A 72,089-nucleotide genomic window follows, 5' to 3' on the forward strand; every position below is an offset into this window, starting at 1 on the left:
AATACATGGTCTCTTAAGATGTGTTGTCTTCTTGTAATTGTGTAACCAGTTTCATAGTATTAGCTGCCTTAGGATTTTGGTATATGGAAGAAGTACGCCCGCTTGAAACATTCTTGCCTACTGAGAATGTTCCTACTGTATCAACACCTTTTGTTCACCTGCACACTCTATCTCCTAGGGACTCTCAACATAGACAGAGTTATCATAATAATACATTGCTGCTAATAATGAATGCAACTCATGCCTTTTTGAACAGAACAAACTGCTGGATTTGCTCTCATTTACCGCAACATGGGGAAAAAGGGTTGGGCTGGTATATTCATCCTTTGCATTTAACTACTGCATGTTATGCTTCTCTACAGGCACTATTCTTTGGCCGATGGAATGATCGCATCTCAGGGAATTTTAATGAATTTGGAAGGCGAGTTCTAACGCCTCTGGGATGCTCACTCTTTGCAAATAGGAGCAAGCTTAATATCATTTCTATTAGGCCTTCTGATAGACTGTCCCGACCTTTTCAATCTCTGATTTCTTTTAAGATGGCTCCTATAGGTAATACTGATGCCACGCCACCTTCTCACACCATTAACCATAGCCCCAACTCTGTTTCCTTCTGCATACAAATGAATGGTACTCAGTCAATGGCTGATTTCAAGGGTTGCACTAGTGTTGCAGACTTGACCAGTGAGGACAGACTTTTGTATGTAGGCAAACCTGTCTATTTCATTTGCGGTAATGAAGCTTATCCAGGGCTACCTAGGGATTGGCAGGGAACTTGCTATTTGGGAATTATAATACCAGGGGTATGTGTAGCGAGTACCACTGAAATCTCTAGGGCTCGTCCTAGGTGGGACGAGAATGGCGATACTCTGTCACAAGTTCTGGGCGACGTACCAAATCCTTTGCATCTTTTTGGGGGCAGATCCTGAATTCCGAGGATATCAGGAGACTAGCAAGAGTACTGGAGAAAACCATCACCTGGACCACTGACGTACTCTATAACATGACTCTAGAGCAAAAGGCAATCAGATTAGCGGCGCTACAAAACCGGATGGTATTCGATGTCATCTTGGCTGAGCGTGGTGGAGTATGCAAATTAGTGGGGTCCACTTGCTGTGTTTTAGTACCAGATTCCTCCCCAACGATCTTTAAGGCAATACAAGATCTACACGCCCTGAGTATAGAAGTACATGTTCCCGAGGGAAATTGGGATCTTAGTACTTGGTTCTGGGACTTCTTACGATCTTGGGGATGGAAGCTTCTCTCGGTCTTATTGATAATTCTGGGTATTCTGTTGTTCTGCTGTTGTTATATGCAATGTCTTCCTGCCATATGTTCAATGTTAGGGGGATGTTCTGCACAGACTATGGGAACGATAGGACCAAAGGTACACGCACCGGGAAGAATGACCAACGAATTTGTGATGAAGGAAATTTCCGCTGGAGATCTTATGGCGATTGATATATCTAATGAATGTGATTCAGGATGTATGGACATTGAAACATTGAGTTATTTGTGAAGCGACTAATATTTAGTTTAGCATTTGGCTTAGGCCAAAAGGAGGGTTTGTTAAACGGAAATCATATAGTGCCTCCTTTTGATTTATATTGGCCTATGCCTAGTCGGTCTAGGGGGAAAACCGCGTTGCAAAGTTCTGATTTTGGATCGACTTTGCCTCCATTTTAGAATCATCCGTCATTTTGATTTCTGTTCGCATATTCTCTGTTCTAAAATGGTGGACTGTGTTTTCAGCTTGCAACCAAGCCTCCTGACCTTTGAGTTGTGTTAATGTTTAGGCTGTCCAAGAGCCGACTGTTTAGACTGGGTAAAGAGACCTTGCGCTCCATATGAACTGTCATCTAAGTATTGTCTGCGCATAATCCTTGTATAAACATTGGGACAATGTAAAGCAAACCTTGAGCGTGGAAACAGGCCGAATGCAATTGTGAGGAGACAACAAACAATGCTTGCTGCAGGATTTGAGATCATACATCGTCATTGTGTCTTCATGGAAATGCAAACCTATGTAATCCTTTGCATATTATTGTATAAGCTGTATGTGAACTAGGCACGAACTCTAGACCGCAGATTATTAACGCAAAGAGGGGCTGGACAATATTACTAAAAACTGTATAAAAGCACGAATGTTTAGATGTCCAGCACTCTCTCTCCTCTCTCTGATGGGCTGGTACTCATTGCGGGCTGTTGAGAGCCAGATAACTATCTGTGTTTCGTTGTAACTGTGCAGAATAAAAGATCTGTGGATCTTTTCAGCCCGTGATTGGTGTATTTCCTTTTATGGTACTCAGCCTCGATATTTTCTCATTCTTACAAGGTAGGTTGGTGGATATGCGTGTGCGGGATGGGGATATTGGTGAGTATAGGTGTCGGGGATGAGTGAGGTGGGTGGGTATGGTTGTTCAGGATTGGGATGTTGATGGGTATGGGTATTGGGGATGGGGAGGTGGGTGGGTGTGGGTGTTGGTTATGTATGTTTTTGTCAATTTACTAATAAATACTAGTTCACTTGAAGCAATGCTAGAACAATCCTTTTTGTGTGAATGTGATGTATTCAAAACGAGACTATATACAAAGGTAAGCAACAGGTGATTATCAATGTGTTCAGAAATCATTGTCAATTAGTTCTTGCTGCACCAGTCAACCATCCCTTCCCTCCTCTCACTCACTGTGCGGCAGAACTGCACCTGTACGTAGTGAGTATTTGTCTTCCTTGAGAGGCATGTACTCATCAGGGAGCAGGGGGACATTTCTCCAGAGACATATGCTCTGCAGCATGCCACAGGCAAGAAATATTTGGCCAACCTTCTCTGGTTGTATATCAAGGCTCCTCTGGTCCTGTGTAGGCACTGAAAACAGTCCAAAGGTCCGCTCTCTGCAAAACCTGGTCCTGACGTGTGCCTCATTGTAGGCCACCTCCTGTGGCATACATGGATTGCGCACAGGTGCCATTAGCCATGATAGCTGGGGGTATCCAGAGTAACCTGCAAGGGCAAAGGTCATGGGTGTCAATCACAGTGCATTGTAGATGTGTTGCCTTTTCTAAAGGCATGTTGATGGACACTCTGTGCATGCATTTTTCCTAAATTGTTATATAATATGTATTCCCATCCCAGTGATTGAACGTAGAGTCATTTACTATAGAGGAACACATGCATTGTCGTATTGCACCATGCACACAGCTCACAACCAGCAGTTATCACATTCATGGTCTGTGATTGGCAATCCACCACTGCATGTTGCCTGTGTTGAGCATGTGTGTTGCTATCAGGCATGTGCTATGATGGGTTATTAGTTGCTCTTGTGCATGTTTGCAGTGTCTTCATTCCTTCCATTATGGCTTCACATACATGATTACCAGATTGCACAGCATTACTTTCTGCCAGTGTTGCATTGTCTCTGTGCAGTGTTGAACTGTGGCATTAGATGTGTAGGTATGTGTTACCTTGCACTGTGGTTCCAACAGTCCTCTGTGTGTGAATTGTTTACTTGTGACCATATGCATCACTAACATACCACTGCATTGTACTGCATGGCCTAGTCCTGTGGGTTGGTGGGTGTCATGTGCAGGTTGAGAGTGCAGGTCCCGCAGGTATAGGGCCTTGAGAGGGCACGCATTGATCAGTTGTGGTAATGTTTCCCCTTGCACATAGCATTTCACAAGTGCTGCGAGATTAGTTTGTGTCATGGCACTTGTGCTCACCCAGTATCCATGTCCATTGGCATCTATGGCTCTCCATGCATGCAGGCAGTGTGCTGTTCTGCAGGCCCATAGCATCGTGTGTGGAAAAAGAGAAGCAGGCACAGCAGTGTGTGATCCCTAGGTCAGCATCACAGGTACCCTGGACATTCATGGAGTGATACTGCTTCCTTCTGCGGTATGCCTCTTTGGATCCCTGGGGGGCGATCAATGCCACATGGGTGCAGTCCCCAGTGGCTATTACTTTGGGAAGGTGGGCTGCTGTGTAGAAGTGTACCTTTGTGGCATTCATCTGTGCCCGGGTGGTGAGCAACGAGATGCAGCAGGAGGCATGGCGCAGGAGTGCTTCCAGCACCTGCCCAAGCACAAATGAAAATGTGGGATGAGACATGCCATGCAGCATGCCCACAGTGTGCTGGTAGGTGCCAGATGCAAGGAAATGAAGGACTGATACAAGATTCATCCGCGGGGGAAGGCAGTTGTATTTTAATCCTGCTCTGTATATCATCATGGATCAGGCAGAGTATCTCTACAATGGTCTCCCAGTTCAGCAAGTACAAGGCAATCAGCTGGATATCACTTAATGTCAAGGGTGAGGGACCACCCGTGGAATGTGCACTTGTCGTGCATGGCATCTCCTCTCGTCCACCCTGTGGCCTGTGCTGATGTTCCTGCCTTTGCAGCTTAATATGGAGCAGGAGGAGCTGCATGACCCTGTTAGCGAAAGCTAGTGGCATCATTTGATATGTATACTTATAACGCTTATATCCCAAGAGAACTAGGGAAACCAGCAGAAACTGCATCCGGGTGCGAATGAAAGAAGTAGATCACTCTCCGCATAGAGTTCAAGTCTATGCAATAGTGATAAAAAAGATTTACGTGAAGAGGTACGTTTTTTATTGTTTCCGGAAGATTTCCAGTGAGTAAATTTCTCGCATTTTCAGTGGGATGGCATTCCAAGCAAGGTGGCCTGCAATGGCAAAACGTCTGTCCCCCAATTGGAAGTTCTGTAGAAGGGAATGTTTAAAAGACCTTGGCCAGTAGAGCGCAAGGTACGGTTTGAATGATTGACAGTGATCTTGGAGGATAAATAACCCAGAGTCAAATCATGAACACATTTAAAGATCATGCACAAGGTCTTAAACAGTATCCTCTTCCTTTCCGGAAGCCAGTGAAGGCTTCTCCGAAAGGGAGAAATAGGTGTTTTGCTGGTTAAGCCAAAAATCATTTGTACTGCCTTTTTCTAGGCAACCTATAATCTTTGAAGCTGATACTTCGGATTGCCCATCAACAGGGCATTGCAGTAATCCAGCTTGGGCATTAATTAAGGTTCCCACTGCCATAGGTCGACCTTTTTCAGTCAGTAGAGGTAGTAGGGGTTTTAAAAGTTTAAGCTGAAAGTAGACTGATTTGCCCGTATGATTTAGGTATAGATTACAGCTCAAAAACAAAGAGGTGATGGCTGGAAGGTTTAGAATTAATCTTAACCACTGGCAATGCTCTGGGCAACCCTCCAGACCACCGTTCTTCACCTGCCAAGCCATTACAGAAGGGAAAGACCATATGCAAATCAGGCTTGGCCCCACCCCAAATGGGGCAGTCCAGCCCGAACTGCTAGGCCACATCCCTTCTGCACGAGACCACAAGCATCCCCAAACATGTTTCACCCTTGTTGGGGCTCATCAGTGAGGAGTAGCTTGGGTCTCTAGGCCCAGCAGGCACGGGACCCACGTCTGGGCATACCCGCCCCACTCGGGGTGACATAGCAAAAACAAAGAGGTGATGGCTGGAAGGTTTAGAATTAATCTTTACCACTGGCAATGCTCTGGGCAACCCTCCAGACCACCGTTCTTCGCCTGCCAAGCCATTACAGAAGGGAAAGACCATATGCAAATCAGGCTTGGCCCCACCCCAAATGGGGCAGTCCAGCCCGAACTGCTAGGCCACATCCCTTCTGCACGAGACCACAAGCATCCCCAAACATGTTTCACCCTTGTTGGGGCTCATCAGTGAGGAGTAGCTTGGGTCTCTAGGCCCAGCAGGCACGGGACCCACGTCTGGGCATACCCGCCCCACTCGGGGTGACATAGCAAAAACAAAGAGGTGATGGCTGGAAGGTTTAGAATTAATCTTTACCACTAGCAATGCTCTGGGCAACCCTCCAGACCACCGTTTCTCGCCTGCCAAGCCATTACAGAAGGGAAAGACCATATGCAAATCAGGCTTGGCCCCAACCCAAATGGGGCAGTCCAGCCCGAACTGCTAGGCCACATCCCTTCTGCACGAGACCACAAGCATCCCCAAACATGTTTCACCCTTGTTGGGGCTCATCAGTGAGGAGTAGCTTAGGTCTCTAGGCCCAGCAGGCACGGGACCCACGTCTGGGCATACCCGTCCCACTCGGGGTGACATAGCAAAAACAAAGAGGTGATGGCTGGAAGGTTTAGAATTAATCTTAACCACTGGCAATGCTCTGGGCAACCCTCCAGACCACCTTTCTTCGCCTGCCAAGCCATTACAGAAGGGAAAGACCATATGCAAATCAGGCTTGGCCCCACCCCAAATGGGACAGTCCAGCCCGAACTGCTAGGCCACAAATCTTCTGCACGAGACCACAAGCATCCCCAAACATGTTTCACCCTTGTTGGGGCTCATCAGTGATGAGTAGCTTGGGTCTCTAGGCCCAGCAGGCACGGGACCCATGTCTGGGCATACCCGTCCCACTCGGGGTGACATAGCAAAAACAAAGAAGTGATGGCTGGAAGGTTTAGAATTAATCTTAACCACTGGCAATGCTCTGGGCAACCCTCCAGACCACCGTTCTTCACCTGCCATGCCAGAAGGGAAAGACCATATGCAAATCAGGCTTGGCCCCACCCCAAATGGGGCAGTCCAGCCCGAACTGCTAGGCCACATACATTCTGCACGAGACCACAAGCATCCCCAAACATGTTTCACCCTTGTTGGGGCTCATCAGTGAGGAGTAGCTTGGGTCTCTAGGCCCAGCAGGCACGGGACCCACGTCTGGGCATACCCGTCCCACTCGGGGTGACATAGCAAAAACAAAGAGGTGATGGCTGGAAGGTTTAGAATTAATCTTAACCACTGGCAATGCTCTGGGCAACCCTCCAGAACACCGTTCTTCGCCTGCCAAGCCATTACAGAAGGGAAAGACCATATGCAAATCAGGCTTGCAGTGGTTAAGATTCAGTCTAAACCTTCCAGCCATCACCTCTTTGTTTTTGCTTTGTCACCCCGAGTGGGACGGGTATGCCCAGACGTGGGTCCCGTGCCTGCTGGGCCTAGAAACCTAAGCTACTCCTCACTGATGAGCCCCAACAAGGGTGAAACATGTTTGGGGATGCTTGTGGTCTCGTGCAGAAGGGATGTGACCTAGCAGTTCGGGCTGGACTGCCCCTTTTGGGGTGGGGCCAAGCCTGATTTGCATAAGGTCTTTCCCCTTCTGTAATGGCTTGGCAGGCGAAGAACGATGGTCTGGAGGGTTGCCCCGAGCAATGCCAGTGGTTAAGATTAAGTCTAAACCTTCCAGCCATCACCTCTTTGTTTTTGCTTTGTCACCCCGAGTGGGACGGGTATGCCCAGACGTGGGTCCCGTGCCTGCTGGGCCTAGAGACCCAAGCTACTCCTCACTGATGAGCCCCAACAAGGGTGAAACATGTTTGGGGATGCTTGTGGTCTCGTGCAGAAGGGATGAGACCTAGCAGTTCGGGCTGGACTGCCCCTTTAGGGGTGGGGCCAAGCCTGATTTGCATAAGGTCTTTCCCCTTCTGTAATGGCTTGGCAGGCGAAGAACGATGGTCTGGAGGGTTGCCCTGACCAATGCCAGTGGTTAAGATTCAGTCTAAACCTTCCAGCCATCACCTCTTTGTTTTTGCTTTGTCACCCCGAGTGGGACGGGTATGCCCAGACGTGGGTCCCGTGCCTGCTGGGCCTAGAGACCCAAGCTACTCCTCACTGATGAGCCCCAACAAGGGTGAAAAATGTTTGGGGATGCTTGTGGTCTCGTGCAGAAGGGATGAGACCTAGCAGTTCGGGCTGGACTGCCCCTTTAGGGGTGGGGCCAAGCCTGATTTGCATAAGGTCTTTCCCCTTCTGTAATGGCTTGGCAGGCGAAGAACGATGGTCTGGAGGGTTGCCCTGAGCAATGCCAGTGGTTAAGGTTCAGTCTAAACCTTCCAGCCATCACCTCTTTGTTTTTGCTTTGTCACCCCGAGAGGGACGGGTATGCCCAGACGTGGGTCCCGTGCCTGCTGGGCCTAGAGACCCAAGCTACTCCTCACTGATGAGCCCCAACAAGGGTGAAACATGTTTGGGGATGCTTGTGGTCTCGTGCAGAAGGGATGAGACCTAGCAGTTCGGGCTGGACTGCCCCTTTAGGTGTGGGGCCAAGCCTGATTTGCACAAGGTCTTTCCCCTTCTGTAATGGCTTGGCAGGCGAAGAACGATGGTCTGGAGGGTTGCCCTGAGCAATGCCAGTGGTTAAGATTCAGTCTAAACCTTCCAGCCATCACCTCTTTGTTTTTGCTAGATTACAGCTCAGACTGGACTGCCAAATACAGACTAGATTTTTTATCTTCTCTGTACATTTTGTTGAGGCCCCAAACAGGGTGGGGCAGTGAACTGAGTTAAGTACCTTGACAACTTTGTCAGGATAAGCTGGAGCTTGTTTTCCCTCGTCCAGTTTTGGGTTTCTTCGGCACAATTTAGGACTTGTTGTAATGCCTGCACTGGTTGCTTTAACCTCACATAAATCTGGGTGTCATCCACATAGGAATCATAGCACAAGCCTAAATAGATGAAAACATTTAACAGTTGGTGGATGTATACATTAAACAAAAGTGGTGAGAGTGACGAGCCCTGGGTCACTTCACATGTGACAGGTAAGGAGTCAGATAGATAGGGACATGCCTTGATTGGTTGTACACGATCTGCCAAAAATGATGTTAACCATTTTAGTGCGATGTCAGACAGCTGTGTTACTGATAACGTATGTTTGGGTCAGGTGCAGACATGTAGTCTTTCTAAATAGATTGGATGCACCTGTGACTTGATTTCCATCACCTGTATACATTTACCTCCACCTTTAAGGTGGAGGTAACTGCACTATGCTTTCGGCGGAATTTCTCACCTAGCACTACTCCCACTGTATTGTACCTCTATTTTGAAAATCGAATTTAGGTGTGTGCCTTACATCTGTGCACCTTTATGCTCTGCATTGTACCTCTATTTTGAAAATCGAAAATCGAATTTAGGTGTATGCGTGCCTTACATCTGTGCACCTGTTTTGCTCTGCATTGTACCTCTATTTTGAAAATCGAATTGAGGTGTGTGTGCCTTAAATCTGTGCACCTTTTGCTCTGCATTGTACCTCTATTTTGAAAATTTAATTTAGATGTGCATGTGCCTTACATCTGTGTGCCCTTTCTGCTCTGTATTGTACCTCTATTTTGAAAATTGAATATCAAATGTAGGTGTGTGCGTGCCTTACATCTGTGCACCTTTCTGCTCTGCATTGTAGATCTATTTTGAAAATCGAATTGAGGTGTGTGTGTGTGTCTTACACCTGTGCACCTTTTCTTGCTTGTACAATTGTGCCCTTTGTTTTCAAAAAATTAACTTTATCTTTTGGATTTGTTGTGCCTTTGCGACTACTTGACCACCTAGTGAGGTAGCTCGAACTGTGCTCTGCAGCCACTCCTCTTTCATTCCTCTACTATCCTCTGCCACCCCTATGGCTCTCACCCTCTCTCCCATCTTCTATAACTGCTCCACTATCTCCTATCCCCCCTCTCTCACAAAGTCCAGGAGAAAAAGACACAAGAAAGACATCCTTAGTGCAAACCCTGGCCTTCCCATCGCAGACACCTATGTCAGCGCTTCTTCCAAAGATGTCTTCACTGATATTGTCTTCTCTGCCCCCTCTCCAGATCTATGGACCCCCCATCTCATCTCTACTCTCTCTCCTTCCATATTTTCTCTCATTGACAGTGGAACCAAGTGGGAAGTCCTCTTGCCCGGCTTCTCATCTTCACACTGTTTCGTTAATATCTACTACTCAGGCACCAACCTGGTCCAGGGTCCTCAGTCTAACCTCCTTCTCTTTGACCGGATCCTGCCATCTGTCATTAACTTCCTTCCGTCTCCTGCATCTCCTCCTACTAATCTCTCTCTCCCTCCTCTGACTGGTGACCACGCCCCTGTACCCCACCTCAGAAAACCTTCAAAGGCAGAGATCTTCTCCATCTGGTGACTCTTAACACCCGCTCAGCCAACAAACACTCTGTTGGCATCTCCTTCCATCTTGAAGACATTGACCTTGACATTCTCACTCTCACCAAGACATGGTTCAATGCCAGCTCAGTCACTGCTTTTGATTCCCTCCTCCCTGAAGGCTTCAAGATCATTTCCAAGCCCCAACCCCACTGTACTGGCGGTGTGGTTGCCTTTATCTTCACTGAGTGGGTTCCTTCATCCATCTTACCCACCCAGCCTGACTCTTCGTTTGAGAGCCTGGTGTGCAAGTTGATCATCTCTCCTTCCTCCACCCTGACCATTTCCACCATTTACCGGCCTCCAGGCTCTACCATCCTGCTCCTCTCTGAATGGGCTGATTTCTGTTCTTCCTTACTTTCATCCACCTCCAATCTCTTGGGTGACTTCAACATCCAATTGGACTCCCCTGTCACTGCTTCCACTCTCTTCTTTGACTTCTGCACCGCTCTATCACTCTCCATTCGCCCTTGCGGTCCAACCCCCTTTGGCTGGTCACACTCTGGACACCCTCATCCACTCTGACCTCTCTCTTCCCCACGTGTCACCCCTCTATCCTGGTCAGACCATTTTCTCCTTTCCTCCCACTTAGGATCCTGGGGCCCACGTACCGCACCTCCTAAAGGCCTGCCAACCTCGTTCATCAACATCTACCCAGTGAAACGAGTGTCAGCTGCTGCCTTTGCCCCCACTTTCATTCCCCCTTATCCCCTACATCTGACTCTACCATTGATTCTGCTCTCAGCAACCTCCACCTTGCCGTCACCAATACTCTCAATACCCTTTCCCAGTCATGAGAATACACCTGAAACCTGCCTCTAAACGTAACAGCTGGTATGACTTTGATCTTGCAGCCCTGAAATGAAAGTGCATAGAGTCAGAACTGAAGTGGCAAGCCTCAGTCTCATCCTCTGACAAAATGGCCTGTCATCTGCTACAAATACAATACAGCCTCTCCATCCGTGCCAAGAAAAGAGCCCACACACAGGCACGGGTCTCTGGTGCATCCAACAACACGGCTGAACTAGCCAACCCTTTTGCAGTCTCCTCCTCCCCGAATCCCTCCCAGACCCTTTGCAACTCACTGGCCACTCACGTTGCCACAAAAACTCAGGGCATCCTGAACTCCCTTGCCACTCTCCCCCCCAACCCTTCCCACACCACCTTGACTCCCTTGGTCCCTCTCCCTCCGCCTTCCACCCTCTCCTTCTTCTCACCCATCACACCTGACGACGTTACCAGATTTGTCCCTTCCATGAAGGTCTCTTCCAAACAGATTTCCCCTTGCTCATACAGAACCATCAAGGACAACATTGTCTTTCTTGCCCCCTCACTTGCTGATTTCTGCAATCACTCCTTTGCCACTGGATCGTTCCCCTCTCCTCTCAAGCACTCCCTTGTGTGCCACTTCCTGAAAAAACCTTCAGCAGATCCCACCGATCCTCCCAACTACTGCTCTATCTCCATCACCCACTTCCTCTGTAAACTGCTGGAGAAGCTGGCTTTGCCCCAACTCAACTCACACACCAAACTTGGTGGTCTCCATCTGGATTCCGAGCATCCAGAGGCACGGAAACTGCTCTTCTGAACAGACATGAAGAATTGCTCACATCTCTTGACTCCAACTCCCCAGCTGCCCTCATCCTACTTGATCACTCCTTTGCATTTCACACAGTCAACCATTTTCATCCTCATACAAAGAATCCACGATACCCTGGGTATCTCAGATCGGGCTTTGGACTGACTGACATCCTTCCTAACTGACCGCTCTTCCCAAGTCACCCTGGGCTCTTTTTCATCTCCTACTTCCTTCACCATGTGTGGTGTCCCCCAAGGTTCTATCCTCTCCCCTTGGCTCTTTAAACTCTACCTTGCTCTGTTGGCATGCCTCATCTCTTCCTTTTCCCCCCAACTTCCAGTGTTATGCAGACGACACACACTCTTTCTCAAAATTCCTTCTGACAACCTTGCACATTCCATCATCCCTGACTGCCTATCTGCCATCCAGTCCTAGTGCACCTCCAACGATCTCTGCCTCAACGCCTGTAAAACTGAGATCCTTCCCATCAGGACCCCTGCACCCACTTTCTTCCCTTCACTCTGGCCTTCTTCCATGAGCTCTCCCCCTGCTCCTTCTTCTGAAGCCAGAAACCTTGGAGTCATCTTCGACTCCTCTCTCTCCTTCCTCCCTCACACTCAGGACATTGCCAAGAAGTCTTACTTTCAGCTATTCCTTCTCAAAGGAATTCTCAATGTTCTCACTTTTCCCCAGAGGCTCAATATTACCCGAGCCCTGGTTCTCTCTAGGCTTGAATATTGCAATACCCTCCTCCTGAATCTACCTTGTTCCACTCTGCGACCTCTCCAGCTAATCCAGAATAGGGCAGCAAGACGTATCCTTGGCCTTAAGCCCAGGGACCGCATCTCTCCTGCCCTAAAAAGTCTTCATTGGGTCCCGGTTGCTGCACGGATTAAATTAAAATCCCTCAGCATCATCCACAAGTCTGTCTGAGCACGTGGGTCCTTACTATCTTCAACTTTATCTCATGAAATACTCCCCCTCCAGACCTCTACATTCCTCTGGATTTGCTAAACAGAGGGCAGGAGGTTGATCACTTTACTCAGCTGGCTCACTACTATGGAACAGCCTCCCCCTCCCTCTACGCCTTGAGCAGGACTTCCTTACATTTTGGAAGCTCCTCAAGACCTTCCTCTTTGCCTCCTCCTTCCCATCTCCTCTCCTCCGATAATCTCACAGTTGCTGTGATTGGTATCCTGGGCCCTTCTGCATTCTCGGGCCGCAGACCTCCCACACCCAATCACTCCAGCTTCTGTTTTCTCTCAGCACTTGCCCTGGCACTCCCTCCATCTGGAGGCTCGCACTTACACCCAACACGGCTCCGGCTGTGTAGCACGTACCTCTCCATGCACTTCATCTGTTGCTCACTGACGAGCACGGACACTCCAGCACCTTTCCCTTCTGCCCTTTCCTTGCTGCACTTGCACGTTCTGAATTACTCACAAGGCATAATAGGTGTGTCCTCTGTCTTTCCCCTCTCCTGTTGTGTATTCAATATGTGACGCCCCTTTGCTCCTGCCCTTGGCCTGTGGGCGCTTTGAAACTGTCTGTACTTGCTGTATAAGCGCCTAACAAGCAAACAATAAATTAAAATAAAAAATATTTCATCAGTATTTCAACTTGTGATACACCTGAAATACTGTTTTGCATCTTGGTGACAATTACACTGGTGGAATTACTGCTGATGCTAATTCCACCTGATGGTGGCAGTACTACTGCTGGGCTAATTCCACCAGCGGAATTAGTACCATCCTTTAATACGGTGGTGTGGTAAAAGTGGCGGTTACCACCACTTTTAGCGCATACTGCATACTTACTGTAACCGTATTCTTAGGTTATAAGCGCCTAGATACCACTGGGTTTTGTGCGCTATATAAATGTCAAAATAAATAAATACTACTTGCAGTGGGCCCCTATGCCCCTTTTGTGAAAGACAAAATGAGTGATTAGTTGCCATCCCAATCTAATGTACCCTGGTCTGTAGTTTGGACCTATAACATGGGGCGTTTTCAAATATTTTAGCTTTATATACTGCCTTAGTGGTCCTCATCACACAAAATTGCCCTCATCCAAGTTATGGCCAAGATGAATCCAAGGCCATAATTTGATGAAGGACGATTATCACAGGCACTAATAACTGCTCAGACACTCTTAAAAAGCTATTATCACCTTTTTATTGTCTCACACGTTGAAGGTGCTAATGTGCAGAGAGTTAGTCTGCCTCCCGTTCCATGCAGCCATCATCGAAGGGAAGCCAGTGCGGGTAGGAAAGCAATGTTTAAGGACACTGCAGTCTCTGCAAAAGGGAAAAAGTGTCGGGGGACCGCTGGCACACGTTCGTGCGATAACACACATACCCATCATTGTGCGTGCTTTCCCCATGGCAGATTCATACTATTTTCCTCTTGTGCTTGTTACCCCCCACCCCCAAAACAGGCCAGGACACGTAATTCGGACGCCACAAAGTATACATGTTAATAACACCTTTATTGCGTGCATCTACCACCTTTCCCCCCTTAAGCCATACTGGCACTCTTCCTGTCCCCTCCCTCTTTCCCCAAGCGTCCCAGCCACGTGGTCCAAGCAGGAGTGGAACCGCAGTCCCATTATAGGGCTGCCCTGACAACAGTGCTCTGGTCCTCTGGTGGTGCTGCTCTGCTCAGACACACAACCCCTCACAGATATTGCTCCCCTTTGGGGCTGATATACGCCATTGCTGGAGAGGAGATGGATGTTGTGTGCGCGAGGAGGACGGGCTTACAGTCACCTGCATGGGAGAAAGAGCACAGGGGTCAGACAGCAATAAACACAGAACACACATCACTGGGCTTCTTAGCGCTGTCCTATTTGCACTTATGTTGATGGATGGCCCTGTATTGTTACCGTTCGGTCAGCTCTCTCCATAGTTTTTTTTTGTTTTTTGAAAATGTTATTTTAGTTTAAAATATATACAAAATACTACACAATAAACAAACAGGTAATAGATACATCCAATATTGTATTGCAATAATACCATAAAACAGATATATTTCTTCTTAACCTCCTCCAAAGGCCAAAGTTCACATTTGCAATCAGTTATTTAGTATAATGTAAGGAATGTACCCCAAATCTTTTCAAACAATGCCATTTTCCTTTCTCTACGGTAAAGAACTCTTTCCATCTCTGCCAGATCATGCATTTCTTTAAGCCATTCTGCAATGTCCACAGAATCCGGCATCTTCCATCCTCTCAGAATTGTCTTTTTACCCACCATAGCGCTCCTGAAAATCCATTTTTTCTGACTAGTAGTCAGATCTTCCAACATCAAATCACTACCCAATATCAGAGTCTTGAAATCATATTGTAATCTTTCACCTATAACCTTCCCACAGATATTATGAAACTCCAACCAAAATCCTCTCACTCGTGTGCAATCTCATAACATATGTTTTAGTGTTCCGGATTCCTGTATATAAGCCCAGCAATCTGAGTTGTCAGTCATGCCTCTCCTTTGCAATATCTCTGGTGTCCAAAACACCCGGTTTTAGATCTTGATTTGTCTTGATCTCTCTGTTAACCCCAAGGACCACAGTTTGACATTTTCACACATACAAGACCATTCAAACTCATCAATCTCGCTTCCAATTCTCCTGCTCCATTCCCCTCTCAGTAAATCATTTCCTATGTATGTGGCTACAACCATTCCATACACACGGCTAGCTAATCCACCCTCTCCTGGTTTTGGAGTTCGTCTGAGCACTTCCAAATTCAATCCATCTTTAACTTCAACCTCCCCAATAGCTTTCTTAATTTTCCGATAGTCCGATCCACTAAAATTTGAAATATTAAAGGTAGATTGAATCTCATTCCCTGTCATCCAACGGCCATGCTTGTACAGTTCTCCAATCCATTGCACACTGCAGAGGAACCACTCATGCCAGAAAATTACCTTTCCCTCTATTTTTATTTTCGGATTCATCCAGATTGAGGCCCCTGGTTCTCTTAAAGCCTCAATACCAAGGTAACTATTCAGTTTTTCCCATGTGTTCCTTATAATTCTCGTTATAGGATCTTTTAGGCCACCTATTCTAGATACTGTCATCAGCATTGCTCTTGGAGTGAGTGGCCCATGGAAACTGGTTTCAGCAAGTACCCATTCATCTGGCACAGGTTCCAAAAAGTTGGCCAGGTATTGCGAAGAAAAAGCCAATTGCTATGCTCTAAAGTTTGGTACACCTAAACCCCCTTTTGACAATGGCAATTGTAATTTACATAGCTCCAAACGGGGTGGCTTTTGGTCCCACAGGAAGCTTTGAATTATCCTATCTAGTTCCAACCAGTATTTTTTCTCGATATCAAGAGGTATCATGCCTAAGACATAGTTTATCCTTGGGGCCGAAACCATTTTCAATGCATTCACCTTACCCCAAAGAGACAGGTGTAGTTGCCTCTACCTTTCAACGTCTAATGTAAATGTTGAACAAACCATATTCATATTCTCCTTAATAAAATCCTTAATCCCTGGCATTATCCATACTCCCAAATATAAGAGCTTACTAGCACACCAGTTAAATCCCAACTGTGTACCTAGACTTTTGTTGCAAATGTGTGTTAGGGGTAGGACCTCTGATTTTGCCCAGTTTATTTTGTACCCCGAACACCGGTTGAATTCCGACAAGACATTCATCAATTTTGGTAGAGATTGTTTAAAGTTACTCAGCACTAGGAACAGATCGTCGGCATATAGCCAAACTTTTTGCTGTAGACCCCAGCATCTTAGACCCTGTATTTCTGCATCTGACTGCAGAGCTATGGCCAAAGGCTCAATCACAATGACAAATAGTAACGGCAAAAGTGGTCACCCCTGTCTTGTGCCCCTCTCTAAATTGAAAGGTTCTGATCTCTGCCCATTCGTATTGACATCCGCAGTCGGGCAGGTGTAAAGCAATTTCACCCAGGACCTAAACTGGATGCCAAAACCCATTTTTTATAGGATCTTAAATAGAAATTCCCAATTGACCCGATCAAAAGCTTTTTCAACATCCAATGATAGGACCGCTGAATCTTCCTGACAATCTGTTGCTTTTGATATAGTGTGTAATAACTTCCTGATATTACTTGAAGTTTTCCTTTCCCTCACAAACCCTGATTGGTCCTGTTGTATCAGCTTTGGTAGCAATGATTCCAATCTCATTGCCAACATTTTGGCCAGAATTTTATTATCCACGTTGATTAAACTTATTGGCCTATAGCTTGATGCCAGATTTTCTCCTTGCCCTTTTTTAGCAGAACTGAAATCATAGCATGACTCGTGGTACTTGGCTCATAGCATGACTCGTGGTACTTGGCAACAAGCCTTTTGATAGAGAAGTGGTAAACATGCTCAACAGGCAGAACTTTGTAAAATTCCACCGGCAAACCATCGGGGCCAGGGGACTTACCGGTATTCAATCTAGCAATTGCTGTCCTGACCCCATCCAGTGTAATGTCTCTTTCAAGAAGTTTTGCATTAACCTCACAGACCTTTGTGATCTCCAAATTATTATAAAATCCACATCAGAACCATTAACATTTGCCTAATTTTTATAAAAATCTGCATAGAACGACTGAAAGACCTCATTTATTTCTTTTGGTTTAAAAGTGATCTTCCCATCATTACCTCTGACTGAAGTGATTGCAGGCTTGGATTCTCTTTTCCTTAATCTGAAGGCTAACCACCTATCACATTTCTCCCCTTCCTCAAAATAAGTACATTTTTGATTGAAATATCTCTTTTCCATACGTACCGTCAATAGAGTTTTTAATTCCTTTTTTAACCTCAATAGTTCTGGGATCATACCATTATATGCCTGGCCGACATCAACTTCTGAGAAATATCCTTAATTTTTTATTCTAGATCATGTTGTTTCCGTTCAAATATCTTTCTCTGCCCACTTGCCATGCCAATCAGAATACCTCTCATTGTACACTTAAATGCCTCCCACACCACATCCGCCACAACTTTCCCATTGCAATTTTCTTTCACAAAAAATTCCGATTCAGCCAAAGGTTTATCCATTATTTCCTTATTGTCCAACAATGTGGTGCTTAACCGCCAAGTAAACTGCTTTTTCAAAGCTGAGTCCCTCTTCAAGCGCATTATTACATACGCATGGTCTGTCAGCAGAATATTTCCAATTTCCCTCTTGTCACATAACTTTCACACATTTTCCCACTCGTGAACAGCATATCTAACCTAGAATGGACTGCATCCGCCCCAGAGTAAAAACTGTATTCCCTGCTCAATGGGTTCTCTGACCTCCAAACATCATTCAAGTTATGTTCTTCTAGTAAGTCCCTCAGAGATATTGATTGTGCATCTAACTTTTTGCTTTGCCTCAAAATGCTTCTGTCTAAACCTTGATCCAAAACTGTGTTAAAATCTCCACCTAATATAATATATCTACAACTCAGATTCTGTATAGATTGAGCGACCTTTCTAAAATATTTTCCATTATAAAACTGACGGAGCATAGACATTGCAAAGGATCACCTCCCTACCCTGAATATTAACCAGTAATGCAGTCATTCTTTCATCAATATCATTCACTTCTTTCAAGACATTCATTGGAGCATTCTTCCTAATCAATATCGCTACCCCTCGCAATCTCGTGTTGAATGACGAACCATACACCTTGCCAATCCAGCCTTTTTTCAAATTTTCTAATTCCCCATGTACAAGGTGCATCTCCTGAATGAAACAAACATCACTTTTTAAATCATTTAAATATGCATTATGTTCTTTCATTTGTGAATGTTGTTCAATCCATTTACATTCTACGTGACCACACATAGTTCTCCATTCATTTTTAATCCCTTATCCGACCCGTAGCTGTCAACAGACTCTATTCTGTAATAGTGATATTCAAATGTGAACTCCAACCCACAAGTTCTGAAATAGATGCAAAACACAAAAGCAACGTAAAAAAGAAACGAATGTAATACATTTTAAAACTGTCCAGCCCTGTACACCTCTCCCTAACTTTTAACCCCCATCCTAATCCAATAAATTACATTATATATTTAATCATTGGTGTTACTAAAAATAAAGATAATAGCCTCCTTAGCCCCAAGCAACCTTATGTATTTCACCTAACTTTATCTAGTAAATTAGCTATCATTCATCTAACCTCCATATATGCAACATTTAGTCTACCAGATCTCACCATTACATCACCAGCACTGCATCCAAATGCCATCTATAAGTCCCTTTAACTTAAAAGTATACTAACAGTACGATTCCTAAAACTTTACCTGAGAATAAGTCAAATGAAACACCCATATCCTAACCACCCTTTCCCGTCAACCTCTCGTTCAGCTGTTCTTTCTTGACATATATTGTGTGCTATAAACATTAATATTAATCATTCATGCAATAATAACATCTCCAGCTTCTCATATAGAACTACAGAAAGTGTTGACAAATGGTAATGTCCCTATGTACTACTAAACCTCTTTATGTGGTCATAATAAATTCTTATATTATCTATATTCAGCATCGGTAAATCAGGTTATATATATTGATTAATATCATATCATTTTCTCACTCAAATATCCTAAGTAACCTGGTAATTGTCCTGACAGCAAATTCCATATGAAAGCACATTGAGACTATCCATACCCCAATACTGATCCCCAAATACCCAATTTTCCTAATATCCTTTTCGTTAATTCTTAAAGTTGGCAGACAAATATAAATCAACAGTTATGTTCCAACCTGAAGGCACCCATTATCCAATTTGTACTTCAATTTAAAATATGCCATTATACAGAAACCAAAATCACCCGGTATATTCTAATACTCTATTTTGATACAATTATAAAGGAAACCGTGCAGGTGTATCAAACCTTGAATCAATCATTCCAGGATGATCTCACATAAGGGCTTTACACCAAAATAAATTCCAGCCAATATCATCATTTGTGACATTTAGAAAATGATAAAGCTGTGGACTCCTTTAATTGTCATTATTGTCATGTTTCAGTTTAGCTCAACCATGTCTCGTCGGGGTAGATGGAAAAGAACACTCAGTTCTCCCTTTTATGATGCAGCATCGTTGTGTCAAAGCAAGGGCGTTGCAGAGTTAACTTCCACTGGTTGGGTACATTTGCCAAATTTAAGACGGTAGATGAGCAGCAAAATATGGAAGTCACAAATACAAAAGCCCATGACATATGGTCTCTGCTCTGGCAGGTAGTATAATGAAGGTCATTGCAAATTTCATAGTAATCAATATACTAATTCCTGCTATGCTGAATCACTTACTATCATGAAGTTGGCCATAACGGTGTATTCTGAAGCGCTAAGCACTTTGCCCTCCAGCCGCCTGCACACAGTGTTGCCCAGTCCAAGATCAGGTACAATGGCTGTCCCACCAGTGACTGTCCTACCTTCTTATGCTGACCTTGGTACATCTGCCAAAGATATTATTATCAAAGGTTATAGCTTTGGGCTGGTGAACAGTTTGGAGACTAAATGCAAGTGGGCAGAGTATAGCCTGACCTTCACAGAGAAATGAAACACAGACAACACATTGGGCACTGAAATTACTATTGAGGACCAAGAGTGCCAAGGTGAAGACTGCCTACAAGCGAGAGCTTATGAACCTTGGCTGTAATGTGGATTTTGATTTTGCTGGTCCTGCAATCCATGGCTCTGCAGTTTTTGGCTATGAGGCTGGCTGTCTGGCTACCAAATGACCTTTGACTGTGCCAAATCCAAGCTCACCAAGAATAACCTTTCTGTTGGATATAAAACTGGTGACTTCTATCTGCACACCACTGTAAATGATGGGTCTGAGTTTGGGGGTTCTATTTACCAGAAAGTGATTGAACAGCTGGACACCACTGTGAACCTCGCATGGACGGCGGAAAACAACACCACTCGCTTTAGCATTGCAGTCAAGTACTAGCTGGACCCTTCAGTTTAGTTTAGTTTAGTTTATTATTTATATAGAGTGTCGCTTGGCCCTGGGGCATCCAGGTGCTTCAGCTTCCGTCTCTGCAAAAGTAAATAATTCCAGTCTGGTCTGAGTGGGCTACACCCAGTCCCTGAGGCCAGGTGTGAAGCTGACTCTCTCTGCACTTATAGATGGGAAAAAAACTACAATGCTGGCGGTCATAGGTGGGCCTGGGGCTTGACTTAGAGGCTTGAGTACACCTCTCCTGCACCACATGCTGGAAATTGAAATTGGCCTCAACGGTGCATTCTGAAGCGTTGACGCAGCATTTTCCACCCCCTTCTCCTGTGGATGGCTTCAGAACAAGCTGAACAATCAGTATTATATATATATATATAAACCCAAAGAGACCCCAAGACACAGACGCATCTGTCCACCACAGAACAACACCAACACCCCACCAAGGCCACGCACAAACCCCAGAACGCACGCAGACATCCAATGCCTACACGCATCCCGGAGCCCCCACACAGCCCCACCAAAGCATCAATGCCACTTGAAGTGGGAAAATGGGAGAATCCCTTCCCCCATTCTCATCCAAACCATGGCCTAGGACGTCATGGCCCAAGCACCCCCCACAAAAGGAATTCAACCCGCTCACTTCCACACCAGACGTCAAGATCCACTGTGGCCACGGCCCACACAGCCAGGGAGCCTGCCCATTAATGAAACCACGTGCGGAAACCTCAGGTGGAACTGACATCGACCTTATGGACCAACACGATTAGACAGTAACCACAAAACGCCATCATCATTAGAGATGCCATGACGACATAGCCAACAGAAAAGAACACATGTGCCAACATGCACATCGGTCACCCAAACACCAACTTACACGAAGGACATACTCAGTGCTATGACACAGAGGTCCGTATATACCCACGGACATGCATTGTTGTTATTTTCCACATAGGCCACCTACAGCACCGCAGAAACGCAAGATGCCTGAAGAGCTCATGTATATGCTTGCAGACGCTTTCTCGCCACTTAACACCATGAAGACGCCACCCTATATATCTACCAATGCGTATGACACTCTGTCGCCCCTAGCGACCCCCATATTATGGATTATTTACCGCCACCCAGAAACTAGGCCAAGGTAGGCCGCAAAGCAAGAGTCCCCAGGCAGAAGCCTCTCAGACAAAACTGCAAAGCGCTGATCACGCAGAACAAACCCCAATGAGAGCCCACAGCCAAGGCCGCGATGTTGCAATCTACATGCCGCGCTCCCTGCGCCAAGGTTACACTTGCCACTGCTAAATGCTCCTCAGAGCCGAAATCAAATGCTCATAATTCTGCTCCAGCCACGGTCTCACTACACGTGACCAAGCCGACCCGATACGATGCCAAGCCCATGGGACAGAAAAGCGCTGGGGTCTAAAGTCTGGGACACAGTCTGCAACAATAAAGTGACAAATTGGACACCTACAGCGATGGGAAAGACATGCACACTAGCTACTAGTCAGACCTGTCCATTGTCCGTCACTGACACATAGTCGCACATTGTTGCCAGCACCAGGTACACCGCGAGCTGGGAACAACGATGGTCCCAGGCTTGGGAGCTCGCGGATGAACCAATCAGAGTAAGAGGGGATCATCATGACGCCACTAAAGTCTAGCCAATAACCAAGTGTCCCCTTGTAACAAATTTGTTATAGCAATTTTTAGGGATGGCCCAAGCGTACCACGTGACCCTTCCTCACCAAATAAAAATCTTTCCTATAGGTAACTATACTGATCTTACCACTCGGGGAGCCAACCCAAAGTGGCGCTAGGTTTTGGGGATAGTTTTCCCAGGTGACGCATGTAGTGCATCATACAACTGTAAAAAGGGCCTGCGAGCCCACTAACGATGAGAGCCTCCCGGATGCATATGGTCTAAGAGTTTGTCCCTGCTTGTTTCTGTCATAAACAGCAGTACAAACCTTTCTCTTGTGTGTGCCTCATACTCCTTTTGGGAAGCGGGAGGAGTTGGGGCCTCCCCAGCCCCAGAGGTCCGCGGACGGCCCTGCCAGCCCCCGGGAAATCACCCCGACAAGTTGGAGGAACTGCTGAGATCTGTTTGAGATCTGCTTAAATTAAGGGCAACCACGACAAGACTGCTTGCGCTAAGGTGGCCCGGCAGCACTACCCCCTCTGCCGTTGCCCCCTTTTGAGGACTACAGGACCATCGCGGAACTGCGAGATGACCGGATATCGCAATCTGGATATTGGCCGTCGGGAGACGACTTGAGAAGTATCCCGCCCGCAGTTGACGAGTATCCAGACGTGGTCCATACGAGGGGAGGCGGTGAGCTGATTGGGAGGGGTGCCCCAGGCGAGCGGCACCGGCGAGCAAGGACTTGATGTGAGCATGGCACACACAACCAGCAATGTAATGTTGTGCGGGAGGGGGGAGGAATTGTAAAGAGTGTGGTGGGCGGTTGTTACAGTGTGTTGAAAAAGATTTTGATTAGTAAGCGGCGATAGATGTGTGAGGTGTAGTGGGACAGGCACGAGGGCCGTCCCCTATAGCGTCACAGAGCGGATTGGGTGGGGCTTTGAGCACCCACGTATGACTGGCGGATCGCGCTGATTGGTCTAGATCACGGACACCTGTATGAGGGAGGTGTGGCTTCCTATGAATTGACGTTGTAGATCAATGAATAGATGAGAATCCCTTCTAATTGAGTGTTGAAGCTTGGTGGGTAGATGATGTATTCCCACAGGTGGTAGCTCGATTGTTTCCCAAGTGCGGAAAATAATTGGCTGGTTAAGCTCCCCTAGAGCGGGGGCATATCACACGCGAGGCGACACAGCGTGCGCAGACCAATTGTAATAGTTAATTGGTTGTTGAATACTCCACTCCAGACACGGTGGGAAGACAGCTGTGGGGTTGTACTGGAGGGCGGAGCGACCTCTGAACGGGCACATTGAGATTCAGAGCTCACCCTCCGGCACCTTAAAACGAGATAGCTGCACCTTGAAGAGGATGGGGTGCAGGATTCTCTTACTCCGCCACCAATCAATAAGTTCAATTCAATGGTTTGGCAAAGGGAAGTCTGTTTAATGACAAGTACACAAAACGGGGAAACAAATGGGAATCAGCAGTGTTGTGATCGCCTGTCTTGCTTCAACTTCCAAATTCTTCATTCAGACAGCAATAGTTATACCCAAAATTCGTCATCATTGACGTGTAATACTCATAAGTTTGTCATGCAATTCTATTGGTTGGAAAAGGTTACTTAAGTATAGGTGCTATATCTGTATATGGTAACAGAGTTTAAGGATTGGATTACTCTTATCGGGTGGGCGTCTACGCCCATCCCTCTACATCACTCGTGATAGATGTCACTACAATTATGACGTCTTATTGGTTATACTAGCTATAGGACCCAAGATTATTTGGTCCATTTTGATTTGGTGGGTTACACCCCTAGAAGTAAATCTCTACTTTAATTAGCAGCATGCAGAATAGACACCCAGGTGCCTTGTGCCCCAAGATTCACCCTGCCTCCCTTCCATCAATCAGTACTTTAGGGCTATGTGTCAATTAGTTGGCTGAGGATGGCCTCGAAACTGTAGCTTCTTATCAGGAAAAGTTATGGCATCCTCGTGTTCTGGGTGACATCAGACGTTGGTACCTCTTCGCCCTTGGCTTGTCACGTGTCTGTCCACCGTGAATCTGCTTCATTCTCCTTCTTTTTGTGTATTTGTTTCTTCCGTAGCCTCGCCACCTGCCTGGGGCCTCCTTATCTCGACCTTCACTGGCTGTCTGCTATGCTCTGAAGTTTCAATTCTCTGAAGTTGGCGCTCTCCTCCCTTCCTTAGGTTGACCTCGAATTCCCAGGCATGGGCTACTTCTCGCTGGGTTTCGTTTCCGCTCTTCCCTTCTGGCTTTAGCTGGAATATGAATCTTGGCCTATTTTACCCCTTGCGGCCTGGGCTTAATTTCGCTTTACAAAATGGAGCCGCACTTATATAATGTGCTACCGTGAGGTAGATATATAGTTGGCGCTTGCCGCTCTATTCTTATAGTAAGCATTGCAAGCAGTGCCATTCTCTTAGCTTCTTGCGTTCCAAACCTATTTACAGACATTTTAGTCAGTTACGTGTGTTCATCTCACTTCATAGTTACGTTTCTTTATATTAACATCTTTTCTCTTACACGTCCATTACATCATTATTCTTTCCATTTCGTCCTTGTGCGTAATCTTTCGATTGTTGTTCATGATCATGTTATCCTTTTCGTTTGTCATTTATGTGCATCTGTACGACTGTCCAGGCTCTTATGTCGTCACCATTTACCCTCCATTAGGACTCTTTGGGTCTCTTTGGGGACAGTTTGTAAGTAGTCTTCATTTCGTGTCAGCTGCTGGTACGGTTGTCTCAGTGAGTACCGAGCTGCCCATGGTTGTCTGGTTATAGGCACTTCGACCGGTATTGCATTTCTGATGGGCACTGGGCAGAGGCCTATAATTGCTCTCTGTTGGTTCCTTTGCTCCTCGTACGTCACATATCTCGGCGAGTATGTCCCTGGTACCTCGAAATGGAGGGCTGGGGTGCAGGCCATGTCTGGGACCTCCTCTACAGGGTTAACGGGGAATAAAAGTGTAGAAAGACATCACACGTTCATTGGTTCTGTAATTGTACGTACCGGTAATATCTTGGAGGTTTGTGACGTCACCCATAGGGCTTGTATAGGACACAACAATCATCTCATTTTCATCCAGAGGTGATCGAGACTAGGAAACGTGGCAAGGGAGGGACGATGGGGGAGAGGCAACCGCGCACGGAGAACACCGGCCCGCGCTTGACAAGGGGGTTGCACCAGAAGGCGTTGCGACAGGTGGGAGGGGATAAGGAAGTATAAAACTGCGCATGCAGTGAGGACAGGGGAGGATGAGGAGCTAAGTTGAGGTTGTGCCAAGTACCGGTGGCACAGGAAAGTGGGGCAGCTCAAAAGCATGCCACACAGGTCACGCAGCCGCAAGGGGCTTCGTGTGCCAGGGCCGAAGGGGGCCATAATTGAACATCGGAAAAGAAGGACAGTAAAATCACTGTAATAAAAAGATTGCTTTCCTTTACAGCGGACAGTCGGAAGTCCCCAATTTACGGGGCCAGGTAAAAGGGTGATATTGAAAAGAGTAAAATTGTAACATGTCCACATACTATGGGATAGGGGCGGGAGCGGGATTAGGGCTCAGAGTAAGCACTTTAACCACACCACTTCAACATATCTTCGCAACACTAACACCGCACAGAGAGAAAATAGTAAGGTATAGCATTGAGTGGACACAAAGAACGGACAACAAGCTAAGGGTATCCTGGCCGCCCAACGGCAGCTTTGATATGTGTATGCAGCACTCTCTGCTGGCATATCTACACAATACATACAAGGGGAAGAAGCTAGCGAGACATTTAGACATTTTCGATCTCTGGAAGATGTTCCAGGGGTGTGCCCTAGGAGCACCAAGGATGTCCACAATGCTGGGGGTAAAAGAAGAAAAAAAGGTAAAGGAGGAGAAAGAGGTAAAGGAGGAGAAGGTGAAAGGAGGGGGCGGGGGTACAGCGCCATAAAACTTACCCAGTACTGAAGAAAGTGAGGAAGAGTTAGAAGGATTGTTCGCAGTTTCAGAGGTAAAGAAGGAAGGTGCAGAGGAAACACTGATAGCTAAAGAAGTGAAGGAGGAAGGGGGGTTGTATCCAGTAACAGAGCTTAGAGAAACTGCCCTATCACAACTAACGGCCGCTGAGGGATATTCCAACCCTGCATATAGCCCACCACCATAACCGCCAACAGATAGCTACCAAAAGGGGGTGGGGGTGAGGAGCACAGCAGAAACAAAACAAAAACAGGCAAGCACGGGGGGCGGACAACGGGTCCTGGGAGATTTAGCAAACGTAGGACCAGACGAATGGATAGCAGCACAGGTGCTTCTGAAGCTCTGAGGGACTCTAACAGGGGAAGAGGAAGAAGCAGTGAGACAAGTAAGGAAGAGATGGACTACTTACAGACAGGGCACTGGGTAAGTAAAAAGGAGGAAGGACAAATGTCACAGGACGAGGAAGAGATGTTGGAGGAAAGACTGGCAGAATTAAGGGAAGTACGGAGCGCACTGATCAGACAGTTCGAGCAGGAAGCGCGGGAAAGGAAGAAAAGAAAGCAAATAAGGAAGAGAAGGTGAGAGTGAAGGAACAAGAGGAGGAAAAAAAGAAAAAAGGAAGAAGCGTGCATAAGGACGATAGCGGAAAGAGTGGCACGCATGGAACAACGGGAGATGAGAAGGAAGGAGGAGGAGCCAGAAGATAATGACAGGGAAATGGGACTGTCGAAAAAGAAAACTTTATCAGAAAGCGCATGGAAATATGAAGAGGGGAAGGTTATAGAAAGCATAATGAAAAGGGAGGACGGAATATGGGGGAGCAAGGAAGAGGAGGAAAAGATATTAGGAAATGTGAGCGACGCGGTAATGGATGAACTTTGCAGAGCACAAGCAGAAATAGGTGGTGAGGTAGTAAGGAAAAAGAATGAAGAAAGAGGAGAGAGGCGGGAGGTACATGGGGCAAAAAAAGTATACGCGTCAGGATAAGGAAGTTGCGACAACATCAACACAAGGGGCCGCGGAGAAGGGAGGTGAATACACGGACATAGACTTAATAGATCTAAAGACAGTTACAGTGGGGAGGGAAACGCACAGACTGGGGATTGACATTTCCAGATGTATTCTGCTGCAAGGAATAGGAAGGATCGTGCGGAGGGTGAGGTGATGGAAATAGGGAAGGTCTAGGCAAATCATACATAACATGCACTGACTGCAGGTCATCTTGGGAATGTGGGACACGGGGAGAGCAAAACACAGAAGGAATGAAAAATAGGCAAATGAACAGAAAAACACCACGACCACTGACACCACCTGCACTACACACACCATATGTTAACAGACTTAGGGACCTCCCGGGGCGCAGACTGGAAGAGCGAGTTGACATACACAGGATGGGGCAGGAAGGTAACAGAAGGGGGAACAAGAACATAGGAAGTGATAGAGTAACATACTGTAATATTGACAGCATTGAAGAGTTATCTAATATGGAACAAGACGGCGAATACACTGACATATCCCCACACAGACAGACGCAGGGGGAGATGCGGGAGTACAATTTAATGTCACTCCTAGAGAGAGGGGTATCTAGACCACAATATGTCCCATGGAAACATGCAGACAAAGAAAATATCAAATGCAGACTTCCATCTCTGAGTAGAGGAGCTGGGAAGTGGATATATGAAATGGAAAAACACACTGTGGGACAAAGATTAGCGTTGAGTAATGTGGAGGGGTTGCTAATTTCAATACTGGGGGATGCTGCAGATGATTTTTGGAAGAGGGCGGGATTCCCAGGGGTAACAATAAGTGACACGTCACATGATGGAGCGCCATTTGCTAACTATAGGCACGCGCTATGGCAGGCATTGAGGGTCCAATACCCAGACACCTCAGACATAGGAGCAATAACGTCACGCAAGATGCGTGAGAATGAAGATCCTATTGGAGAAGTGGCGCCTGGAAACGCTGGGACCGTGGGACAAAACACTAGCAATTTTTATCATATACTGATACAAGGGCTACCGGAACAAGTGCAGAGACAATTAAAGAAACTAGTGGGAATGGAAGCTAAGGCATGGGCAGAGATACAGCTGCTAATTGTGCACCACTGCAAGATGTGGCAAGAAAAGATGAAACAAAAGGAGGAAGATAGAAAGGCAGAGGAAGCAAAGTTGGTTCAAAAGAAACAATCCAAATATGCCATGGAGGGCGCACTTATAACAGCCCCCACCCAGGTCACAGTAACGCAAGACACCACACAACAACAGACAGCACCACTACAGCAAGCACAAATAACGACACAGCAGATGCCACCACCACCACCATAAACAGCACAGATGGAAGGGGGTTATATGCAAATGGGAAATGGGTACTCAAACAACTACAGGGGTAGGGGTGGACACATGAGAGGGAGAGGATTAGGCCCAGCTGTGCCACAACAAGGGGGAGGGTTCTGGGGTTACAATCAGTATGGACAGCAGGGGTATTCAGACAACACGGGGGGATACCCATGGCAAGCACGAGAGCCACAAACATGCTGGATATGTGGACTGGTAGGACACATGTCACGCACTTGCAGAATGAGACCGGCACAGGCAGCTTGGGGAGAACAAGGACAGCAGGGGCATAACGGGGAACAACAATTCTACCAACAACAGCAGCCACAACAGGGGGCGGGAACACTACCACACCAACAAGCACCACTGCAACCACAGCTACAACTTCAAACATGCACACAACAACAACCACAATTACAACACCTACCACACCAACAGGCGGTTACAACCCAACAACAACAGGTCCAAACAGTGCAGCAGCTTACACAAATACAGGACAACGCAATATCATCCACTGACACACCTATACAACAGACACAGCTTGGGAGGGTGACAATATTGGGTCATAACCCTTACACAGGGAGCGGACTGTCACTATACTCACAATAGGACAGCCCACAGATGTCTTTGATGTGTCCCATCCTATCAGTAACACCTAACCCTGCGGAGGAACCACGCATACAGGTGGCGATAGGTGACAAAACATTTTCCTTCCTAGTTGACACAGGGGCCATCAGGTCCTGTATTAGGAAGGGAAAGTTCAACTTGTCAGGCGAAGCTATACACACTCAAGGATTTTCTGGGGCTCGAGGGTTGGTTCCCTTCACTGATAACATCTCCTTATCTGTTGGAAATCACAATATGTCTCTCCTACTGGTATACTCAAAGCAATCACCAGTAAACATACTAGGGAGAGACATCATGAGCAGGCTGAACATGATCATCTCCTTTACTGAATAGTATGCTCCACACCAGGCATTAGCATGCTCACAGCACGCCACATCCTGCAGGCTTATTGTGGCAAAACAGTGGCCAGGGCAGAACCAGTAGATGGAGACATCTTTTAATATGGAACAGACATGGCAATAGCATGGCTACCAGGAATTGAGGGCAACATTTGGAGGAGACCAGCAGCTTACCTTTTCAGACCCAAAACACCAGCTAGTGAAAAGGAAGGGGCCATGATATCAGTGAACATTGAGAGTATTGTGGCAGCCACAGACTACATTGCAGTTCATGCCCAGGATAGGGAGGGGAGGGCATGGAGAGCAGTAATAGCGCTAGCTGAAGGATGCCAACTAACACAGGTATCAGATGAAGAGCTTTTCTCGGATGATAACGGAGATGGGGAGATGGTGTTTGAGATGAGTGTCGACATTTGGTTGAGAGTGACATACAAAGAAGTAGCACAAAAGATGGCAATGGCACTAGAGGCACCTGCCCCTACTGAAGTGCCATTTTATGAGGATGATTTAGCAGCAATATCAGCATATCTATGGACCACTAGTCCATATGATGTAGGTTGCATAAAAAGCATTGGAGGAGTAAAGATAACGTTGAAAAAAGGGGCAATCCTGCCTAGGGTAAAGCAGTACCCACTGTCCAAAGAGGCAGATGAGGGGATTTATGAAACAATAACTGCCCTAGTGAATAGAGGAATACTGGTACCATCAGAGTCCCCATGCAATACTGCAGTGTATCCTGTGCGTAAGGCAATGGGAGTGTCCTGGCATTTCATCCAACATTTAAGACCCCTCAACCACATTGTAGAAGCAGAATACCCTATAGCGGCTAACCCAGCCACTATACTGTTTGGAATACAAGCAGAGGCATCACGATTCACTGTGATTGACCTCAAAAACGCCTTCTTCTCAATACTTCTACACCCTGACTCACAAGCCCTAACAAGTTTCACATACCGCAATACAAAATGGAAACACAGAAGACTACCACAAGGGTACTGCGAGTCACCATCCATCTTTAACATAGTGATACAAATGGACTTGGGAAACAGACTTGGAAAGTACGGTGCTGCAGTATGTAGATGACATCATCTTCTGCAGCACCACAGAGGAGAAGTGCAGGAATGATTCTATACAAATGCTCACAGTGTTAGCCGAGAAAGGGTACAAGGTAGACAAGGAGAAATTGCAGTACTGCCAAGAACAAGTGCTCTACATAGGCCAGCTCATTTCACAAAAAGGAAGAAACATTGCACCACAAAGGGCACAAGCAATAACAAACACACCACAGCCACAGACAGTGAGAGAATTGCAGCAATTTTTGGGCCTATGCAAATACTGCAGGGCATGGGTTTTCGACTACAGTTCATACATAGGACCACTGCTTGAGGCCCTCAGAGAAGCACAGAGGGGGAGAGGAAGTTGGGATGGACAAGAGAAATGACAGAGGCTTTCAATGAATTGAAACATGCCATCTCAACTGCACCAGTACTAGCCACACCAAACTATGAAGAACAATTCTACATATTCTCACATTGTGATACTCCAGTGATGAAAGCGATACTGACACAAAAAACAAGCATGGGACACAAACCAGTAGCATTTTACAGTGGACATTTGGATCCTGTAATGATGGGTCACTTCCCGTGCGAACAGAGCCTAGCCGCAGCAGCATTTGCGGTAGAAGAATCATCATCAATAACAATGGGGTGCCCCACCACACTGTACGTGGAACACACTCTTTTTGCAATATTGAATAAACCAAAATCCACATTGACCACTCAAAGGGCAACAGGTTATGAAATAATACTGTCCATACCTGAATTGAAAATTGTGAGGTGTAGTAACGTAAACCCAGCACGGTTTATAGCAGAGGTAGTGGAAGATGGCAATTATGCTCATGACTGCACACAGGCCATCGAAATTTACTCAAGCACAAGGAAGGTTGAGGAAAATGCCCTAGAGGGGGGAGAGATAATGTACATAGATGGGTCCTCAACAATTGACCAGAGTGATGGGGTGAGAAGAACAGGCGCAGCAGTGGTACGACTGAGGGACGATTGGACTTACGTTCCAGTGAAATGCCTCCAGCTACCACAACACTATTCAGCACAAGCAGCAGAGCTAGTAGCACTGATTTTAGCCCTCCAAGAGAGCAATGACAAAAGGGTCACAATATATTCTGACAGCGCATACATCACATCAACAGTGCACTCAGGATTAATAAAATGGCAATGAAGAGGGTTCAGAAGAGCAGACGGCACTACGGTGCAGCATGCTCTACTACTTGCTGAACTAATTGAAGTAATTGAGGACCCTAAAGAAGTAGCTCTAGTTAAATGTCAGGCCCACACAAATGGGGATGATCCAATATCAAAAGGTAATGAAACAGCAGACGCACATGCTAAACATGCTGCATACTTTGGCGAGACATGGACCCTCCCAGAAAAACAAAAAGATAAGGGGGGGCAAGACAGATGTTGATGAAGGATGGGTACACACACATCCCTGAAATACAAATAATGGAGCTACAGGCAGCGGCACCTATGGCAGAAAAGGAACTATGGGTCAAAAGAGGATGCACAAAGTCCCCCACCGACGCATTATGGTGACAGAATAATACAGGCAAATTAGTGATGCCCCTGGCCCTATTGAAAACAGCTTTGGCCCAACTACACCACCCCACACACACATGAAAAGAAGTGATTGCAGCACGACTAAAGGAAGGATGGTTCTGTCCCTAGCTAAATTCACATGTTGCAAACTTCATTAGCATTTGTCTCACCTGCCAGCAATTTACGGCTGGTCACACGCTGCAATCAAAGGTACTATACCCTGGCCTGAAGGACCTTTCCTGCACCTACACATTGACTACGTTGACATGATCAATGTATGTCAAGGGAACAGATACATGATTGTAGTAGTATGCCCATTTTTTAGCTGGATCGAGGCCGGGCCATGCTCCCATGCAGACGCCTTCAAAGCAGTGAAGTTTCTGGTAAGGGAGGTGTTCCCGAGGTGGGGAGTATGTGAAGTGCTGCGGTCTGATAATGGCCCACACTTTGCCAACGAAATGTTCCAACACATAACTGCTCTCTTGGGATTAAAGCGTTGGTTGCATGTGCAGATCATCCACAAGCAAATGACGTCTGCAAACGCCCTAACGGCCTCCTAAAAGAAGAGATAGCAAAAATTGAGCAAACAACCAAAAAGAGTTGGCTTTACTGCCTGCCCTTGGCCTTGTTTGAATTGAGAAATAGGACAGGGGCGGACCACCACATCACACCCCACAGGGTGGTGACCGGACGCCAAATGCACTTTCCACTCACATCGCCATCAAGAACAACAACAGATTGCCATGCTACACACAATGGGCCTCATTACGAGTCCGGTGGTAACCGTGGTGGTAAAACCGCCTGGTTACCGCCAGACTCGTATTACCATCCACCTCTGTGATTCCCGGAATTACCAGGGCATTACAACCCCGGTTTTCCAGGAATCACGGAGGCGGAATGGTGTTAATCCCCATTCCCATAGAGTCCTACGGGACTCAATGGGAATGGGGATCATGGAAACACCAGCAGCATCTCGTAATGCTGCCGGTGTTTCCTCGTCCGCCTGCCGGGAACATCACCTCCCACCTGCAGGAGTCGGGCTCAGGCAGTCCGGAAACAACAGTGGCGGCGGGTTTACCGCCGCCTTTATTTCCGGACCGCCTGATTTGTAATGAGGCCCAATGTCTTTGGTGAAGAAATGTATGAACATGTCTCTTCCCTGGTTACTAGTGTCGCTTTTATCTCTCAACAGATTGAATGGAAACGGGGCGGGTCGAAGAACAATCAACAAGGAGAAATAGCAAACGAAGAACAGGAACAAACTGCACAGTGGACAGTAAAAGAGGGGGACCAGGTCCTCCTAAGGAACTTAAACAGGAGATGAAACAGCCCACAGTTCACTGGGCCCCATGAGGTGGACAAAATAGCTCCTAGAGCTATTAAAATAAAGGGAAAAAACGTATGGATGCACATCTACGACATCAAGCCCTACAAAGCACAGACCCCCCTCACATCAATGAAAGGGCCAACGCATCAGCAACGACAACGGATGACAACGACACAGCCCAGACACCAAACCCCCCAAAGGACATAATCGACCAACCACCCAGAGCCCACCCTATGGTCACGAGATCCCAGATAAAGTAAACCCTGCCCCAGCCACCACCTAATAAAGAACATTGTCCAACGATCTGCAGCATACACCACACTGTGCAGACACGTGCATGCTCTCTTCTTTTTTGTCTCGCACATGCAGGTACCGCGCAGTACTGTTGTATATGTAATATGAAGAAAAAGACAATATACATCACTAACGCATACGTCATTGCCCAGGGGTAAATGCTTCCCGCGGACGACAACACCCCAGAAGCATTGTTGCACCAATTTTTTTACATTATAAAAAGACCAAAACACTTAAAGAAAAGAAGAATATGTGTGTATTATAACATGTTCCTTTTGATAACAGTTCAAACTTTTCCACATCTCCATGCAGCATTACCCGCCCTAAGAGATAGGACGGTAAGGAGAGCGTGGGAACAACTTTTTGCCTGGGCAATGAACGATTACTTGATAGGGAGGGCTTGACTAGAAGATACTAACAAAATAACACATATTTTGAGAGATTTTTAGGCGGGCAGCTATATCATCTAAAAGTAAAGTGGCTGCAGGACCACAGCAGAGGTAAGAAAGGTATGCTAGTGGTATTAGCAATTGTAATAAAGATGTTCGGGATATTTTGTACCACTGGTCTGATTACTGCCACTGTCTGGCAGGCATACTATGCTTCCTATGTTATGGCATCACCCTCTACTAACACCTCCCCTACCATGGCTGTAAGGAGTACGGCGTCAGGTGGTACAAGTAGTACGAAAGACAACATAAAGAGAGATAAACGTAGTGTGTCTATTGATACACATGGGGTAGATACATACCTTACAGAGTCTGCACACGTCTCAAACAACATGTGATACAAGCACATGTCCAAAATTGGTAAAGGCACAACTAAGGACAGCTGCTATGTGTGCTCATTGATCCCATACCATACGCCATGAGCGCATCAAGAACATTTGTGACAATTGAGGTACCTGCAACATCAGTGGAGTGCCCGATATACTTGGCCTTGTTCCAAACACGAGGGCGATTTCAAGGAAGAAAAGCAACACTAAGATGGAAATCAAGGTCCACGTACCCCTATGAAGACAACTTTATCAAAACACTACCAATGTATGACAACTACTGGCAGCTGACGCAAGACCTCCATTACATGACGGATGGACCCGGCAAAGAAGACACAAAAGAGGTTACACTGAACTACCTACCATGCGAATGGCACACAAAAGACATTGCTGGTGAACCAGGATGCTGGGAAAGACACTAATATTAATATATGGCAAGGTATACACTAAAGAAGGGTGGGTGGACGGAGTTGTAGGAATTGAAATGGTGACTTTCGCGAAGTCATTGGTGATGACAGTTCAAGAAGAGAATGACAAATGTTACAATGAATGGACAAGGAGTGCAACAGTAGTCACGTGGCTAGATAAGGACGAAGAACCAATAACAATACTTCCACTTACAGCGCCAACACTGTGTTATCAGCATGACGGAGAAGTTGATGTTTGAAGAAATGATGATTGCAAAAGAAAAATAAAGATTCCTAAGGTGGGTGCTGGAACAGCAGTTCTGATGGATCACTATTGGGCCTGCGGAGCAAAGGCATACCACAGCTTGCCACCGTCGTGGAATGGAGTATGCACCATGGCACACATCAACGTACCGTCCTTGGTAGTACCGCAAAAACACGTCAACCTGGAAAACTTCCCTAAAATGGATGAAGGGAATAAAAGGAAGAAAAGGTCAGTGAAGATAGGAGGAAGCAAGCAACGGAACGATACGACCAGCCTGTCCAGATTGAAAAGACAAGGAGAACCACTGACGGGGAACTACCTGTGGGGAAGGTCAGAAACAGCTCTGAGTGACATCCCACCAGCACATAGACTGTTTAGCAGAGTGGCAATGTTTTTTTCCACCATAATACATCCAGGGAAGCAAGCATATGCAAATCCGAAGTGGCTCCAGATTACCAGATGGGAGCTAATGATGACGATCAACTCCACCATTAATGGATTTAACGCGATAAAAGAAGAACTGAGGGCAATACGGATGGTGCACTTCAGAACAGGTATGTGCTGGACCTCCTGACAGCAATGGAAGGAGGTGTTTGCGCTAAAATTGGGAGCTCATGTTGCACATTTATTCCTGCAAACGATGAGGACAACGGCACGCTTTCTGAGACAGTATCACAGCTGGCCAAGATGCCCGCCAAAATGGAAGAAGAAGCAAAGGGAGTGAAGAAGGACGGTAGCTGGTTCTCATACATTTGGTCATGATGGCATCTTGGCTCTCAGATGGTCTTAAGATTGTAACAGGGTGCATAATTTTAGGAATGGCCGTCCTGATGGGAATTAAGGTATGGAAGATAAGATCAAAGCGTACTACAGAAGAAATGATCGAAATGATCGGCATGCACGCCCTAATGCCAGCTGAAGACGACAAACACACAGACATCATTATAAAGGAATGTTAACGGTTACGCCAGCAGATAATAGAAGCAGATTTGTAACCACCATCAATTAAAGTAGTGAACCCAAGGAACCCAAAGAGTTAGGTTGGAAAGTGGGTTTATTGCAAACCCGGTGGTGGATGCATCTATATGCACTGGTCATTTGAATATCACGTGAATCAGTATGGACACTTGGCAGGAATAACAAAGGTCTGGCGAGTACGCAGAGACAAGAGAGTGGATAATTTTGTGGTCGACAAGTCAACCAGAGGGGGGACTGAAGAGGGAAAATAGGAGTTTCCCTTCCCCCCATTCTCATCCAAACCATGGCCTAGGACGTCACGGCCCAAGCAGCCCCTGCGAGAGGAATTCAATCCGCTCACTTCCGCACCAGACATCAACCTCCACTGTGGCCATGCCCCACACGGCCAGGGAGCCTGCCCGTTAATGAAACCACATGCGGGAACCTCAGGTGGAATTGACATCGACCTTATGGACCAACTTGATTAGACAGTAACCACAAAATGCCATTATCGTTAGAGATGCCTTGACGACATAGCCAACAGAAAAGAACACACCTGCCACCATGCACATCGGTCACCCACACACCAACCTACACGAAGAACATACTCAGTGCTATGACACAGAGGACCGTATATACCCACGGAAATGCATTGTTGTTATTTTCCACACAGGCCACCTACAGCACCGCAGAAACTCAAGATGCCTGAAGAGCTCATGTATTTGCTTGCAGACGATTTCTCGCCGCTTAACACCATGAAGACGCCACCCTACATATCTACTAATGCATATGACACTCTGTCGCCCCTCGAGACCCCCATATTATGGATTATGTACTGCCACCCCGAAGCTAGGCCAAGGTAGGCCGCAAAGCAAGAGTCCCCAAGCAAAAGCCTCTCATACAAAACGGCAAAGCGCTGATCACACAGAATGAGCCCCAACGAGAGCCCACAGCCAAGGCTGCGATGTTGCAATCTACATGCCGCGCTCCCCGCGCCAAGGTTACACATGCCACTGCTAAACTCTCCTCAGAGCCGAAATACAAATCAAATGCTCATAATTCTGCTCCAGCCACGGTCTCACCACACGTGACCAAGCCGACCCGATACGATGCGAAGCCTACGGGACAGAAAAGCGCTGGGGTCTCAAGTCTGGGACACAGTCTGCAACAATAAAGTGACGAATTGGACACCTACAGCGATGGGAAAGACATGCACACTAGCCACTAGTCAGACCTGTCCATTGTCCATCACTGACACATAGTCGCACATTGTTGCCAGCACCATGTACACCGCAAGCTGGGAACAATGATGGTCCCTGATTTGGGGGCTCTCAGATGAACCAATCAGAGTACGAGGTGTGCATCATGACGCCACTATAGCCTATAACACATGATTAACAGAAGTTTTTAAGTGATAAAGAGTTATTCCTACATCTATGTCCCTTTTCAATAGCTTGTTTTGCCCTGTGTAACTAATCTACATATGTAGCTGTCACGCAAGCCCTAGCGATTGTTGATGTGCCGGCTACAAATGGTATGTAGAGTACTTTTCCCTTTCCTCTCTCACTACTTTCCTATGCTAAAAAGGTAAAGTGCACATCCACTGGTGGTCGGTTTTTCACTTTAATATTCCCGCCACCAGTGTGTGTGTGTCTTATCAGTAAAAGTAAATTCGACAAAATCAAAAAACAATAAAAAAATCAGATTGAAGTGTCCCACTTGCAATTGCTAGGTGGGATATTTCGATGCTTACTTTTTATTTATATATTGATTCAAGCCCTTTTATCAAAAGTATAGTGGGTCTTGGAGTCGGGGTCATCAGCCCACAACTACTTATTGAAAAGTCAACAGGTTTCAGCGGTTCTGGTCAATGGCCGCTTTCTTCAGCACAAGTGAGATCTTGCTGTATTCTGCGTAAGATCCATGATTGCTTTACAATTCTCCCATGTGGGGATGCCTTAAGGAAATCTTCGGGTTTCCAGACGGGCATGTTGGATACAATTCCAGGCCCTATAGGGTAAAAATACAGATGGGGCATCATCAGTCTCACAGTGCTTAATTGGACAGGTAACTGGTTTTTTTGATTTTTTTGAGAGACGCTTCCCCTTACCTTTAATGACCTATATCCCATTATTTACGACACTTGTCAAGGGTCAGGTATTATCGTTGTATCCTGGTATGTGGTGTTTTCCACGGTCTCACTCAAGTGAATATTTATGAATACATTAATAGAGAAGGGTCCTTGTAATCATGCAACTATTTCCCTTAATTGTGTGGTATATAGGTATCAACAGACCACTTTACCCATAGCTCTCAACCATTTGGGTCGCGAAGGCGGGTGAAAACACCCGATTTTAGTTTTGGCGGGTGAGTCGCCCATTGAAATGAATGGGCGTGCTGGAGGATTGGCGGGTGAGTCAGCTGTTTACAAGGCGGGTGACACCCGCCAAAAGCGTGAGAGTTGAGAGCTATGCTTTACCTTGATGTGTAGTTCTTGTGACTTATCCACATTGTGGGATTGTCTTCTTCGGTGGGTATCTGGTGGTCCAAAAAGGCAAATCCCAATATGGGAATGTCAGAGATGTATGCAATAATACACAAACACATCTGTTTGTTTCTCCTATTTGTATCCTTTCCTTGTTGTCTATAGGCAATGTATAAATCTGGCCTGCTATGGCCATTCAGTCACACAATTTATAAAGGGTGCTGCACTTGGTGCGCATTATAATTGTGGCAAGAGATTTAAAATACAGTGACAGAAAACGTTCTGCACTGTTACATAATGGGCAGGATCTAGTGGCTTCTTGGGCTGTTAAACCATTCAAATATCTACTGGATATGTATTATTCAGGGCAGTAAACCCAAAATCACAATGGGGAGCCTTCCGGGTTGCTTACCTCAGATTGCACTGCTGCCACGTGTATTTTCTTAATTTCGGTCGCGGGCGCCATCTTGAAAATGGTGTTTATTTAACATGCTATCGTCACGTGATATACTGTTACCTGCGTTTCAACGATTAATGTATATGATCTATACCCTTTGCTGGGGGCTGTATCTAAAGCCTATTATTATTTGATGCAAGCGTTCGAGTGTTATTTTAGCAATTCTCTAAGTCTCAGCGGTTTCCAGCAGTTCAGGTCATGGTTATCTCCCGAGTGCTCATGGGAGTTGTAGTACCCTATTCAAACGCTGATTGTGTTTCAGATGTTTATTGAATCGGCACACATATTTCATAACCGCATTCTCTGTGCCTATTGTTATGCATTTATTCATGATCACATTCAAGTAATAACATATCGTATTACGGCAGTCAGTGACACTGCAAACTACAAACTCCCAGGTATTCATGGGAGTCGTAGTTTGGATGTATCTCAAGTGTACTCGATCTTGTAATCGGTTGTTGTTACCGGTGCGTGACGTGCCCAAAAGTACCAGTAGAGTCAACTATGCAGGGATCTCCACTATTCTCACAGGAAGTCACTGTAGTGCTTCTTGTTCTGTATTATTACATGATGTTGTGCCAGTAGCCCATAGTGGCAGACTGAGTATTTCCTCTTGTTAGATTGCTAGGGGGACATCTTCTATTACTGTATACATGTATACATAACTACAGATATGCCCCAGAGCCATACCAGCTTGTGAATCTCATTGTTATTCACTTAGTGCAGTCTATGCGGTACATTGTCAAAATAAATCAATTTTTGATTGTATGAGCCAGAGGTCAGTGTGACAAAGGTCAGCCCCATCATTTCCAGGACTGGACATGTGGACTGTTTGTTACCACATAAGTGGTTGCATGCTGCGCGTGTGAGTTATTACAGATCATTGTACCGCTAGAACCTGCCAGCAGATTTCTTTGTTCAAGCCGATCCTCTGGCTCTGTAATCTAAATATCCACATCTGCTCTCTCCTCAATAGGAGTGCGGCTATGTTGCCCCCTCTTCTAGGTATTAACACTTTCTCAAGTATTGTCCATGTCAGGTCATTCTCTGTGTGGCCCATTGTTATACAATGTTCTACTAATGGGGCCATACGTCTTTTCGTCCTGATATTGGATCTATGCTCACATATCCGTGTTCTGATAGCCCTGGTGGTCATCCCAATATATCTTTTGTTGCATGGGCATAGGATCTGATAAACCACATTAGTGGTATTGCAGTTTGTGAGTGTCCTTTGCTCCCATGCATGTTTCCAACCAATGTCTATGGTCGTGGTCCGTTTCGTAAATTGACAAACGGAGCAGTTGTTACATGGTGTATGCCCAACTGGCCTAGGTGTGTTCCACAGTGTTGTTGTCTCCGTTGTCTTGATTTCTTTATGTGTGTGGACCAAGCTGTCCCTTAGATTTTTTCTTCATTTGATGGCAAATAAAGGTGTTGGTAAATTGCCTTTTACATTAAGGGGGTAATTCATAGAATTCAGCGCACAAGTGGCGCACGCGGCTGGCGCACAGTGTGCGCGTGCGAATCTCTGCGCCAGACGCGTGCGCTAAAATCCATTTCCACGCCCAGCGTATTCATGGATTTAAGCTACCAAAACCAGCCGTGGCGCACAGTGGCGCAGCGACCCTGCAGCAGCGCCAGTTACGCCCCCAAGAACGCCCCTCGCGCAGGGAAAAGCCATTAAAATCCCCAATCCAGCACAAAGGGCTGCGCTAACCCTGTACCAGCACGGCAAGCGGGGAACGTGTATTACTGGGGTTCACCTGAAATTTCACACGCGATTGGCCCTGTGCGAGTGGGGTACGTGTATTTCAGGGGTGCGCGGGAAGTTTCACACGCGAAAGGGCCTGTGCGAGTGGGGTACGTGTATAACCGGGGTTCGCGGGAAGTTTCACACGCGATTGGAGCAGGGTACGTGTAGTACGGGGGTTCGCGGGAAGTTTCACACGCGAATGGGCCTGTGCGAGTGGGGTACGTGTATAACTGGGGTTTGCGTGAAGTTTCACACATGATTTCAGCAGGGTATGTGTATTACGGGGTTCACGGGAAGTTTCACACGTGAAAGGGCCTGTGTGAGTGGGGTAAATGTATAACTGCGGTTCGCGGGAAGTTTCACCCGCGATTTCAGCAGGGTAAGTGTATTACGGGAGTTCGCGGGAAGTTTCACATGCGATTGGAGCAGGGTACGTGTATTATGGCGTTCGCTGGAAGTTTCACACGCGAAAGGGCCTGTGCGAGTGGGGTACGTGTATAACTGGGGTTTGCGTGAAGTTTCACACGCGATTGGAGCAGGGTACGTGTATTACAGGGTTCGCGGGAAGTTTAACACGCAATTTCAGCAGGGTACGTGTATTACGGGGGTGCGCGGGAAGTCTCACACGCGAAAGGGCCTGTGCGAGTGGGGTACGTGTATTCCTGGGGTTCACGTGAAGTTTTACATGCAAGGGCAACGCCCGTGCATGATACATCACAGACACGCTTACACGCTAAGGGCTTCTGGTCCAATGAAATCGCGTATGTGTGCTGACCCGCTTACACGCTAAGGGCCTTTCCTCAAATTACACGCTGACGTGCACATTTTTCACATGCCAAATCACTCTGTATCAAGCTGGCCACGCATACACACACGGAAGACCATGCTCCTGCCCTGAAGGCCATTTTCCCGACCCCCAGAGCCCTGAGCACGCTACCACCTGTCATCTGCTGCTGCCTGACTGTCTGCTGCCCACGTGCCCTGCTATTTGGTGCCTGCACATCAGCCATCTGCAGGGGTCCAGTTGCTGTGTCCACCCCTGCTGGAACAGAAGACTCCCGACTGGGATACCATCATTCCACAGCCCAGCCCCAGGACCCAGTTGCCCACCCACTCCTGCCTCTGGGGTTGCCATGTCGGGCACATCTCCATCTGGCACCACTGGCAACCCCCCAGCCAGAGAGGCAGAGGGCCACCAGCTTCACTGCCACCGAAGTTGGTGTCCTGGTGGAGCATGTCCTGGGGCATTATGATGCCCTCTTCGGAACATCACGCGCCAACAAGGAAGGACGGGAGAGGATCTAGGACGACGTAGTGGTTGCCATCACCGCGGAGGGGGTGGCAGCCCGCGACATCAAGCACGTCAAGAAGCGCTGGGAGGACTTCAGGTCCAGGACCCTCCACAAGGCCCGGCGCCTCGCGGAGGGGGGCCGGGCACGCATGAGTAACATCCAGATGAGGGTCCTGGAATGCGTAGTCCCAGTGCTCCACGCCCAGATCCTTCAGAGGCAGACCCATCCGGAGTTGAGTGGTAAGTGGCTAAGCATTGCTGTGTGAGACAGGGCATGTTGCAGTGTGCTGGTAGTCTGATGCTTGCCTGTATGTGTGACATAGGCCATGTATGGATGTGTGTGTGCAGGGACATCATGGTCATGCATGTGAGACCAGTTATGTTTGAACCACATGGTTGGTGCATGTGTTTTAATGCAACATGGGGAGCTCTATGCGGAATGCAGACATGAAAGCATGGCTGTCTCTGTTCCTGGACATGAAGGGGGGGTTAGGAATGGGTGCTGATGTCATGTACATGTATGGTGCACATGTGTGTGTGTGTGTGTACCAGAGGAGTGTGTGTGTGACTTTGAAACGCCATGGCTGCATGTGACTTTGAAGGCAACATCTTGGTTTACAGGGGCCCTTCTACCTGGATGTTGATGTTGATTGCAGGTGCCAGGACTGTTTCTGCATGTGTGCTCTGTGCATTCACCCATGTGTTGTGGAATGACAGGATGGAAGTGACATTTGACAGTGCCACTCATGTGTTATTGCTTCCTGTCTAGGGTATATTGTACTGTACCCTGATGCTTGTGTTTTATGTCTCCCTCTACACAGCGTCAAGTGAAGAAGAGGGCCGAGACGGCGCTGTGGAGCCAAGCAGTGGGGATGCCTCCACTGGGCGGCAACGCAAGGCCCAGCCACCCTCCCAGGAATTACCATCATCCGGGACAGAGGGGGTTGGTGCTTCGTCTGCCACAACGGCTGTGGCGGAAGGGCCGGTGAACCCCCACAGGGGCTTCCAATGGCGGAAGACGGTGTGGAGACATCCAGGTTGGTGTCTCCACAGAGGAGGAGGAGCCCGCTACTGAGCCGCACATGGAGCCTGGTGGGGGTAGTACCACTGGTGCAAGTGGTGCAGTCCAGGGCCAGGGTCAGGAGGCAGCACATGTCACCGCGGAGGGGCCTGTGCATGTCACTGTCCCTGACCTTGTGACTGCACCACCATGCACCAGCAGGGAGGCCCCGTCCCAGGCCCGTCCGCAGGTAGGGGAGAGTGCCATGTCATCTGCCTCTCCACTACCTGCGGACAAGGGGTCCCACGAATGTATGGGCTCCGTCCTGGTTGGCGGGTCCCTACATGTGTCGCGCACTCTGGCGGACCTCTCCTCCTCTGTGGAGACTATGCACCAGTCGTTCTCCACACCGTCTTCCGGCCCAGGTTCCACCAGGGCCCCCTGTGGACCTGGCCAGACCAACACAGCCAGCTTGGTGGAGCTCACATCCCTGCCACAGTCGGGAGTCGGTGGCCCAGCAGGGGTGGACACCACAACTGGAGACCAGCTGATGGAGGATGCGCAGGCACCATCAGACACGGCACATGGACAGCAGCAGCAGGAGCAGGCTCTAGGTGGGAGCGATGATGGCTCGGGGCCATCAACATCGGAGGGGCAGGCATCGGCCAGAGGGCAGGAGGACCCAGGACTGGAAGTGTCTTCCGTGTGGCAGCGTTTAGGCCATGCTATAGATGCAGAGCGGCAGCGGGCAGAAGAGGCATGGCTCACGATGGTCAGGGCAGAGAACTCCATGCGGAGGGCCCTGAGGCGGGCCGAGTGCCTCGAGGCAATTCGCAGGGAGTTGTAGGAGAACATGTCGTCGTCCCTGCGAACCCATGGAAGGGGACCGCCTCCAGGACATTGAGCAGGAGTTTGATGATGCCCTGGCCCGGAACATACAAAAGTGAGCCGTCGGACTAGCCCGCTGCCCTTGTAAATAGTTTTTAGAGTTAGGTTTCCTTTTCGTTTTCCTTTTATTTGTGGTCAATGGACAATGCCACCCAAATTTGTATATAGTTATATTTTTAGGTAGTTAGGTAGGTTTCATTTTTTTGGTTGGGATGCTCTTGCATAGTGGATTGGTTGAGATCATGGACCCTTTACATCCTTGGACAATGGATTGTATATAGTTTCATCATGTATTCCTTTTTTATTTTTTTGTTTTGCATTATGGACATGGAGCAATGGATTTATTTTTTCCGGACAATGGATTGTAAATAGTTGGACTATGGATTGATTTCTCTTATTTTCTGTATTATGAACATGAAGCAATGGAGATTTTTTTTTTTACATTTCCTTTGGATTTGCGTTGTTGGAGGGTGACTTTGGACTGTTTTTCTTTAAAATTTTTTTGGATTGGTTAGCATTTTCATTCAATCATCTTGTTCACATGCTTTTCTTTTCATGTTTCATATTTTGGTATGCTTTCATTTCATTTTTGATTCCATGTACATAATAAATTTCAATTTTTTAGTTCCATGTGTGGGATTTGCTCATTGGGTAAAATGTGGGTTTACACAAGCAATGCCAACCAGTTTATGTGTGTGACGCGCGTTCCCGTGTGAATGCGTGTAATCCGAGGAAAGGGCCTACACGCGTAAGTGAAGTGATGCGCGCAGGCGTTTCCCTCAGCACGGGTTAAAGGTGAGCGGGGACAGCAGTTCGCTGTACGTGCCTTTCGTGGAGACTGACGTGTGTTGCTGCTTCGTGTTGTTTCGCGTGCCATCACAACTTCACAGCTATCAAGGACGTATCTCTTCTTTTGGCGGGGGTATTGGCTATGCGTGTTTTTCTGCATCGCACTAGTCAGACAGTGAGTCGCGCACGCTATTTTTCCCACTGCGGGTGCCCCTGTGTTTCGCACCGTTTTTGATGTCATAGTAGCCTGCGTGTCCCACGCGTACGCGTTTTTCGTGTTACTGGGTGCCACCGCGAACTGCGGGAGGTTGATTCCACGCACGTAGGCTGCAGGGTTGCGTGCGCGGTTTTCCTGCAGTTTTGGGCATTGCGTGACCTGTCACTACATCACCGGGGTCACATACAGCCTTGCAGGTGCAGGGGGGCTGTTAACATCTTGCTTCCCACCCCCTTCACCCCAATTGCCCAGGTCAATTGTAGTGTACACCTCCCATTGGCACTACTCCATCTGTGCCGGCACTACTACATCTGTGCCATGGTTGGGAGGCCACCAAAGGTGAGTGGTGCCTCAGCTGGGCGTACTCCTCGTGGCGGGCGTGGTCAGGGACATGGCCGGGGTGACCAGGGAGTAGGGGGACTCCAGGGTGTCCAGGGCGGCCGCAGAGGGGGAAGAGGCAGGGGTGCGCCACTTGAGCACGATGTTGTGCCATGTGTCGGTGTAGTCATGCCACCACCCCCTGTGGTTCTGGGAGGTGCAGCTTCTGCATCTGACACTGGTGCCCGTGTGACCCGGCAGTCTGTTCCATCGTCTGCCACGGGCCCAAGGGTAGTGGTAGCTGCAGGTTCATCTGTGGACACCGCCACCCAGGCTCAGGGTCTGCCAGCGCAGGCTGCGTTGGCACTTGAGGAGCCCTTGGAAGATTTCCAACAGGCCAGGAGGGATACCGTAGGGGCACACAGGGCTGCCCTGACCAAGACACGTATCCCTGGGGCAGTTATGTCATCTGCTGCCCCAAAAAGCCGTGTGTTGGCAAGTGCAGGGGCAGATGCACCCAACAACACCCCGTTGTGAGTCTGCCAACCAGGACAGTTGCGGTCAATGACCCTGCCACAGGGGCTGTTGCTGCGAAGGGTCCATTAGAGGGCACCCAGCTGCCACTGACACAAGTCAGGCCTTTGGTCATCCCTCCACCTGCCACTCCCTTGGCTCAATCCACCGAACCCACTGGCCATACTGGTCAGGGCGGCATTTGCCAGCCAGGGTCTGAGCCACAATCCAAGAGGAGGAAGGTTGCACCTGCAGCACAGGCTGGGACCCCACACACAGCCACGACCTCCTGCACGTCGAGGAAGAAGCCTTTCTGCAACCAGGAACTGGACTTCCTTGTGGGCTACGTGCAGGGCCACAGCCGTGACATGCTAGTGGGTGCCAATAGTGAGACTACGGCTGCCCAACGTGATACCCACTGGAAGCATGTTGCAGAACATGTCAGTGCATTCGACCATGAGGTGCGCACAGCGCAAGAGTGCAAAAAGCGTTGGAATGACATCAAACGCAGCGCTAAGGCTAAGCGTGCCTCAAATTACAACTTGACACTGGTGACTGGCGGTGGGCCTGCACAGGAGGAGGAAGTCCTCACTCCGCATGAGTCACTCGTTGCAGAGTTCATACCATCTGAATCGGTCGAAGGAGTGGGAGGGATGCCAGAATTTGATGCCCAGTCCAGTGAGCGTTGATGCGTGTTTGTTGAGGACGTGTGTGTTTTACTTGTGGGATGTGTTGTGCATGATTGCCACTACATGTGACGTGTACATGGTTCTGATGTGCAAGTAATGCAATGCTTCCGTGATGCATGTCTGCTCTGCTGGATGGTGGACATGTGGAGCAGACGGGGACTGTCCGCATCACCACTATTGCACCCTACTCACATGCTGGTTACCAGTATGCCCCTCCAGTCCATGTTCCAGCTCACTGGCCCTTCTGCATGTAGCGTGGGGTGACCTTCCTCTCAGCCCAGGCACAATGTCATAGCATGACTGACGTGCATGTGTCCTCTGCCTGCATGCGGGTACTCCATGAAGGCATGCTCCCTTACCCCTCCACCCCCCGCTCTGCACCCCAATTCCATCTTTGCACTGGTCTGCTTCAATATTGCCGTTGGCTACTTCCCTGTTCATGCGTCCTGTGTACATGCTAACTTCCCGCGACCAATCTGCCAGACATATGCTGTGTGGTACAGCCTTAGTACTTGATGCAGGGTATCTCACTTGTACTGTGCGGAGGTCAGATGCCCCGCAGGGACATGAGTGCCCATCCATGCTCCATGTGCATTGCACGCATGCCCCTATGTGTCCTTGACTGGCCGATCACTGTAATACAAGTCCTGGGTGACATACATTGCATTTCCCATCTCAACTGTGGCTCAGTACTGCGTTGCACACATGTTTAGGGTCTGACAATCTGTGTGGGTCACAGGCCTCAGCCTGTTTAATGGCCAATGACTCTGTTCAACTGGTGTAGTGTCTTCTTCACACATGGGTGGCCTCCAGACGTTTCATCTTGTGTCCTGCTTAGTGTCCCATCATCATTTGCAGTGTTGTCACTTGACTCACATGAAGCTGTTGATGCTAGTCAACACTGCCTGTCAATACACAGGTCTGTGGTCAGCCTTTTGATAACATGCTAGGCATCCCTGCTGTTGCACTTAGGTGGAGGGGTGCTTTGCTTGTAGATATGCTACCCATTGAATGCACATTGCATGTGATGCCTGAAGTTGACCTTGCACTGCCTTCACATTTGACACACCATGAAGTACTTGTACATGTAGGTAGTGAGTAACATACACATTTGCTGCACTGCATAGGCCCACTTCAATGCAAACTGCCACCTTTCAACAGGTCTGATCACAGAAGCAATTCCAAGTTGACCCAGCGTGCATGCCAGGTTATATTTTGTGTGTCACATGTCTGCCTGATGTGTTTGTTGTCGGTGTGTGTTGTGTACTTCTGACATGTGCAGTGACCTTTTTTCTCTCTATTTTTCAGATGATGACGCAATGGAGCCGGAGGATGGTGTTGTCATGCCAGGCACAGGTTGTTATCACTACATCAACCCGGCACAAGTGGGGGTCGTGGGGTGGTAGGCCACGAACACCCCCAAGTGCTACAGTCCATCTTGTCTCTGGCTGCCTATGAGTCCAGCCCTGATGACGACTCTGACGTCCATGTCGAGTTGGATGAGCATCAGGTCCATGTGTCAGGGGTGAGTGATTCTGATGTGGACACTCCTCTGTCCGCGACACCTGCACTGAGGGGTCAGACAGTCTTGGAACCTCCGCCCGTGGTGGATCGGGATGCAGGGTCACCCTCAACACCAGTCACTGATGTGCCTGGGACATCACGTCGACGGGGGCATGTAGTCATGCAGCCGCGGGCGGTGCCAACACGACAAGGACACCCGGTCCTTGGGTCCTGCCAGGGTCAAGCCCAGCAATGTGGTCGCCACGCGCAACCGCAGTATACTGAGTGGGAGCAAGACATGACTGCCAATTCAGAACGGCAGGGGGCAGCAATGGAGAACATCACTGAGAGCATGGAGCGTGTGGCCCGATCCGTGCTCCCCCCTGCTAGGCAGGTGCTTCTCCAGCAGTAGGCGGCACGGTGCACGGCCCGCTCGCTCAGGCTGGGCATGGCGGCCTCAGACATGGCACCCCAGGCTGAAATGTCGTCTCTGCGTGAAGCAATTGCTGCTCACACAGAGGCACACATGGAGGCCCTGAAGGAGGAGTATGCTTCCCTCAAATCCACTCTGGGTGTCCTTCTGATGTCCCAGAGGGAACGGTCAGAGGAGAGGTTTGCACAGCTTGAGCGTACCATCTTGGCTGAGCTACAGGCTTGCCGGGAGGTGCAGCGGTTGTCCAGCCAGGCCTTGCAGGAGGAATTCTGTGTTACACGTGCTACCTTGCAAGAGGAAGCACGTGTATCACGGGAGGTTCTGCATGCAGACCTGCGTGTCATCGCCACACAGAACCAGGCTCACCCGTCCGGCAGACTTGCTGCCGACGAGGGGCAAGCTGTGGCTAGGCGTGGCCAGGCTACTGTGCCACGTCCTCCTTTGCAGGATGAGCCAGACTCGGACAACAATCTATCTCCCACATAGGTCGGGCTGTGCAGGCGTTGAGCCCATGGAGGTTTTTTTTTTTTTGCTCAGCATCATCGCATGTGGGTGTTGAGCAGCACCCTGTACCTCCCCCCTCCTGGATGCCTCCCCACCGGGTCGTATGTGGTCATTTTTGATTTTTCTTTTAGTTTTTTAGTTTAGTTAGTTAAGTTTCTGTTTAATAGTTAGTTTAATTAGGTAATGTAGGTTTTTCATAGTTTTGTGTAATTAGTTAATATAGTTTAAAATTGGTTGTCTATTGTGCTTCCATGTGACGGTGTGGTGCTTTGTGGCTTTTGAAAGCATCCACTGTCTGTTCCAGCTGGGCCCTTCAGGCTTGTCTTGTGTATGTGTTTGCTGCTTGGGGTCCTTGACTCACATATGCCACTCCTGCTTCCCTTATCCATGGGCTCGCAAGGATGGTTCGGTGTAACAGCCTATTACACAAGGGCTTTGGACAGTCATATCTGTGGCATGTCTGCTGCTGTGGAACTTGTGTTAACACCCCTAGTGGGGATGATTGGGGTGTTATTGACCACTGTTCTGCTTTTGCTAGATGGGGTGTTTCATTATTCATGTGTACATTCATTGCTATGCATTGTGTAGTATGTTTCTTATCTTTACTGTACATGTGCTTGTTGCAATTCATGCCGTAGATAGTGTGTTCCACACTTTGGCTGTGAAAGACGGACTGATGGTGTGATTTCTGATGTACGTCTCTGACATGGTCCAGTGATGAGATGCCTGAACAGACACACAGAGATGAATCTAAAGCATTAATCATGTGTTCCATGCCCTTTGTGCAGGGGGATGAGCCTCCAGACCACCTTTGACAGCAGACATGGGTCATTGGACATCTGGAATCTGGACACGTTTGGTCGTGCCCACATGCACATGTGTGCGCAAGCAGATGCACAGGGATTGCAATCATACATCCTAAAACTGCTGACGTGTTTCAAGGGACTCCAGGCAAGGTGAGCAGCACAGGGGGGCCACAACACAGCAAACCTTCCACCAGGCCAGTTGCACATGCATGCTTAGTAGCAGCACTGAGGGTGAGCTTGGACGAATATTGGTGTTGAAGCGCACAATACAGCTCAGATGTTTTGGTGGACTCATGGCTAGTTGATTGTAAGGTTGTCTGGGGCACCTGCAGTGGCAGTGGCACATACCCTCCGGTCCACCATGGTCCATTGAGGCACTTGTATCACCCATGTAGCGTTCCAAGACATGGAAAGAAGCAGCTCACAGGGACAGACAGCAAGGGACAGACTTGGGTGCAGTGCATTTCATTTCCATGTAGAATTTGAAACATGCACTGCCTACTTTATTTCGGTCATGGTGGAACACGACTTGTTCTGAAGTCATACCTTGCTATATGCGTCTGTCTGCTTACCCAGGGAACATTGCATGTTGTGTGAATCGTGACACATTGGTGTTCCATTTGCCACGCACCCACCGGTGCCTGACTTACTGCATTGACTGTGTATGAACCATCACAGGGGTAATGTTACGTATGGGTACGAAGCATCCACACCAGATTGTCTGTTTGTAGAGTAGTTTGTTACTTTGGGGCATATTTGGTGGTGTGTTTGTGTGTTATGGGCACACACAGATTTTTAACTGTGGCTCTCTTTGCAGCATTGAAGTGCTCCTGTTACCGGACCTGAGAGTGCGCAGGCAGGAGGCCAGCACTCACCCCAGAGATAAGTTTCACTTTGACTTCCATTTCAGTGAATTGCTGCTATGTGCATGATGAACAAGTTTGGTATGATTGTGTATGTGTTAATGTGAGTACTACATTTTTGGGCATTCCCTACTTTCCCGTGTCAATCCCTCATTCCGGTTATCCAGTATGCCAACGCCTGTCCCGACTGCATATACCTGACCCTCCTTCCCCACCAGGGTCTCAGAGGCCTGTGTGAGTTTGACCTTGCAGGCACCCAGACCACGGTGGGGGTGGTTGGTTCGTGGCACTCCTGCGCCTGTACACGGGAGCTGTGACAGTACACATCTGTTTGTGGTGCATCATTCTATGTTATGTACCACACATGGTACACATCCTGTTGTGACATTGTTTTACTGTGCTACCTTGGTTGTTACGTCATTGTGGTAGTACTTGGCCTTTGTGAGGTACTGCTACTTCAAGTCATCTACTGGAGGCTGTTCTGGTTAGTTTTTCTGCCTGCAGGCTTTTTGCTTGGCTTCTGTGTTGGCCTGCTTTGAGTTCTCTTGGATGTAGTGTTTTTGCAAATCAAGGTGGACTCTAAGGGTGCTGGCAACATTTTACACACAAGGTGGGAGATGGGACAAAGGGGAAGGGTGATCCTGTGGCCAGGTGAAATTCAAGGATGAAGGCTCCATAACCCCGGTGCAGTTGTTCAGTGGGTCATGGTGATTTGTGAGGGAGGGGGGGTGTTTTGTTGGTGATAGTTGCCTTGCCCTGCAGTGTGATGGGCACTGTGACATTGTAATTGTGGTATCCTATGTACATGATGTGTTCTGCTGATCAATGCCTGTTCATGTGTTGTTTTTACCTTTCAGGTGTGAGGGGATAGTTGTGGTTTGACATGCTGGGGTGTACACATGGTGAATGTTCACATGTGATGTGTAGAGGACACTGATGGTCACTTGATTGCACATGCATATGGTGAGTGCATGTCCCTACTGACCCACACACTCGCACTATAATGCACTACATGTACAACCACCCTTCCATGTCTACGTGTACACTCTGTTTGCCTTCTGGTGCCCACTGTGTCCCTGCAGCACATGTCCTATGACCAATTGTGGATCCTGTACATGCCTAATTTGCTTTTTGATGTGGTTTGTCGCTTAGATGTGATGCTCAGGGTGTGCATCACACGCAATGGCTGTTAACTGTGCTGTGCACTGAGCAGTGTGTTGCAGGAGGTGGACACGGCACACAGAAGCTGCAGTGTTGATTTTGCAATGCACAATGTGCATGTAGACAGGAATTCATTGTTATGTTACAACTACCACTTATGCATTGGGGTATGACTTCTTTTTGGGTGGGAGGTTGTTGGTCAGTCATTTCATCTGATTCCACGTCAGGCATCATTGTCTGATGCCAATTTACATTTTTCACATGGCAATGTGTACCTTATTGGTACTGTGCTGGTGTATGGCTATTGCTTGCCATGTCATGTTGTGGTTTGGGAGGGTTTGAGTGACATACCAGTGATAGTCATGGCCTGTTTTGCAGATGTGTGTGATTCACACCTTGCATGTGTGCCTTTTGGTCACACAGGATTGCTTGTGTTTAAGTAGCTAGGGATGCACACAATGTGGCACTTCCATGGCAACAATCTCAGGGTGGTAAGGTTGTGACAGTTGACTGTCTCTTTGTCATCATCGATTGTCACCTGGTATGTGCCAGGCCTGTGTGCACTCTGCAGGGGTGGGAGTTTAGGTGAAAAATGTGCCCACAAGCTGGGTCCGGGCTTCCTCGCCACGTGCCCTATCCCCACCCATGGGCAGCGCCTGTGCCTGTGGTTGGGGATGTAGGGGCACCACCATGTCCACTGGTACGCCCTGCCGTGTCGCAACATTGTGCAGGACACATGCTGCCACAATCATCCTGCACACTACTGTGGGTGCATAGAGTAGCTGCCCACCAGAGCGGTCAAGGGAGCGGAAGCGTGACTTGAGCACTCCGAATGTGCGCTCCACTATGCCCCTGGTTGCAATATGGGCCGTGTTGTATCTTACCTGGGGTGGTGTGGTGGGGTTCCGGATTGGCGTCATCATGCGGTTGCTCAGAGGGTAGGCACTGTCCCCTAGAGAGGTGATAATGGTTGTGATTATTGGGGTTTGTGTATTTCTGTGTGTGTGAGAGTGACATGCATGCATGTGCAAGGGCATTTGTACTCACCTAGGAGCCATGTGTCACCATGCTGCCCAGCTTCCAGGGCCCGGCTCAGGGCGGACATTCTGTATATGAAACTGTCATGGGTGGAGCCAGGGTAGTTTGCATAGACAGAGGTGATGATTCCCTTTCCATTGCATACCACCTGTACATTGTGGAATGCCAGTGCTTGCGGTTTCGGTAGATGTGCTCAGTGGCCCTAGGTGGACGTAGGGCCACATGGGTGCAATCTATGGCACTGAGCACTTTGGGAAAGTGTGCCACTCTGTAAAAGTCCAGGACAATGGCCTGCCTTTCTGCGGGTGTTCTGGGCATGTATATGTGCCTGCGGACTGAGGGGCGCGCTGTCCTGATTGCCAAGACCTGGTGTAGGCAGCGTGACTGCGTGGCCTGTGAGACCCCCCCCCCACTATGGCAGTAGTCGGCTGAAATGACCCAGTGGCCAAAAAATGCAGGACATTGAGCACCTTCTACAAGGGGCTCAATGCTTGGGAGCAAAGGGTGGGGGATGTAAGGTCATCTTCCCACTCCCTGACCAGGTTTCGGATGATACAGGGTGGAAACCTATACCTGCCGTAGACCTCGTCGTCAGGCATCCCAAAAAGGCTTGTCCGTGGAGAAAAAATGCGTGCCCTGGCTATTCTCCTCCTCCTGCGGTGTCCCACGATCAGTGCTGCGACAAATGGGGCATTCATCGTAGCTGTATATACGTGTTTGTTGTTTGCGCGCACTTTTATACTGTGCGCGGGGATGCTTCCGCCTGCCTTTCGTGTGGTGGACGCGTTCATGCCTGTGTGCGTCTTTTGCCGTGCGCAGGTTTCCCGTATTCAAATCCATGAATATGGGTTGTTCACGTGCGTGTGGGCGTTTCGTGTAGTTCCCTGCAGTACTTCCCCAGTTACGCCTTCTTTTTCACGCATTATTCCCCATTCCACGTGTTCCGCCCACTGTTCCGCCCACTTTTGTTGTGTGCGCTGCGCTATGTGCGCTTTTGCTGTGCGCGTAGCGCACGCCATTTGATGACGTGTGTGCCCGTGTGCGACATGCACCGATTTGGCGTACAACCAGTGGGAAACAAGCGCAGCACCTTCCTTGAATCGCACACGTGCACGTGCGCTTGCTTTCTCACGCTTGCGCCACCTTGCGCCTGCTTGCGCTGGGATTTTCGGCGCACGTTTGTTCCATGAATCGGCCCCTAAGTAACGGCCAAGCCTTCTTGATTTCTGTTTTGAGACGATTAATGATTGGTGAATGGCTGAAAACTGCTGTGATGACGTCCTCTCCTCTGTCTTTCTTTCCATGCTGAGTGAGTGTTACACCTCTAGGTATATTTCTTGCCCTCTTTCTCACTTGTTTGATTATTTTATTTGGGTAATTGCTTTCTTTTTCCGCAGCATTTCGGGACAGAAAAAAATGCTTTTAGTGCCCAGGTCATGCATATATTGCAGGACGGGGTACTAATAGCAATATGGCCCTCGCGGCGGGGGCATTACCGACTCAGGTAATGCCCCGGGGCCTTCGTTAAGGCCCTTGCTTCGCTCAGGCCTATAACTATGCCCCCGCCGCTCGGGTCATATTGCTTAAATAATCATAACCGAACGCTGAAACGTCACAGTGGTTGGATGAATAGCGCAATAATATTTAATTATTGGTATGTTTTAATGTTTTAATGTTTAATGTAATAATATCTTGTAATGGTTCATAGACATAATTTCGAATACAAAATATTCGAAAGTCAAAAAGTCGAAAAAAAAATGTCGAAAAAAAAACAATTCGACATTTTTTTTTTCGACATTTTTGATTCGACTTTTTTTTACTTTCGAAATTATGTTTTCGAAATTATGACTGGACACCCTTGTAATTGTATCAGTTGTAAAAGCTCTTTGAGCTATGTACCATTATAACAATAAATAAATAAATAAAGTTATTTTATGCATGGAGGTCGGTACGAAGATCCTGTGGCTTTCCTAGGTGAAGCAACTTTGTCAGCTTTGGGTTTTTTAACCCTGTGGGAGTCTCAAGCCACCATTACTAGGAATTATTGTCAGATGTAAAAAGGGAGGCAATATTTGGTAGCCTGGACAAATGTCCCATACTGTCCTCATATATGAAACATAAGGATATATGTGGAAGGGTTGTGTGACTTTGAGCATCCAAAAGGAGCTCAGAAATCTATTTATGCAGTTCAAGGATGCCTCCCTTTGGGCTGGCTAATTGCGAAGTGGGGCAAGTTGCATAAGGCAGGACTCTGCGATTGTGGTATGACTGTTGAGACTGTGGTGCCCTTCTTCTTCTTATACCCGGGTTACCACAGATAGTAACCCCTCATTATGTCAAGCAATATTAAAACATGAAACTGTTACACATTTCCGACGTTGGTCTTTGTGGCAGCGCAAGCGTTTATGTGCGCTTATTAGGAGTGGTACTCCCAAGATGACCGGCGTCCTATTTTATTATAGAGGGAACAGCGGTCTTGTTTTTGCACGTTCGCAAGGAACGTTGTCGGCAGATCACGTGACTCCATATACGGAAGGAAGTGCAGCTAGCAAATGCATCGCTACTGCTCATATCGACGCGTCGTAAGTTTGCTTCTAGGAGTTTACCTTTGCTCATTCATACGAGAGACTTTACTTCCCCTTAATCTCCTTCCTTTCCTATTCATGTGTATTTCAGATTCCCACCTCCGCACACTTTACGTGCAAGAATTCTTTCTTCATCTTTGTCCGTTTCGGGCGAACCTACGAGGTACTCTGATCCTTTCAACCCTTTAATAGAGAAGGCGAGTCCATCCCTCTACTTCCCGAAAGTGAGTCTTACCTCTTTTCATGCTCTCCCAACACTCCTTCTCTGTTACAACTACCATTGGTTTCTATTATTACGACTCTTTCTATTTGTAGAACCACTCTCTGACTACCACTTCAGGATACAGATCCAAAAATCCCCTGAGTAACTGGTTCAGCTCATACATTCTAGCTGGAACCACTTAAGGATTCATCAGTAAGTGCTCTGTTCTTTCTTTCCACTCTGTCCTTCTCACCCTTCATAGGGAATACTTACCTGTTATATCTCTCCTCCTTGGAGAAGCCTTCATCACCTGTGAGTTCCCAAGCGCCAGAGAACAACATTCCACATCGACCAACCCGGAGTCCTGCGGTGGAACAGGGTTTTCTTCCCCAGGAGGGTTTCCCTGAGGGTCGTGCCATCTTCCTCTCTGGAAGTGTTATTCTTTTGAGAGGAGGGGGCAGGATTGTCACGGGGGATCTTTCACTTCTTCATCTGCTGTCTTCCTTGAGAGTTGCTGACTGCCCAGGTTAGTGTATTATTGTATCCTAATCTGCCAGCTACCTCTGTCGAAGTTAACAGTAATCTGCCAGCTACCGCTGTCGAAGTTAATAGTTAGCGACACCAGAAAGAATAGTAATATTACCAGGGCAGACAGCGTCTTTCCAATGGAGCAGCAGATGTAACAACTCATGGCTGCCATGCAGTCAATAATGTCCTTAGAAATGCAGACTCTAAAACAAGATAATACTCAGTTAAGGCAGCAAGTAGCTTGAGCATTTTCAGAAACCCCTCCATCTACTTTACACACTGGCAAATTTGACGGAGGACCTCACAAATTGAAGGAATTTCTTGATAGTTACACTGTACAATTCACTTTCAAGTCCCGCTTTTTCCCAACAGATAAGGATAAGGTTGGCTTTCTGATCTCTCATTTATCTGGTCCAACCTTGGCCTGGGCTACTCCTTTAGTCACTTCAGAAAATGCCATCCTTGATTCCTATCCTGTCTTTACTAATAGTTTGAAATCAATGTTCAGCCGACAGGAAATTTCTGTAGCTAATCAGGAGAAGCTTCTTGATTTAAAAAAAGGCACCAAGGATCTCATGTCCTATATTACTCAATTCAAGCAATTGTCCTCCGAAACGGGGTGGCCTGACGACGGGCTACGTACTTTATTTTGACGAGGACTTTCAGAGGAACTCAAGGATGAGGTCTCTAAAGTTCCTCGTCCGGCGAATCTGGCTGACCTGATTACTCTTTCTATGCAGATAGATTATCGACTTCAGGAACGATCCCATGAGAGGAAGAAGGGAAAGGGAATCCGCCTTCATACAGGTTGCCTATCTACTCCTTCTAGACCGGCTCAGGCGGAAGAACCCATGCAAATAGGGTTGGTGAGAGGTCCTCTCTCTAGCAGTGAGAGAGAAAGACGGAAGACTTTAGGTTTGTGCATGTATTGTGGTTCTTCCTCTCATCTCCTTCGGGATTGTCCGGTTTTCCACCTCGCCGGGTACATGTACCAGTGCCGGGAAACGCCAAGTCCCTGCCATCAGGGAACCCACGGTAGGTGTTTAAAGACAGAGTTCCCCAGATAAGATTGGACTTTCCCTAGACACAAACCCGGTTGACCAATCCATGGTTGTACTTTCCCTGACAATTATCCTCCCGAATGCAGTATTACAGGGTATTCCTGCATTGATTGATAGTGGGGCAGCAGGACATTTTCTGGACGACGAGTGGGTATCAAAGAATGGGTTTGCCTGAATAGCCATATCACAATTCACTCCAATTCAGGGGATTGATGGTACCTCTTTGAGCTCAGGACCTATTCGAGAGCAGACTAATCCTGTAATATGCATGATTGCATCTCATAAGGAGATGTTAGTTTTTGACCTTATAAGGACTGCCCATTTTCCTTTTATTTTAGGACTTCCATGGTTACGTACTCATAATCCCTTTATTAATTGGACAGCGGGCACTCTTTTTTTGGGGTCTGAATTCTGCGTAACTCATTGTCTGTCTCAGGCATCTGTAGGAGTACAGATTCCAACCGAAGCGGTTAGCCCTCTGCGGGTTCCTTCTATCAGTCTTATTGGTAGAATACCTGAGTGTCACCAACAATATCTATCAGTGTTTTCAACTCCTGAATTCCATCCTTTACCTCCTCATCGGCGGGACGATTGCTATATAGACTTACTCCCTGATCAGCCAATCCCATTTAGACGTATGTATGTCCTTTCTCAGCGAGAAAAGGCTGCCCTTAAAGAATACCTTCATTCCAATATCCAGAACGGACTAATAACCAAATCTAAATCTCCAGCAGGTGCTTTATTATTTTTCATCCCAAAGAAAGACTCAGATGAACTGAAACCATGTATCGACTACTGAGGTCTTAATAAGATTACGATTTCTAACAAATACCCAATGCCTTTGATTCCTGACATTTTAGAAGCAGTACAGGGGGTGTCTTTCTACACCAAGCTGGACCTCCGAGGTGCTTATCACCTTATCAGAATTGCCCCTCGAGATGAGTGGAAGACCGCTTTCCGGACGCCGTTTGGACACTATGAGTATCATGTAATGCCATTCGGTCTGGTAAATGCACCCGCAATATTTCAACGCTTTATGGTCCACCTATTTTCAGACATACTTCTACATTTTGCAATAGTCTATTTAGATGATATTCTGGTCTTTTCCACGAACAAGAAAGATCACACGCGACATGTCAACCTTGTTTTAGATCGTCTTCAGGCGAATCAACTGTATTGTAAGGCAGAAAAGTGTGAATTCCATCAAGAACAAGTTACTTATCTGGGGTTTGTATTATCAGTGCAAGGAATATCCATGGATCCCAAGAAGGTAGCGGCCGTATTGGACTGGCCGCCCCTGACATCGGTAAAAGAGATCCAATGATTTTTGGGATTTGCGAATTTCTATCGCAAATTCATTCCATGTGTTTCTAAAACCATTCTTCCAATCACCAAACTACTAAAGAAGGGAGTCCCATTTTCCTGGGATTGCCTAGCACAAGAAACATTCGAGAAACTGAAACGTCTATTTACGTCTGCCGAAATCCTGTCCACTCCAGATCAGTCTCAACCTTTTATTGTTGAGACAGATGCTTCTCATCATGCCTTAGGCACTGTTCTTCTCCAAAGGACAGCACAGGGAGAAGAGAAGCCAGTGGCTTACCTGTCAAAGACCTTTAACCCATCAGAGGAAAATTATTCAGTCCTCGAAAAAGAACTATTGGCCATAAAAAGAGCCTTTGAGGAGTGGAGATATCTATTACTGGGTTCAACATATCCGGTGGAGGTCCGCACGGATCACCAAAACCTCAAAGTTCTACAGCAAGCCCACACTACTAATAGTCGACAGGCACGATGGGTGCATTTCTTTCTGCCGTTCCGAATTGAATTCACTTTCTTTCCTGGGAATCAAAACCTACGAGCTGACTCTCTCTCTGGCAAAGATTCTCCTACTCACAGATTTACCCCTGAATTATTATTCCCGAGAGCTAAATTTGTGGCAGTGGTTACCGATTTCCTTCACACACTTAAGCAGGAAACTTCTCAGAACAGGCAGTTATGTGAGGATCTTGCTGTCTCCCATCAACTTACCATGAATCAAGGATACTATTTCTACAAGGAGCAAGTCTTGGTCCCAACAGCTTCCCTACAAAAAGAGATTTTTCAGATGGGCCATGATTCCAGAGCTGTGGGTCATCGAGGCTATCAAAACATTCTCGATTTGATCACACGTCATTTTTGGTGGCCAAATTTAAGATCCGATGTGCGAGACTATGTGTCCGCTTGTGCAATTTGTCAACAGTCCAAGATCCCTTGGGTTCCGCCATATGGTCTGTTATCCTGCATGCCTGTTCCTGATAAACCATGGCAAGTGATCTCTACAGATTTCATAGTGGATCTCCCTGTCTTCTCTCAACATACCACCATAATGGTGACCATAGAGTATTTTACCAAAATGGCTCATTTCACTCCGTTACTCAAACTTCCAGGGGCCGCACAGATGTCCAATATATTCATCTCTGAGATATTCTCCCGACACGGCCTTCCAGACACCATTGTGTCTGATAGAGGCCCACAATACACCTCTTGTTACTGGAAGAACATTGGCCTTGAGTTGGGAATTAAAAGATCACTTAGCTTGGGCTACCATCCACAAACCAACGGGCAGACAGAACGCCTGAATCAAACACTTGAGGGGTATTTACGGTGTTTTGTGTCCGCAGCCCAGGATAATTGGCTAGACATACTCCCGTTGGCAGAATTTGCCTATAACAATGCCAAACACTCAGCCCTAAAGACTACTCTGTTCTGTTGTTCTTACGGATATCATCCTTCATTTATACCCTCGATAACCCCATCTTCCTCCTGCTGCCCGGGAGTGGACAGTCTCGTTTTTGATATACAGAAGGCCAACAGCTTGCTCGTCTATCCCTGAAATCGGCCAAAGCCGGGCAAAAATTTATGCGGATCGCCGCCGCTGAGAAATACCTACAATTACTGTAGGAGATTTGGTCTGGTTGGCTTCCCTGTTCCTTCCTAGGCATTTGGTTCCCTCAAAGCTATCGCCCCGATACTTTGGTCCCTTCAAAGTGATATCCCTGGTGGGGGCAGCAGCAGTTCGACTGGCACTACCTCCTTCCTGGTCTCGTATACACCCCATTTTTCATGTCTCACAGATTAAGCTGTCAATCAAAGATCGTTTTCTACGGACTACTAAGACTCATCCACCACCTGTTATTACAGAGATGGGACCCGAATATGAGGTTGCCAACATTGTGACACAAGGTACCAGAGAGGTCGTCTTCAGTTTTTAGTAGACTGGAAAGGTTATTCTCCTTCAGAAAGAACATGGGAAGATGCTTCTGGGGTTCATGCTCCCAAACTAGTGAGAAGATTTTTTTGGCTTCACCCGGGAAAACCGGGTTCACCCCCCCTGAAGAGGGGACATACTGTTACACATTTCCGATGTTGGTCTTTGTGGCAGCGCAAGCATTTATGTGCACCTATTAGGAGTGGTACTCCCAAGATGGCCGGCGTCCTATTTTCTTATAGAGAGAACAGTGGTCTTGTTGTTGCACATTCGCAAGGAATGTTGTCGGCAGATCACGTGACTCCATATACGGAAGGAAGTGCAGCTAGCAAATGCATCGCTACTGCTCATATCGACGCTTCGTTAGTTCACTTCTAGGAGTTTACCTTTGCTCATTCATACGAGAGACTTTACCTCCATCCCTCTACTTCCCGAAAGTGAGTCTTACCTCTTTTCACGCTCTCCCAACACTCCTTCTCTGTTACAACTACCATTGGTTTCTATTATTACGACTCTTTCTATTTGTAGAACCACTCTCTGACTACCACTTCAGGATACAGATCCAAAAATCCCACAAGTAACTGTTTCAGCTCATACATTCTAGCTGGAACCACTTAAGGCTTCATCAGTAAGTGCTCTGTTCTTTCTTTCCACTCTGTCCTTCGCACCCGTCATAGGGAATACTTAGCTGTTATATCTCTCCTCCTTAGAGAAGCCCTCATCGCCTGTGAGTTCCCAAGCACCAGAGAACAACATTCCACATCGACCAACCCAGAGTCCTACGGTGGAACAGGGTTCTCTTCCCCAGGGCGGATTCCCTGAGGGTCATGCCATCTTCCTCTCTGGAAGTGTTATTCTTTTGAGAGGAGGGGGCAGGATTGTCACGGGGGATCTTTCACTTCTTCATCTGCTGTCTTCCTTGAGAGTTGCTGACTGCCCAGGTTAGTGTATTATTGTATCCTAATCTGCCAGCTACCACTGTCGAAGTTAACAGTAATCTTCCAGCTACTGCTGTCGAAGTTAACAGAAACAACATTGTGGAATACTGCTCAATAAAGGTAAGAAGGTGATGGAGAAGTGGGCGAGTGTTGGATTCCTACGATATTGGTGCGTTGTACATGAGTAGCAGGTTCAGGAGAATTCCTATGTTGTGTTGGATCACAATTTGTTGAGAAATATGGTCCACTCGTTATGGATTTGTGCCATTAGGTCTTTATTTTCACTATGGGTGCCGAAACGTGTTTCAAACCACTCCAGCGTCTTTATCAAGGCAATTGTGATTATTCCTGAGCATTGAGTTGGTTTGGCATGTTGCCAGTGTAGTTGATTGCACTCAAAGTGCCTCTTACTGGCCTAGTGCCTCGTGGTGTCTAATTCTCAGACGGATTTCAGATTGATCACACTCATGATGGAGAAGTGTCCGGTTATCTCACTGCAGTCTGGCATGAAAGGAGAAGACACTTTGCTTTGTAGATTTTATGTCCTTGCTAAGACAGAGATCAAGAGAGCTGTGAGATATGGATGTGTGGGTTATTTTATGAAATGCATCATTTGTATTGTTGTTTTATGGAATGCATCATTTTTATTGCTCATGTCATGCTATGGGTATATAATATTTAATTGATTTTGGTGTACCACTTATACATTTAGTCTGTATTGATATAATACTTTTGTAATGTGTTATATTGCAATGGTTTTTAATACACAATAAAGTGTTGATATTGAGAGAAAGATACAGCAAGAAAGAAAGAAAGTGAGACAGGGAGAGTCAAAGAGAGATATATATGGAGGAGCAAATAAAATATATGAAGTGATCGAGAGGGAGGGAAGATAGAGGAAGACTATAACTGACTGAGAGACTGTGCCTGAGACAGTCATAAGGGAAAAGGGAAAGACTATTTCAAAATAGAACGCCTTTTATGACAAAGGAAAAGGGATTGTTATAGTAATTCTATTGTGTAGTGTTTTGCTTCCGTTTTAAGTATATTAGTATATTTTTTTACTTTTAATATTGTTTATATATTTTATAGACAGAGGATTCAGCCTTATATTCCTTCAGCTTGTCACCATTATTAATAATGCATGTATCTTTAACATTATGTCCATATATACATATATAAGGGATGTTATGGTTACAAGTAAAACCGAAAAACCCTTGAAATTCGCCAGTTATGGTAAGCTAAGCAACCATAACCCGCGTCACCACCGCGCACTGCCAAAAATAAAACCCAGGACATCAAAGATGACAAATGGCATTGATGACATCACTGATGACATCACATATCTCGGCTACTTGATTTTCTTCACAGAGATATGTAGGCCAGTTGTTTTTCTTCACTGACAGTAACAATTTTGAAATTCAAAAGGTACTATATATCTAGACTTTAACCTTGTCGTAAGTTGTTAAACTACTTTCCTAACAATTTGGCCTCAGCTCATGGTGCATATACATGGGGAAACAAGCATGCCTCAAACACACAATTGATTTGAGTACATGATGATGAACTCTAATGTTATTGTCATTTTCTGGTGATATTGACTCTTTCCTCTTTAATGGAGTTTCCATGTATGTGCCTCAGATTTCTATGCATTGTGGCTCTTCATATGTATTGTTTGTACTAACACAAGTGTGTACTAAGTCTTGAATTGTTAGCTATTTATTCCATAATTAACATTAGTCAAAATTCGGATAGGGTTGTAGTTATTATTTTACTGGCCAAAATTACCAGATTGAAAATGCTGTACTTCTGTGGTGCATGCTGCAGTCATTGCTTATGTGTATTTATTATTAGGTTACCGTATTAACACCAACACTCAAATATAATGTTTTATTTAGTTGAGTGAATTTCTTAATACAATAAGTAGTTCGTGAGAGGTCTCCTGATCAACTGTGATGTCTTGCTAGCAACATTGTAAACACAAACCCTTGAAGGGACTTTCATCAACAATAAATTCAAATGCGATGTCATCCGTGATGTCATCAATTACATTTGCAATGTCATCTTTGAAGTACTGGGTGTTAGTCTTAGCAGTGCTCGGTGGTGGTGCGAGTTAAGATTGCTTAGCTTACCATGCCTGGTGAATTTCAAGGGTTTTACTTGTAACCATAACGTCCCTTTGACAAAGTTCTTTCACTGAATTTCATAGGTTTTTATTAGTGCAACTTAACCATAACATCCCTTCAACAAAGTTTTTTCACTGAATTTCATAGGTTTTTACCAGACCACCCCATAAATTTGTTACAAGTTCTTTATACCCATTTGTAATGATTACACCTACACATCACACTCACCCGCAATTAAGCTGCTCCCCGAACAGTGCAAAAGTGCACAGACATCAGGTAGCATCCTCAAAAACCAGAAGCACAGTGGACAACAGAAAATGTTGTACCCTTCAACCAACACACCCATATACATACCATATTACATATATTTAATACACACAGAGGTGCATACACCAGGTGCTCATTCCAAAACAACCTCTTACCAAATACTAAGTACCCTGTATTTATTTCTCTATTATTACTATTCATTATATAAAAAAGGTTATAAGCAAATAACACTATTTATTTAACATAAATGCCAAACAGACTTGAGTGGTTGGAACAAAACTGTCCAAAAGAAGAAATGAGTGGTGGTGACATCTCTAATGGTAAACAATCAATCTTTCAATGTAAACAAAGAACATAATGTATACAGAGCTCGGTGAAATAATAATTTATTTTCTTATAGTACATCATTTACATCATTTACATAAAGAAACAACACTCCAATTTAATTATGGAGAATCCCAAGAATCACAAAGACAATCTCTATCGCCAACTGTGCATAATGACATCATGATCTTGTCTGCAAAATTGGATGAACTTAATAATGACTTTAAGGAATTTTTAAATCATGTTACAAATCATGTTATTAGAAATGTTGATTATCACTGTCCTTCTTGTACCTGTCCCCCAGCAATCCCCCCCATCAAATTCCCAACATATAAATTAAAAGACGCTTTGATGAAACTTCACTCCCTCCCTCCCCTGATGATCATTGTACAGAAATTTTAAATTCCAAGTTTTATAATAGGAAACGTGGAACTACAAGTCCCAGAAGGCAAAGAAAAAAACCAAGACTTGATAAGCACCTACAGATTGAATTGATTATGTTGGCAAGTATTCATGCACTGAAACATATTAAACTTCCACACACCAAGTTCCATTTAAAGATCTTCTACAATTCTTTTCCATCTGCGTTTCCTTTCTTTTAGAAACATTTTACATACAGTGCTGCTATGAATGCACATGTGCATGTTTTAACTTTCATGAAAATGCTCCAAAAACGAAAAAATGTTAAACACTCAGCATTTCCCTTTTTTTCATATAAATGTCACACTTTCAAACTCATTACATCCATTATATATACTGTCACCATTCTCCACCTCCTCACACATATGTGTATACTGCCAAAGTATCTATGTACAGCACTTCACCTTACATATAAAGTACTTTCTTTTCCAACCTCTACTGTAAGACACCAAACACTGCTGCAACAAAAAATCTGTCATTGCATTACTACCAGGCCACATTTTTCCTATTATTTAGAAACACTGCAACACATTACAAATACATTGCACCACAAACACAGCACTTCTTTTTTAAAACCACCAGCACAAAAATAACCTTGATGTGCATTTTTTCACAACCATGTTTGCCCTGTTCCTTGTAATGTCCCAAACAGCACTACTCATACTCTAATTGTTCAAACAGCATAGTTAACATACTTCACTACACCACCCATAGCACAATTGTATTAACTCTTTTTCCCAAACACTCCTCCTACCTTCATAAATAACAATCTCTCTTTCTAAACGTACTTCGCCATTACCATATATACCCACTAACCTTTTTTTACAATAACAGGAAAAAGGAACATTGACGAAGACAGCTACCAGAAAAAAACACTCTTTACATTCTACAAAGTAAGCACATTAATATAGCGTATACATCTCTCTAATTGTAACAATGTACTTTCACTATATACTAGCCTAGAGTATACTTTTTGAGTCAACAACATGTATTTCACTCTTACTCATTATTTTGCAACAGTCGCTCTCTTCCTATTCCCATCTAAACATTGCTCATTATTCAATACACCACACATTCCTTACTGGCTAACAATACATCCATCTCTCATTAACTTCTACACCACAATTGTACTTCCTTAGTATTCCATACCCCTATCCACATGAGGTCCAAATTCCAACCCAGCATGTTTCACACTAATTGCATTCCAAATCACTCTCGCACATCACCACACAGAAACACCCTTCCTCACCCATTTCCCATTACACTAACACAACCCTCATACATATGCACTACATCACACCATTATAAAAACCACTGTTTTCCTCAATACATCATAATGTTCCTACTTATTCAATCACACCACCACTCCCTTACTCACTAACCCAAGCACATCACACCTCTACAGACTCTTACTCTTACAACCTTCCCAACCACACTTATCACCCAACTACACAATCACACAGCATTCTATGAATCTCTACAATCACACCCACACACGCTTGCACAATACATGCATATACATTCCACAACTTTCAAACCCAAACTTTCTTTTTTCCCAACAGACAGAACAGAATGCCTACTAAAAACCAATTCTGTCGAAAACAAAGAAATAATAGAGCAGATACAAATACAAGCAAGTCATTTAGTCATCCACCTCTAAAAAAATGTATTGAAAACATTAAAACAAAACAGCTAGTATCCTCATTCAACAAAACTAAACCAGCCACCACTAAAAAAAGTAAGGATGCTCTTGCAAAAACTAAAAGTAAGATAATATGTACAAACAAAATCAGACATGCTAATGAACCTAACATTATATTGAACAATTTTAACATAGCCACAGTAAAGCATTCCAAAAATGTAATTTTACAACAAATGTTCTAACATAGATTTATTCACATCTTATAAAGATAGCTAAAAAGTCACGATCTACCCTTAAAAACTACTGCAGAAGACTAATCCTTGAAGCTCTAATTGACAGTGCATTTCTACTTAAGAGAACGTTGTTTTTTATTGATTTGAAACAGAATGAAACCACTAGCTAAATTAATCAATAAATTACAAAAAGTGCTACTAAACATGTGCAATGTCAATATAGATACCTTTTCAAACTTCTGTGAATGTGAATGGATTCACACAAGCAGCACAGAACCATATTTCAATGAAGAGGCTCATAAACAAGAACAATAAAAATAATTGCCTTAGACAGTAATGGCCAAGGGTATGAAATGATAGTAGATACATTATAGCAAAAGAAACTCTTATAGAAATAACTTCCCCAACAAACTTTCAACCATATAGTCCTTTCACCCAAACAAACTGTCCAATGTATAAATGGACATGCAGCTCAATATGTAACGTGTGCCAACAATCCTTGAAATCTTTTACGACAATTCCTCAATGTGGAAAAAAAAGATAAAAGTAGAATGAAAACATTGCAAACCATAGACTCCTGCCCAAGGTGCAGCCACACTGCACTGTGAGGCCATTCATTAGCCTGCATTTCAGGAACTGCTTTCAAAAGCACCGTGCACCACATCAAAATGTTAGCAATACACCATCCCGCTATACAAAATCTTGTGCATGACAGTAGCATGCAAAAAGTCCTGCTCTAGAACTCCAAAATTTGGATAACATTCTCCTACATGGAACAGCCAAAGAAATCCTTTAAGAAATAGAGCACATCTAAAGTAAAGATTTTGAAACTGAAGTTGACTTAGAAAATTCAGTAACAGAAAACATTAGCCAAAACCTCCCAAAACCAATCTCCTAACAAAAACATACAAAAAAGAAATAGCTAAGTTTCGAAACACATCTGCTGGAATACCAAACCAAGTATGTGTCTATTGTCACAGACCTTTTTATGAAAAGAGCACACAAATATTAGGTATGGCCTACAAAATAGAGGACAGTGAGGAATCCCAATGGCTCCAATTAGGTTTATATCTAACAACAGAAAATAAATGCAAAACAACTTACCCATCAATAGTTTGCATGTACTGCAATACAAAGCTTGACCATAACCAAATGCCATCACGTGTTATCACTAATAACCTTGAATTATTCCCACTTCCAAAGGCACTCCAACCACTTACCTTGTATGAGAGCATCATAATCCAAACAGTACACCCATTTAAAGCTATAATACGCCTTCAACTGAAAACATCCAAATTGTCTCCATCCGAGTTACTTAAAGGCATTTGTGGCAAAGCAGTATATTTGCCATTAGATCTTAAAGAAAATGTTGAAACTCCAAGAGTGCAATAGTCAACCAATAGTTCAGTTTTTGATTATACTATTTAATGATGTACCAACAAAAGACAAACAAAGTTGTCAACAACTAGTCAACGTAAACAAAGTTAGACAAGCCCTTCAATATCTCAAAGAAAACAATTAATACTACAATGATATAAACAAAACATAGAGGACAATTTAAGTGAAATCACCCAAATAATTCAAGATTCACCACCAACTGGCCAATTTGAACATGTAGATCCTGCAACTGCAGACAACATTTTAGACCAGCATACAATTAACCCACTACATTCTAAAGACACCAAAGAAGATGCATTAGAAACATATCAAATGCTTCAAGCAAATGGATCCCCAATGAGCACATGGGAGAAAATTGTAGAAGCACATTCTTTTCGTCTACTCTTTCCTACAGGTAAAGGTGGAAGATATGATGTAAGATCCACACAAATTACTGCATCAGAATATCACCCTTTAAGAATGTTTTCTGAAGACCCTAGATTCAGACAAAATGTAGAATACATTTTCCACATCCTGTTTGAAAGTGAAAGAGCAACTCTTTGTTATGGAGTTGCACACACATTTAAAACAGGCTGTAATTTTTTTTATCATGTCCGCTATCTAACTGCTTCAAAAGTAAAATATGATGTTTTGCAGTCAAGTATCACAAATCTCTTCGCAAATATGTGTGGTATAAAGGAATACTGGTTCTGAGGTCACACTGATGTACGTTGTATACTAAGGAACCTAGGCCCACCCCCATGGTTTGTTACTTTAAGTTGTGCAGAATACGCATGGGATGAATTGCACGACTTCTTACACACTGCAAACCAAAATAAAGAGGGAATAGATATAAAAACACCAAGAGAACTCTGTTCTCTTGACCTTGTCAATGTATCAATGTACTTTTGCCATTGCTTCATTGCCATGCTGCGCTTCATCTGCAATAAAACTACACCTTCACTCAGAGAAGTGGAACACTTCTTTATGAGAAAAGAATACCAATCCAGAGGAGCACCACACATCCACATGCTTTTATGGATAAAATATGCTCCCAAATTTTTTTTACAGTTTATTGAAAAATACATTACCTGTGACAACCCTTCAAAAATCACACATATTGACCTACGTACACAAATCCAACGTTTCCAAAAAGATAAGTGTGGCCAATACTGCCAACATAGATATAAAAACAAAGTTAAATACTATACCAAATGTTGCTTTGGCCCCCTAGACCAGATTGTGCAAAAGGGCAAGTGAATAGCTTGATGTCTTGTCTTATACACAGTGTAAAAGGCAAATCCCCTAAAAACACATAAAACATTAAAAGGGGCTGAAGGAACCAAGTACATCAACAAATGCAATGCAATCATTGCCCTCTTGCGGATTGCAAATATAGAGATACAATACATGCAGACAATTCCACTGCAGTTGCAAGATATGTCACTGCCTATCTCACCAAAGCTGATAAAACATAGCTAAAATACCTTGGGGATGGCACATCATCTGACAAAACACTGTCACAAAAAAGTTACAGCTTCAGGAAATAAACATATTCGCCCATAGAGAATGTGGGTGCTATGAAGCTGAAGACCATTTAACAGATGCAGCCTTATATGCCAAATCTAAACCCATTGTCTGGCTAAACCTTGGCACAGCTTCGTCCAGAAAAAGAGTACTAAAATCCTACCAAGAGATAGAAACAATAGCCACAAATAATCCCAACAGCCAGGACATTTAAAAAAAACAATTTAATTGACTCATACTACCCAAACAGAAGTACTACTCTGTAAAACATGTGCCTGTATGACATAGCCCAAAACTACTCCTACAAAAACAATGTCACACCAGAGTAGACAACTGGTAAATATTCAGTGTCAACTTGTGAAAGAAGCATAGTGAAACTCACAAACCCCAGTCTAATTAATCATATATAGCTATCATGTAAATCTCTACATCATACAGAACCTTATTACATGGCCCTACTACAACTTTTTATACCATGAGATTGCAAGATATTTCACAGCTTATCTCACTAGAGCTGTGCCAATTGAGATAATCTACCTCTGGGATGACATATCATCTGACAAAACCCTTTGTGAAAAAATGTAAAGCTTTGCTACCAAAATGTTGTCACGCAGAGAGTGCAGGTCCTACAAAACTGGAAATTATTTAACAGGTACAGCCTTGAATGGAAAATCTGAAAACATTCTCTGGCTCTACCTTTGTCTAGCTTCATGGTGACAAAGAATACTTAAATCCTACCATGAAGTCGAATCTATTGCCACAGAAGATATCAACACCAAGACATCTTAAAAATAATCTCATTGACACATACTATCCAAAATAGAATAACAACTTTGAAAAACATGTGCCTGCACGATATAGTCCATAACAATACATACAAAAATAATGTTATGCTAAATGAAACAACTTGCAAATACTCAGTATTAAATTGTACAGCAAGTTGAGTATACATTTCAAAACCCAGTCTAATTAACTGTGTAAAATTATCATTTAAATCTGGAGAGTATAGAGAACTTTATTACATGTTCATTCTGCAACTATTCAAACCTTGGAGAAAAGAGGAAGAATTGTTAGGTGACCATGACTCATTTGAAGCTGCATCCAAAGCAAATGAAAGCAAATGAATGCAGTATATCAAACAATGAATTCAAAGTTTATTTGGATTAGGTCTGATTAGGTCATCTATCAAGCAAAAACATTAACATATACAGATATAAATTATTATTTCAGCAGTAAGTGCATTACATTAAAAAAGACTTTTACAAACACAAAATCTTCAGCAAAGAATACTGTATACTGTATAGCTCTACACAGTTAAAAAATGTCTGACCCCTTAAAATACCCTTCTTCAAGTACATTGCTCTTTTCAAGTCAGACAGGAGGGCCCAAGCAGTCAATTCTGATTCAACCCTCGGGAGTAGCAATGATGCCGGCCTATAGAGGTGGATATTGTTAATCTTGACAACCTGCAAGATGGTACTCCTTCTGAAATCCCCATAAACAGGGAAAAATAGTTTTAAAAAAAGCAGTATAGCAAATGTCATTTTCAAACAATACGAACAAATGTTGGACAATGAACGCCAGAAAGAGGAAGAACTTGGAGCTCTACTAGATAAAGATGCTCCTGAGGGCAGTTCACCTTCCCTTATAGGACGCCAAGAACCACTTGGAGAACCGCTCATTCTAAATGAAACAGAAATATCCATGACTCAGGTAGAAAATACCAGGAATCACTCTAAACAATCTGAAGAAGACTTGACAGTGCTCAATTCAAAGCTAAAAAATGAACAAATCACAATTTATCTAGAAGTCACTGAAGAGATTGAACATGGTTTTAAACATAAAACAAAAAATGTGTAGTTGTAAAAATGATAAACCTCTGCTGCTGTATGTATTTGGAGAAGCTGGTTCTGGTAAAACGTTTTTAACTAAAATAATCAGCACATTTCTACAAGACTTAACAAACAACAACCTTTAATCTGTTGTAAAAGCCCCCACAGGTTTAGCTGCCTACAGCATAGGAGGTGTAACTTTACTCTACTGTTCCTGCCAGTAGAAAATCTAAACAAATGAGAATACTACAAATTATCAGCAGAAGCTGCTTCTGAAATACGCAGAATTCTGAAAGAAATGAAGGTGATATGATGATATGATAGGTTATTTATAACACGCTTAATACCCAGAGGTTTCTAAGCGCGGACCCGAGGATCGAACCTGTGGTGCTCCCTGATGTCTTGCTTCCAAGGTGAGCACATTGCCCCTGAGCTATCCTCCAGAGATTCCTAAGGTGCTCCTGATAGATGAGGTAAGCATGGTTCCCAACCTCATGTTGGCTTTAATTCATCTCTGAATGCAAGAAGTCCTAAAAACCAACAATGAAGAACTGTTTAGAGGACAACACATTATTGTTTTCGGAATACCTTGTACAGTTGGCACCATTAATAGGTCAACCTATTTTCAAAACATTAGGACACAAAAAATGCCATAACACACTCAGCAGCATTGCATATTTTTGCTACAGCAAACTTACTCAAAACAAGTTTCATTCTGCAGATCTCACCTATGCTAACATTTTTAAAAGCATTAGAACTGGTCTGCTTACTGCAAAATCCATCTTAAATACTAGACTAATCTATAAGCTATATTGGCAAAACACCTCTGCTCCTGATGATATGGAACAATAAACTCAACAAAATATAAAATGCATGTTTAATGCCAACACTTGCAAGTTGTAGTCAATTCAACAATGCAATGTTGAAAAAATAAATGCAAATCATACTGCATATCAGCTCCACAGACAAACTAGAAGTGC

General features: G+C 45.7%; 1 long non-coding RNA gene and 1 pseudogene across 1 annotated transcript; one reads left to right on the forward strand and one right to left on the reverse strand.

Annotated features, from left to right (window-relative positions):
- Positions 1-14,058: 14,058 nt before the first annotated feature.
- Positions 14,059-39,058, reverse strand: LOC138516009 (uncharacterized). Its single transcript, XR_011282200.1, has 2 exons — positions 38,987-39,058; positions 14,059-14,355 (listed from the first exon to the last, which is right to left on the reverse strand). It is a non-coding gene; the product is annotated as an uncharacterized lncRNA (long non-coding RNA).
- Positions 19,889-20,760, forward strand: LOC138516008 (voltage-dependent anion-selective channel protein 2-like; annotated as a pseudogene).
- Positions 39,059-72,089: the final 33,031 nt, after the last annotated feature.

Source organism: Ambystoma mexicanum, chromosome 6q (genome assembly GCF_040938575.1).
Source record: "Ambystoma mexicanum isolate Mex_15411 chromosome 6q, UKY_AmexF1_1, whole genome shotgun sequence".
Taxonomy (NCBI): domain Eukaryota; kingdom Metazoa; phylum Chordata; class Amphibia; order Caudata; family Ambystomatidae; genus Ambystoma; species Ambystoma mexicanum.